This window comes from Papaver somniferum, chromosome 5 (assembly GCF_003573695.1).
Source record: "Papaver somniferum cultivar HN1 chromosome 5, ASM357369v1, whole genome shotgun sequence".
Classification (NCBI taxonomy): domain Eukaryota; kingdom Viridiplantae; phylum Streptophyta; class Magnoliopsida; order Ranunculales; family Papaveraceae; genus Papaver; species Papaver somniferum.
Genome location: NC_039362.1, coordinates 195,653,306 through 195,725,394, shown reverse-complemented (window position 1 = coordinate 195,725,394; position 72,089 = coordinate 195,653,306). Strand labels below are relative to the sequence as shown.

The following is a 72,089-nucleotide window of genomic DNA, read 5'->3' as shown; positions in this document are numbered from 1 at the left end:
GGATGCTAAAGCTCGCCTTATTCGATGGATACTCTTATTACAGGAATTCGATCTCGAAATCCGTGATAAGAAAGGTTGTGAGAATGTGGTTGCTGATCATTTGTCTAGATTAACTTTAGAGTCTATTGATGAATCTGAGCTGATTAGAGAATCCTTCCCAGATGAACAGCTGATGTCTATCTCAGACCTTCCTTGGTTTGCTGATATTGTTAACTACCTCGCTACAGGTAGGATGCCCTCACGTTGGTCGAGACAAGACCGCTCTAAATTCCTGGCTGAAGTCAAACATTTCCTTTGGGATGACCCATATTTGTTTAAGTACTGTCCAGACCAAATCATTAGGAGATGTGTCCCCAACACTGAACAGAAAGATGTGATATCTTTCTGTCATGACCAAGCATGTGGAGGCCATTTCAGTGCCAAGAAAACTGCTGCAAAGATCTTGCAGTGTGGATTCTATTGGCCATCATTGTTCAAGGATTGCCATGATTATTGTGTTGCTTGTGAACGCTGTCAAAAGCTAGGAAGCATTTCGAGGAGAAACATGATGCCATTGAACCCCATTTTGATTGTGGAGATTTTTGATGTTTGGGGGATAGACTTCATGGGTCCATTTCTCATGTCTGACAGCAAGTTGTACATCCTAGTCGCAGTTGATTACGTTTCTAAGTGGGTAGAAGCCATAGCAACCAGAACAAATGACCACAAGGTGGTACTTTCATTTCTAAAGGAAAACATATTTGCACGTTTTGGTACCCCTAGAGCTATCATCAGTGACGGCGGTTCACATTTTCGTAACAAGTACTTTGAGTCTTTAGTACGCAAGTATGGCATAACTCACAAGGTTGCTACTCCGTACCACCCTCAGACTAGTGGACAAGTGGAAGTGTCTAATAGGGAAATTAAGCACATTCTGGAGAAGACGGTCAACCCGTCCAGGAAAGATTGGTCATTGAGATTGAATGATGCTTTATGGGCCTATAGAACAGCTTATAAGACACCAATTGGCATGTCCCCCTATCGTCTAGTGTATGGAAAGCCGTGCCATCTACCTGTGGAATTAGAACATCGTGCCTACTGGGCAATCAAAGAGCTGAACTTTTCTCTGGACGAAGCTGGAATTCAACGGAAACTCCAACTCAACGAGTTGGAAGAATTGAGAAATGAGGCTTATGACAGTGCCAAGCTGTACAAGCAAAAGATGAAGATATTTCATGACAAGCGTATTCTACGCAAATCCTTCACTCCTGGTCAGAAAGTCTTGCTGTATGACTCCCGATTACATCTTTTTCCAGGAAAACTGCGTTCCATATGGAAGGGTCCGTACCTAGTACGCACAGTTTTTCCTCATGGAGCTGTAGAGCTAGAGGATGTCTCCAACAAGAACGTTTTCAAAGTCAACGGGCAGAGATTAAAGCCATTCCTTGAGCCATTTCCACCCGACATTGAAACAACCAACCTGGAGGACCCAGTCTATGTGGACTAAACTGGTCCACTCTTTCCCTAAATAACCAAACAGTTTTCCAAATGTTTCCCTAAAAACCAAAAATTTTCGTTTTTCCATCAAAACCAAATATTTCCCAACAAAACCAAAATTTTCCAAAAAGTCCAATCCCATTAAAAACCAAATTTTCTTGTAGATAATGTGTTAGTTAAATTTCCTTTTGTATATATTTTGTGCTCATCCATGGTGACTGCTAATATGATGGATTTTTTCCTTGAAATAACGGAGTTTTAATCGAGCTACTACCGTACAATCGGGTATTCTCTCTCCTTTTACTCTGCTCAGCATGTTCCTCTCCATATATTGTTTTATAATTCTTTCCATACTTTGAAACATTGAGGACAATGTTTAGTTTAGGTTTGGGGGTATAGAGTAGATACCATGATAATTTGCTATAATTGAAAACAAAACTCCATCTTTTTGAAAAAATTGAAAAATTCCAAAAAAAAAATTGAAAAATCAAAAATTCAAAAAAAAAAATTAAAAAATGAAAAAATCATAAAAATGGAGCTCATTTACCTTGAAATGCTGACTCTTGTGCAAATATGTATTTTTATTAGGAGTCTTAGTCTAGATATTTAGGCACCCTGATTCTAGCACAATTCACATAGTGATAAGAAATTTGCACGCGCACGATCTACCAATACATGTATGGCCTCGATCTTCAAGGTGTTGGATAGGAAGTTACGATTGCCAATCACTTTAGAATACTGAACGAAACTGGACTAGCTTGTTCTTTGGTTGGTTGGGATAGAAGGTGGAGGTTACATTAAGAAAGACAACCATCGAATTTAACTGGGTGCATCAAAAAGGGCTACCTCTTGCAAAGTGTCATGTAATTTTTATTTCCTTTTGTATATGTATCAAAAGTATTTCCATGTGAAAAAAAAAAAAAAAAAAATATATATTCAGAAAAAAAATATCAGAAAAATACAAAAAAATCAAGTATTTATCAATTCCATCATCTCTTGCTCCAAAAATAAAAAGAGATTAGTCAATGTAAATAAGAGTCATGTAAATCATCTTTTGTTGTTTCGTTGTAATAAGCAAGGAGGGTGTATGCCATTGATGTACAACGCGAGAAATTGTGAAATACCTCCAACTCATTCACAATTCTCGTAAAGTCCGGACAGCTAGCTAGATTTCGACCTCAGTTCTTAGCCTGAGAAACTATCTCTTGGTGATTAGTAGTCATGACTTCAGATCTTTCTTTACACATGTGTAGATACACTTTACACTATTATCACATGTCCTTATTTGTTATCAGTGCTAGGATTGTGCCTTCGATAGCTAGATTGACATCTCCATTTTGCTGTGAGCTTAACTGTTTTGCACATGTCACATTTGATGGAATCTGAGCTTATATTTTGACCTAGAACTTTGTAGGTACGTTCTAAGCAAACCTTCACGAGACTTCAACTCGTCCACTAGGGACACTTAGTGGTTTAAAAGGCTTAGTGCATACGCTAAATGCATTCGAGAGACCAGCGACAGTGGTATAGTTAGGATTTCCTTAGTTTTGTTTTACTTGAGGACAAGTAAAATTCAGGTTTGGGGGTATTTGATGAGTGCCAAATATTGTATATATTTATCCCTTTTTGTTGGCATTTTAACTCATCTTTTGTGCATTAATTCTACATTTTATCCCATATTCTGTATTTTCATTGTTTTCAAGAATAAATATTTTTATTAATTAATTTTGCATTTTCAGGTAATAAATAAAGTTCGGATGAGTCGCGGAGCGAAAAGAGCAGAAAAGTAGTGAAAAGCCGGGAGAAATCACGCAAGGAAGCCGCGAAGAATGGTGCGCACAACCTCATTTTCTACACACAAAAGCGCCTCCGTTCTCAGCCGTCAGATCAGTTCCCAGAAGCATCCGATGGTCGCTCCTTCACAGAACATCAAAATCTGAAGTCTCTGCCAAGCACCACAGCGCTGAAATTTCAAGCCTTCAGATTAGATGGTAGTTGAATCCAACGGTCGCTCCCTTGCTGTTCATCAACGTTTGATATCTCCGCCTTACACTACAACACCTAACCTCATCTAGAGCCGTTAACTTCGTTGTATAAAAAAATCCAGCGGTCGCTACAAGCTTCACTTCACCTCACCGTCCGATTGATCTTTCATCTCCCTATCCCACGGCGCAGCGTCGCAGATCATCACACTCGATACACTCGCCTCACACCCTAGCGACCGATCACCTACACCTCAAACAAACGCACCCTTCCCTTTCTCCATCGAACCATCTCCTCCATCAACCCCCTCTGCAGAACCACCATACTCTGTACCACCACCATGTCCGTCTCCATCACCACCACCTCACCCCAAATCACTCCACTGTTTTCTCCCCAACTCTATTCCACCTAAACCCATCACGTACCATCTCTTTAGCATCACTAATAACCTCAATTTCTCATCTCTCTGCTCACTGAAACCCTAGGTGAGAAATTGGGGATATAAGTGATGATTAAAGCATCAATTGGAGCTCGAGAGGAACGAGAAGAAGCAGGAGAAGATTGGGTCGACGAGATGGAGCGAGTATCTCATCAACATTAGGTAAATCAATTTCACCAAACCCTAGTTCTACTGATTTTGGGGAAAAATTGGGGAAAACCAAAATTATGGGTATTGGGTATAAATGGGTGTTGTGTGAAGTGTGTAGGGGACACTGTATACCTCTCTGGACTAGCCAGTAGAGAATTGAGCTAAATTTTAATGCATTTCAAATTTCAATGCTTATCAGTGACAGTGGAGTATTGCTTATGTTGGTAGTTATCTGATATGTTGCTAAATGTGTATGAATTATATCTTATGATGAATGTATGTTGCTACTTCATGGTTAGCATGAGCTAATCAGCTTCAGGCCAAGGCTCAGTGAAGCCTTGTGCACTGTCAAGTGTAATTGAGCTAGGATAGTTCTTCCCTGTATGTTTTTGATTGTGCAAATGAGAGATGCCAATGCTCATAGAGCCTGTGATTGGCTGTACTGTCAAAAGACAGCCAATGCTAGGGGTAGACTAGTGAGCAAGTTGGTGTTCTTCCATTTCTAGTTGTATGCTTAGGAATGAACATAACCTAGAAACTTGTCACTTGATTAGGACACAAGGTGGATCATAAGCCTTGGCTTACCCACCAATTCCCTCTCTGTAACTTTTATTTTTCAGTCATGTGTGCTTGTATTTCAGTTACTTTCCTTGCCTTTCATTTTCTTGCACTTTGTAGCTACTGTGCACTGAAGTCAGTGCACTGAACTCACCCTGCCCTTGGCTGCCAAGCCTTGGTTATTTGCTGCTTTTCTTGGCTGTTTCTTTGCTGCTTTATCTTCCAAGCCTTGGTTATTGTCTGTTTTTCTTTACTTACCTTGCATTCTTGTCTGTATGCCATTTACCTTGCCTGCCCTTAGCTCACTACACACCTTAGCTAGGAAAACTTCTTATATGCTCCTCTCCCTGTGGACAAACCCCTACTCACTCTTTTATTACAAATCTTGACCTTGTATACTTGCAAGTGTATTGTGTGCATTTGATAATCACACCATTGGACAACGGTGAACTCTTGGCAGCAGCTCTTCGTATTTTGGTTGTAGACTGAGATGAAATGAGCGGAACTGGTTGAGTGTATTAGGACCTAGCTTTGTTGTTGCTGCGTATAAGACTGGCCCTTATCACAGCAGGTGGCTACCCTGATTAATAAATGTGACTGCCTTGGCTTCAAATCCATTAGCACCTAGCGTGCCAAAATGATGAATTATGCCTCTTCTCCTCTTCTTTCATGTAACATGACTCCAAAATGCCTGCAAAATAAAACAAACGTAATATACAAAAATACAAGAGAAATAATTAAGAAAAGCATAAAAAATTGACATTCAAAAGATGTATTTAAGGCACTTATCACCCATTACCAATGAAAACTCTTAAGACCTGTAGGCGTTTAGCAAACCATACCAACTAACGAAGAGTAATAATCCTGCAAAATGTTTTCCAGTCTATAAATGATGTACTCAATTTCTTGACAGTACATCTGCACTCAATTTATTCGGTCCTTTCTTTTACGAAGGCAACAAATAACTATTTCTTGACAGTACTTATACACCCAATTTATTGACAGTATACCTACACTCAGTTCATGTTTTACATCTACAAAAATCATCCTTGAATAAACTCAATTCATACTGTATAATCCAAAAAAAAATCGTTCTCGAACCGACACATAAACTGCTTAATAAGCCAATTCCATTACCAACCCAAAAAGTTCATATAACCAATGGATAATGCTAAGAAACAAAATTCTTCCTTTCACAATTGTTAGTACATATTAGCTACACTCGTAATTTTATCGGATTTTAAGCACCATGACAGTGATTGCGTTACAAAACACAACTAATTCTATCTAAACCTATGTGTAATGCTAAGAAAGGCAAGTCTTCGTTTCACAACTATCAGTACATATTGGATGCACTCATATTTTCAGTGGATTTTAAACATAATAACACGGATTTAATGTTAAGAAAAATATGTACAGGATCCTATCAATGTCCCCATAATGAACAATACTTCACTTAGTCCAACTTGGGTAATTATAGAGTGAATATACTTAAAAATTGAAACTAAAATTGTTATGGGTTGTCCAGCGGATAGACGACGGTGCTGGTATACTAAGAGAAAAAGGTATAGCAAGGAGATAAACTGTTTATTAGTTTTTTATTTTGGTATTCCTCTATGCGAAAAAAGAAACTTAAGCAAGAGTCTTACGTAGTTGTGTTGATAAGGTGTACCAATCTCTGCTTGTAAGAATGACTTTATGCAACCATATCAACTAGCACGTCTTGTTGAGCTCCCTGCTATGTGACCAACTGAGATGATCAAAAAATGTATAAAAACTCCAAGCGGATTACTTGGTTATGCTTAGTGCAGAATAATAGTTATGGAGCAAAAAACCAGCAGCTACTGTAATGTTCTATGAAGTGTAGACTGTGATTTTTACAGAGTGCAACATTTATACACTGATTTCTCGTCAGTGTAGTGTATATAAACTTAATTTTCAGCAGTGCAGCATATACGCACTGCCAAATTATACCAAATGAAGCTGCAAAAACCTTCTACAATACTTATCTGGGAATAATACAGTACATTCATTATGGACTCCATCAAACTCACTAAAAATACATGAGAATGCAAGACACGCATTACACACTCTCATCAAAACACACTAAAAATGCATGAGAATGCAGTACATACATTATGCACACCCATTAAAACACACTTTATACTAAACAAGATTACATAAACAAGAATATCGAAACACTTACATGTTTGCACTATATCATCCCAAGAACTTCACCGGAGTTTGATCCTTCAGAGAAAGGACGTAACCATCAGGAAATTCAGGAAATCCCATTATACGCCACGGCCACCACGATCCATTCCTACGCCTAACCCGAACTAATCTACCAACAGACAAATCGTTCTTCTTCGACCTATATCCACTAGACGGATTCAAAAACTAAAAATCAATTGCATATCAAAACAAGTAATGAATATAACAAAAGCAAAACAATTCTTTTTCAGTACGCCATATATGCACTGCTGGATTCTTTTGCAGCACTACATATATAGCATACTGATATAAACAGTACATCATATATGCACTGCTGGATCACACCCAAAATCAACTGAAAATAGAATCAACTATAAAAGAATAATCAGAATAAAAAACTTAAGAGCTACCTACCTGAATTATGTTAGTCTCTAGATCCGAATAAGAACATAGCATGAATCCAACGACAAAGGCCTGCACCAAATTAAAACAAAGACATATACCAATGCTGATTCATTAGATTATCAAACTGGTACTTTTTTTTTTACACAAAGCACACACATATACACAAAATTTAGATGTTACACATTTTATAGACATACAACGACCGTATTATATTCAGTACATCACATATGTACTCCTGATTATGAAATTAAAACAACAAGAAAAAGTATGATTTTAACTGGGAAAAAAAATAATCTATCAAAAAAGGAAAATTATCTCAAATTGACAATCCACCCAATCAAAATAATATCAATTACGAAAACATATTCATAAACAAGAAAAATTCAAAACAAAGAGATGGATTTTACACATCTTAAACATATACAACAATTATAATACCATCAGTACGACATATATGTACTACCGGATCCTGCAACCATGGATCTACAATCAAACATCAACAACTCAGATCTATACAACCAATCTTTAGCTAAAATCACCGAGAAAGGAAATGAGATTACAGATCTAAAAACTAATTGTGAATCGAGTTAGGAATTCAAAGTGAATTTAGTCCTATTAGGGTTTTTGAAACCATAGATTTTTCTGTAAATTCTTATCCAAACTGATAAATCAAGGATTACGACCGAATTAAACAATCAAAATAGATGAAACTTATCTTGTTTGTTGGATTTTATTGATGATTCATTCAATAAAACTCGTCGGTGATGCTTTCAAATGGAGTTTCTTCGATCTTCAACGCAGAGCTGGAGTCGTGGAAAGAGAAAATGAAAATAAAAATGAAAATCTCTGTGACTGATTTAGTCTTATCGTTATTATGTATGAAGGGTAATCCAGACATTTATCGAAAATATTTTCCTAGTTTCGCACGTGTACGGGACCAAGTAATAAAAAATTGGGTCCATTTTTATTCTTTCTTTTAATTATGGTTCTCTGGTTATTGGGCTTTAGTGGGTGGACCTGCCACTAACTAAGAACACTATAATAGGATCTATAGGTAATTCCTACTTTTCTCTAACCAAAAAAAATAAAATAATCGGATCCCTAAACCACAAAAGTTTTTTCGTCCCATCAAATCTTTCCATATCCTAAAAACTGTAATTTATTTTTTTCCCAACTTCAACAAAAATTTATTATGTTTCTCATTAGGTTGGTGACCGAACAGGCTGTTTTCCTTCGAAGATACAACCCCAATCCTCACCAAATAAATCCTCAATTATGGCAATAGACTCGCCATACGCAAGCACTACCAAAATTCCCCTTTCCTGGGTACATCATCGTGACACTTTTACCACGTACTCATGAGGTGATTGGAAAAGCCAAGAACCCATCTTGATAGTTCTATCGCGAGATGAGGCACTCATCATCCACAACTTGTATGCGGACTATTTACATACAACCAATATTAGAAGACTTCTCATCGAGTACCGAAGGAGTATTGAAACTTCCTAGTTTTGATGAAGATAAACTTTTGTTCGGATTATACTGAAACTTGTTTGAGTACTATTTTTATTTTCGGACTTATCGCGTTGAACGCTTTTCTTTAGGGCTGTTCATGGTCGGTTTTGGTTCGGTTTCTAGCCAAACCAAAACCGAAACCAATACTATTGGTTTCTAAAAATCTAAACTAAACCAATCCATTAACCATTGGTTCGGTTTCCAAATGGTTCCAGTTGGTTTCGATTTGTCCCAGTGGTTTTTGGTTAACCAATAATTATGTAAAATCAAAAAAAAAAACAAATTTACAGATATAAAAATCATAGTTGCCGATAGTACTGGTTTACACAAATTTACAGACAAAAATAAAATAAAAAAAATATCAAGAATAGTTAAAACTTACTCCAATTATAGAGATCAAAAGAAGATATATAATATATCTTAATTTAGTTATTGACAAATAAAAAAAAGGAAGACGGGAAGAAAAAAGTCGAGTAGCAGCGGCTGTAGTTGGCGGTGGAGAAGGGAGGCGACTTAGAGAAGGAGAAAGAGAAAGAGGGAGAGTATCATAATGAAATATTAGATTTAGGGTTTCTATTTATCCTCTAAATCAATGGGTAGAATCTAATACTTGTAAATCAATGGTAGAAATTAAGTTTAAAAATTAATCGGTTTTCCAATGGTTTTTGGTTCGGTTTTAGAGGTCAAATCAAACCAAAACCAACACTATCGATTTTCCACTTTCTACACCGTAACCAATCCATTAGGAAATGGTTCGGTTTGGTTTCTTTCTAATTGGTCTGGTTTGATCCGGTTCCAGCGGAAAATCGAAACCATGTTCAGCCCTACTTTTCTTTGTCAAAGTTTTTTGCTCGTGGACTTCCCTTGTCAAGGTTCTAACGAGACAACACATGTATGTTTCAACACCGGATTCTTTAGAGATATCAGTGGTTTCTATAATTTGTTTATTTTTCCCTTTCCTTTTTTGTAACAACTTTTGAAAGTTAATTAAATTTTCTTGTTAGAAAAAAACAAAGCATCTTCCAAGGTTGCCATGAATTACTAAGATTTACGGGACCATTAAGCCGGTGATAAAGGTGATAAAGATTGTCTTGTTTTATATATGGACTTGATAGCTCCCCATGATATTTGATAAGCTAGCCCCATATCAGTTATAAGATTGTCCCATACATCTAGGAATTTGTTTTATAGCTCAAAATGTTGACAGTCAAATTCTAAAACGCGACTGACGATGTGCATTTTGTTTTAAATTTTTTTTCTCGTATCTAAATTTTTTATATTTCTAACTTGCAGTCTTGCATTATGGCATCATGTAGGCAATAGCGGATCCAATAGCGAACTCTGGATGCTAGATACCTTTGGAATAAAAATAAAATTCGTTTTTTATTAATCTTTTTAACAATGAGGAATTCATGTTAATTTCGTTGACTGTTAGTACAATTCCAGCCTTCGGTGAGGAGAACAAAAACCATGCGCAAAACTGTTAGTATAATGTCATCTGAATTTAATGTACATTTTCTTGTTGCTCACTTATTCCAATAAAAACTTACAAATATATTTACTTCCTTACTCACCGATAGCAAAGACATCAACAAGAATTCAAGCAACGATGAAATTTGAGATAGTGGAGTATACTAAATACCAGGTATACTAAGAACATAAGACTCGTAATCGCAAATACATTAACAAGAATTCAAGAAACAATGAAATTTGAGATAGTGGAGTATACTAAATACCATAGTATACTAAGAACATAAGACTCCATGATAACGGAAACCCATGCATTCAAGTTGTATCCAAACTGCAATGAGAAATCGATAGCGGCCACCAGTGAATTCTTAGAGGGAACATTTGTTAAGAAGCACAATGTTAAAATCATGCAAGAGTTAGGAATATTACTCAAAGGATTCCATTTGGATTATGGCAATATTCAAAGTTGACTCACTCACAACCGTGTATTTCAGGACAATATTAGAACACAACATTCAGTCCAGATAAGGAAGTTATACTTTAGGATTTTCATCATTTTCTTATATGATGTAATACCTTTACCGTTTTTACAAAAAATTATGACAAACACCTATGCTCACGTTGAATGTTCTACTCCTAAAAAGTAAATAAAAAGTCATAGAAAAATTTTAGCATTTAACAAGAAGGGATAAGAATGACTTATCTCATCATTTTACAAAAATACTAAAGGATCGCTTTTGGCAAAGATAATACTTTGTCCCTTTGTCCGGTAGCTTGTGAGAGTCGTAAGATTAATGATGCTGAAGGGAGATATTGTGCATGAAAGGAGATGCTGGAAGTGATGCATTTCCTAAGAACATGGTGCCATTATCTTTTGGGAACTTATTTCGTCATAGGACAGACAATGTAACCATTACATACTTTACCAGCCAAAAGAAACTTTCGCCAAAACAAGCAAGGTGGCTTGATTTTTTGAGCGAGTTCGACTGTAAGTTCGAGCATAAGTCAATAACGCTTAATTTTGTGCCACATTCGTTGAGTAGAAAGTTGGTGGAAGAATGTGTTGAGGCACTGACCACGATTGAGGCAGAGTTGTTGCCTTGGATCAAAGAAGAGACGAAGAATGATCAGGCATGTGTGCGCCTGACTAAGCAGATTTATAATGGGATCATTCGTCGATATTGGATAGATGATGGAGTCATCTATGCCAAAGGACCAAGGATTTATGTACCCAATTCATGTGGATTGATAAGGGAACTCTTACGAGAGGCGCATTATTCCATTTGGGATGGTCATCCAGGTATGGAACGAACACATGCTTTGCTAACTCGTTCCTATTATTTTCCTAAGATGGAAGAAGATGTTGAATTGTATGTGAAGACATGCTTAGTATGTCAATTAGATAAGAAGCAAAGGAGGAACATAGCAGGATTTCTGCAACATTTGTCGATTCCAGACAAGCCGTGGTAATGCTTTTCGATGCACTTTATCAATGGGTTGCTGAAGGTGCAAGGCTTTAGATCGATAATTAATGGTCGTCGTTGATCTTTTTTCGAAGTATGTTACATTCATTCCATGTCCCAATTCTTCTAATGCAGACGTTACACCAGATCTGTTCTTCAAGAATGTAGTCAAGTATTGGGGACTTCCTCAAGATATTGTCAGTGATACATACTCGCGGTTTACTGACAGATTTTGGACTGTCTTGTTCGGATTGCTTGGATCTGGACTAAAGTTTTCTACTAGCAATAAAACCAAACCGATGGTCAGATGGAGAGGATAAATGCATTGCTAGAAGAGTGTTTGTGTCATTATGTGACAACAAGTCAAGGAAATTGGATGGCCTTGATGGATACGACCCAATTGTGTTATAATTTGCACATGAGTTCATCAACAGAGTTGAATCCTTTTGAGTTACCAATGGGATATCAACCATTAACCCCTCGTGAGGTTCCAAAGTCTAAGGAGCAAGGCTCATGTCCAGAAGCATATCTCTATGCAAGGTCTAAAACGAAGATGACTGAGCAAGCGCGTGATAGTTTACCCAAGGCAGTGAGAAGGATGAAGAAGTATGTTGATTTACGTCGCAGAGATGTGGAATTTGAGGTGGGAGATATGGTATTGTAGAATCTAACGACCCAAATTTGGAAGAAGATTCTAACAAGAAAGTGCATAGAGGCCTAATTCCAAGGTACGATGGTCATTTTAAAGTGATGAAAAGAGTTGGTAAGGTGGCTTACAGACTCGTTTTTCCAGAACGATTGAAAGTGCTTCCCACTTTTCGTGTCATCTTCTTGAAGAAATACCATCCTGATTTGCTGGACACTTAGAGACAACAAGAGAAATGTGCACCACCAGTAATCAGATCCAACTTGCCAAGCAAGTAGAGTGCATACTTGATGGTCGAGTACAGGGAAAAAGAAAAAAGAATATGAGAACTTATCATTTGGTAAAGTGGCATGGTTTACCAGACTCTGAAGCTTCTTGGGAGAAGGATACTAAATTGTGGAAATTTGAAGAACAAATTCAGGCTTACATACAACCAAAAAAATCGACGAGGGCGTCGAGTTCATATTGGGAGAGGTCTATGACCGTTCGGTCAACCGACCTAGTAATAATGCGCCGCAGTGGTGCATTATTTGCAACATGGCATAGAACAGAAATGTGTGGCGCATCCAGAGTTGCATCTAGGCAAAGTCACGTGCCAAACAAGGTTTGGACATGCCCAAAGATGCGAGATTAGCATCAAAAGGTGTCAAATGGGTTAGGCAACCTGTATGCATGTGGCATGCAGGATGCAAGCAAAACTTCCGGTAGAACACTTGCATAATTGGGGTAGTGATGCACAATGATGATGGTCTTACTTTGGCTGGTGAAAGCTATCATGACGCGCAGCAAGGCTAGATGACATGTATCAGGCACATGGCCTTGACTGTTACGAGTTGGTATTTACTTTATGATTTCTAAAAGGCTAGTAACTCCATGTTTGGTTTTAGGAGAGTAGTTGGGAAAGTCAGTACGATTGGCCAACTGCCTTGTAAAGTAAATCTGTAACTGCTAGTTGGTTGTTTGTCTATAGATTTTGTAAGGCTATATAAGCCTGATCTTGTGATAGATTGAGTGTCCGGAAGAAGAAGAGTTTGTGTAACCCTAAGTGTGCAGTAATAATAAAGCTTTAGCAGAGATTAAAGCTAAGTTTTATTGATGAATTTGTCCATTTGTTTGGCTTACTGTTTTATGCATCAAATGGAGTGTGCGTGCTGGTATACCTCTATCTAGTATAGGCTGAATAGAGTTTTAGCCGAGAAATGAAGAAATTGGTTAAGGTCGAGTTGGCTGAACTCAGTGTTGTGGACCATAATACAATTGTCAGGGATGGCTGTTGCATTTGGATAGTTTGAATTTTTGACAGCTCTCACCATACTTGAAAAAGCAGAAATGGACCAAAATTGATGGACTAATAAGATATATAGCTGGTATGTTTTTGGTTCCACTCAACCTTAAAAAAGCACACCCTTTTTAAATCCTACAGCGGAGGAAAGAGGAACTAATTTGGTCAATCCTTATTGGTCCACCCCTTGAAAGGCGTCGGCCACTGTACCATCACTAGATAAACACCCCTTCCTGTTAATGGGGACCAAATATTGTTTTTATCATGTCAAGGAGATCATGCTTGAGGTGACATTCATGTTAAACTTGCTAGAATTCATACAATTCCTACCACGATGTGTAAAATATAAAAATATGTTGCACTCCACCATATAAGTCAACTTAAATTTACGTGATTGTTCCTTGCTTCGATATAAAGACGGGACTACGAGGAGAGAAGATATATGAGATATTAGAGCTTACTAAACAGCAAAATACTCTAATGTAAGAGTTTTTGGACGGGAAGTAGAAAACGTTCAAACCATGTTTACATCAGTGAAAATAATGATGCAAGAAGTATTCACGTGGAGTGGGGACGGAATACCTTTGCTTATCTGAGAAAACCTAAACATGTATGAATACTTTGAAATAGCCAAGTACTTGTGACATTATCAAGAAATCGGAAGTTCTGAGGTTTCCTAGGTAAACTGAGTCCACCATGTGAAAAATGGGCGTATTGCCAATTCAAGTTAGCTGGTTATACTTTGAAATAGCCAAGTACTTATGACATTATTAAGAGATGGGAAGTTCTGAGTTTTCCTAGGTAGACAGAGTCCACCGTGTGAAAAATGGGCGTATTGCCAATTCAAGTTAGCTGGTTATACGACGATATGTATAATGCATATGCCGCCAAAACTCGTAAAAGCATTGGCGACAATCAAACGATTCAATCCGGCCGGTTGAAAACTAGACGCAAATGATTTTCATGATGGCTTTCATTTCTTTTATTTTTGAAAAATTAAAACTACACATCAAGGTATCATACGGCTAACAATGTCATCAACAAGAAAAGACTTGCACGGACATTGATCACTTATCCAGCACTAGATCATATGAATCTTGACCAAATGTCGTTTCTACTCAGCTATCCTTTATCCGCTGAAACTACAAATATCCAAAGACTGTATAATGACAAGATACGACCGTTAACCATCTTGGCGTATTTTGGCTTTAAGGTTTGATGTGAGCCTATAGGAACCACTACTGCAAGAAAGTAATGTAGCTAGGGCCTAGAGGGTAAAAGCATAACTGTTCCCAGAGGAGAGAACCAAATATAATTGCAGCATTGGAGTTGGGACAAATCCCCTTAAATGGTGTAATGCATATGACCATGGGGCTAACATGACATGACCTGACCTGAACCAATGAAATAAAACAACGACGACAGAGTTTAACTGGAAAGAATGAAAGGTGATCTCTCATTCAGTCATTCCCTCCATTAATGCAAAGTTGTTGAGAAATAAACCAAGATACTATGAAGAAGATAGAATGGATCAACAATGTGTGTTGATACATTATGAAGAAAGTGATATGGATCAACAGTGTGTTGATCCAGTATGGTATGGATCAACTGGGACAGTTGATCTGAAGTGGATGGATCAACAAGAGTTGTTGATTCATGGTACGGTATTTAGAAGTTTACTTGGGTTGCAAGTATTACTGGTTTTAAGAGTTTGTTTACGTGAGAATTGTCTAGAAGTTTCTTGTTAGAGTTTGTTTTTGATTAGGAAAGTCTTTTTACTTGAGAGTCAAGTTTGTGAGTCATATAAATAGGTTGTTGAGCCATGAGTCGAAACACATCAATTGAAGAGAGTTTGTTTGAGTTAAGTTTTGTGTTCTTTCATTAAGTCTTTGATATCAAATTTTCTACATCTAGTATCAGAGCACTGGTATCAAGTTCTAGGACTGTGGGTATGAGTTGTTAAGTTGAAGAAGATGACGAGTTTAAGTTCAATCAAAGTACCAGTGTTCGAAGGAAAAAACTTTGAACATTGGAGGTTGCAGATAGAAAATATTTTCACATACCAGGAGGTATGGGATGTTGTGAAAGATGGTTATGTTGAACCAGCATAAGGAGTAGTACCTGAAGGAGCTGCACTAACTCTGTTGAATGAAAACAGAAAGAAGAATTCTAAAGCTACGTATATTCTTCATCAAGGTGTTCATGAATCTCTCATGGACATAGTTATCTATATTAAGCAAGCTAAAGCAACATGAAATGGTTTGGTTAGCTATTATACAGGTTCTGACAAGGTCAAGAAGGTTAGGTTACCAACTTTGAAAAGAAAATATGAACTGTTGCAGCTGGAGACAACTGAAACAATATCAGATTTTTCCTCAAAAACATTGAATCTTGTCAATGAGATGAAGGCCAATGGTGATATTGTAGAAGATTCAACAGTTGTAGAGAAGATTTTAAGAAGCTTGCCTGAAAAATTTAAGTTAAAAGTTACTGCTATAGAAGAATGCAACACAGTTGCAACAATTACTCTTAATGAGTTGTTGGGTTCATTACAAGCTTATGAACAAAGGTTGTTGGAGAAGACAGTTGCTGCAAAACAAGTTGAAGAAGCTCTTCAAAGTCAAGTTAGCTGGAGAAATAATCAAGGAAAACCTAATGCTTGAGGTTTTCAAGGAGGTTACAATAATGGAGGGAGATCAAATAATGGAAGTTAATGGAAGCCATTTGATAGATCAAAAATACAGTGTTATAATTGTGGAGATTTTGGACACATTGCTACTGAATGTCCAAAACCTAGAAAGACAATTGCTAATAACTACAAAGAAAATTTCAAAGCTAATATTGCAGAAAGTCAAGAAGAAGATGTAGAAGAAAAGAAAGCTGAAAATATGTTGTTGGCTTGTCATACACCTGAAGAACAACCTCAACATAAGTGTTATCTAGATACAGGTTGCAGTAATCATATGAGTGGAAGAAAAGATTTGTTTGATAATCTTGATGAATCAGTGCGATCAACTGTGAAGTTTGGAAACAATTCTACCATTCCAGTTATGGGAAAAAGAAGGATTGGGATTGTTCCGAAGAATGGTGCAAAAACATATATTATGGATGTGCTTTATGTATCAGGTTTGCATCAAAATCTTTTGAGTATGGGTCAATTGTCTGAAAGAGGTTATTCTATGAAAATCTTTAATGTTGTTTGTACAATTCGAGATCGTTTTAGAAGACTTATTACAAGAGTGCAGATGACTAAGAATAGATTGTTTCCTTTGAATATTCAGTATCAAAAGGAAAGTTTTTATAGTAGCAGTGTTCATGATGATTCTTGGTTATGGCATAAAAGGATGGGACATGTAAACTTTAACAGTTTACAAACTTTAGCAAAGAAGGAGATAGTGTCAGGATTACCCTTTATTGGGGTAACAGAATCAAGATGTGAAAATTGCATCTTTGGCAAGCAGCACATAGATCCATTCTCAGTTAACAAAGCTAGAAGAGCTGATCAACAATTGGAGATTGTTCACAGTGATCTGTGTGGTCCTATTGAAGTAACTTCACATGGAGGTAATAATTATTTTATAACTTTCATTGATGATTTTAGTAGAAAAACATGGGTTTATTTGCTTAAACAAAAGAGTGATGCATTTCAAGCTTTTAGAAGTTTCAAAGCTTATGCTGAGAGACAAATTGGTAAGAGTATCAAGATCTTGAGAACTGATAGAAGTAAAGAATATACTGTTGTTGACAAGTTTATGGAAGAGCATGACATTCAGCATCAACTAACTGCAAGATATACACCACAACAGAATGGAGTTGCAGAGAGGAAGAATAGAACCATAATGGAGATGGAAAAAACTATAAGAAGAACAAAAGATTTACCAAAAAGTTTTTGGGGTTATGCAGTTGCACAGCTGTGTATTTACTCAATAGATGTCCTACAAATAGTTTGAACAACATAACACCAGAAGAAGCTTGGAGAGGTATAAGACCAAGTGTAAGACATCTGAAAATTTTTAGGTGTATTGCATATGCACATGTGCCCAAAGAACTAAGAAAGAAATTGGATGACAAGAGTGAGAAGTGTATCCTTGTTGGTTATAGTACAGTAACCAAATGATATAAATTATACAACCCAGAAGCAGGAAAAGTGTTTACAAGTAGATGTGTGATCTTTGATGAAGATTCAAAATGGAACTGGAATAATGGATCAACAACTAATGTTGATCCACATAACAATGGATCAATAAGGAATGTTGATTCACCTGCTGCTGTCAGAACAGTTGTAATTGCAGTTGAGGAAGAAGTGCAAGCTCAAGACAATGTTGAAGAACAACATGAAGAAGCAAGAACTGAAACAATAACACAACAAGAAAATACAAGACCAAGAAGAAAATATATCATACCTGCTAGGTTGAATGATTATATTGTATCAAGAGATGATGAAGATACTGATGATGAAGTAGTGAATTTTGCACTATTTGGAGATTGTGGTCCTCTTATAAAGAAGCATCAAAAGAACAAGGTTGGATTCAAGCTATGAATGAAGAACTGAAGTCAATTGAGAAGAATAATACATGGGAACTAACAGAACTTCCACCAGGGAAGAAACCCATATGTGTTAAGTGGGTTTATAAAACAAAATACAAGTCAAATGGTGAAGTGGATAGAAAGAAAGAAAGAAAGGTTAGTTGCTAAGGGATATAGACAAAGACAAGGAGTAGATTACTCAGAAGTATTTGGACCAGTTGCAAGATTAGACACAGTGAGAATGATAATTGCATTAGCTTCACAAAAGGAGTGGAAGATTTTTCAGATGGATGTGAAGTCAGCATTTTTGAATGGAGTATTGGAAGAAGAAGTTTATATTGAGCAACCAGCTGGTTACATTATGGAGGGGAAGGAGAATGAAGTATACAAGCTAAACAAAGCTTTGTATGGTTTGAAACAAGCACCAAGAGCTTGGTATAAAAAAATAGATTCCTATTTCATTAATAAAGTATTTACAAGATGTCCACATGAGCATACTTTGTATTTGAAAGCTGATACTCTTGGCAATCACATCATAGTGTGTCTATATGTGGATGATCTTATATTTACTGGAAATAGTTCTGAGATGATTAATGAATTCATGGAGGATATGGTGAAGGAGTTTGAGATGACAGATGTTGGTTTAATGTCATATTTTCTTGGCATAGAGGTACAACAAACTAAAAAAGGAATTTTCATCAATCAACAAAGATATGCAGAACGAATACTAAAGCGTTTCAAGATGGATAATTGTAATCCAATCTTAACACCAGTAGAAGAAAGATTGAAGTTGACAAGAGAAGGCTCATGAGAACTTGTGAATTCAACAAACTTTAAAGGTCTTGTTGGATGTCTTAGATATCTGACTGCTACAAGACTTGACATTTTGAATGCAGTTGGATTGGTTAGCAAATTTATGGAAGAACCCAGACAATCACATTTACAAGCTGCAAAACGTATTCTAAGATATTCCAGAGGTACAACCAGTATGGGAATTCTCTATAATGTTTCAGAAGATCCAAAACTAGTTGCTTTTACTGATAGTGATTGGGATGGTGATACATAAGGAAGAATAAGCACATCAGGTTATGGATTTCATTAGGAACTGGTTTTTTCTCTTGGTCATCAAACAAACAACAAGTTGTTGCATTATCTACAACAGAAGCTGAGTATATAGCTGCTAGCAACTGTGCTACACAAGCTGTATGGCTAAGAATGATGCTGAAGTCATTTTTTCAAGAGCAGAAGACACCAACAACAATAGTTTGTGACAACAAGTCTACAATTTCATTAACTAAGAATCCAGTGCTTCATGGAAGGAGTAAGCACATTGATATTAAGTATCATTACATTAGAGATCTTGTCAGTAACAAGGAGATAGCTGTGGAATTTGTTGAAAGTGAAGAGCAAGTAGCAGATATTTTCACCAAGTCTATAAAGTCTAACACTTTCATTTACTTGCGTGAAAAGTTGGGAATGATTAGAAAAGAGTATCTTGGTTTAAGGGAGGATGTTGAGAAATAAACCAAGATACTATGAAGAAGATAGAAGGGATCAACAATGTGTATTGATACAATATGAAGAAAGTGATATGGATCAACAGTGTGTGTTGATCCATTATAGTATGGATCAACAAGAGTTGTTGATCCATGGTACGGTATTTAGAAGTTACTTGGGTTGCAAGTATTACTGGTTTTAAGAGTTTGTTTACGTGAGAATTGTCTAGAAGTTTCTTGTTAGATTTTGTTTTTATTAGGAAAGTCTTTTTACTTGGGAGTCAAGTTTGTAAGTCATATAAATAGGTTGTTGAGCCATGAGTCGAAACACATCAATTGAAGAGAGTTTGTTTGAGTTAAGTTTTGTGTTCTTTCATTAAGTCTTTGATATTAGATTTTCTACAAAAGTGATTGCAAAAGTTGTACACTATCGAACCCTACTTTGGTTGAACCTTCGATGCATAATAAGGGGTACTAGTTTACTTGGAGGTATGCACTGCATAGAATTTTGTCTCATATGGAATCCGGTATATCCCCAAATAAAATGATACCTCCTATTAGCAGTCTTACATAAAGCGGTCAGCCGACTCGGACTGACTTTGTCCTCCTTCTCCACACTAACCTCACTTTTTCCTCATGAATAATCTTTGGCATTTCCATCAACCACATTGATGTTTTTGTATCAATGCCACACCTCAAATTTGTGTTGGAAAATCGCTCATAAGATACTTAGTAACAGGAACATTTCAGTTCCTATACACTCTAATCTACATACAAGAACACAACACACTATTCAATATGTAACTGATACAAATTACAGAACACGGTACCAGCATATGTATGCGTTTAAAGTTTTAAGTTCAATTAGAGTGATAAAGATTGGTAGATATTCTTAGTTAGATACTCTTGATAAACATTTAGTGCAGATTCAACATTCATTGAGTTGATAAATTTAGGCTTGGAAGCCAACTGGGCTGGAGTAGCAAGTGACACCCTTCCTCAACATTGGATATGCCCCTAATATTAGTGGGTAAAAGCGGGTACAAGAGAAAACTCTGCATGCTACCTACGTTTGGAATGAAACCAAATAGGCTTCTTTAAATTTGTTAACAAAATTACAGCATCATGCTTAATTGCTTATGGAGAAACTCACGTTATTTTCGTTGATTGTTATAAAAATTCCAACCTTTGGTGAGGAGAACCAAAACCAGGTATAGGACTATTATCATGTTATTTTTCAGTATATAATGTCAGTTGAGTTTAATGAACATATTTTTCTTGTCGTTCACTTGTTCTGATCAAAACCTATGGATACGTTTACTTTTCTTTACTTACTAATAGCAAAAATATTGATTAGACCTCGATCAACGACAAAATATGATATATTGGAGTATACTAACTATCAGAGTACACCAAGACGAAAATATTTAAGGGAAATCCATGCATTAAATATTACTCAAAATTGCAACGACAAATCTACGGTGGTCAAGGTGCGGCTACCAGTGAAATCATTAAGAGTGTACATTGGTTAAGAGGAACAAATATCATAATCAAGTAAAGTCAGATATTTCAATCCATAGATTCCTTTTGTATTTTCCCACTTTTCAAAGTTGGCACATACCTTCCATATGCGGGTTGGAATCCTTTCCAGGACGCATGTCATGGCAACTTTAGGATTCGATCATGGGTATATTCTAGTGTGGATCTTTGTATTACCAATTTTATGGTTGTTGAATCTTTGCAATTTGAAGAAATGCAAGACTATTGGGAATTTTTTTCATTAATCGAAAAAACAAACAAAAAAAACTCATAGAAACAACAAGGTTTGAATATTAATTTGCTAACGAAATGGTAAAAGCATACAAGATCTTCATCATACTGTACCAGTTCTTATGAACATGAGAAGTTATTACTAATATATGTAGTGCATTGATAATTTGGTAGGAACTGATAGGTAGGTACTGGTTATAAAATGATAGAATTACTTTTCAAATCTTTCTCTCATTTATTTATTCATGAGTCTATGCTCAAATAGATAAATTTAAGAGTTAACCTGCTGAAATACCAAAAAAAAACCGAAAATTAACAAAAAATCATAAAAATTATTAACTAAGGGAAAAAAATGACTTATCTTAATTTGTAAAATGCTTAATTACAAAATATTAAAGTATCACTTACAAGGTGTTTGTTTCATGTTCACTCAAGATCTGAATTTGACTCGACTAAAGTCCACGGTGGGCTTTGCCGAATCGTCATTTAAATTGCAATAACCGGAAATGGCAATTCTATATTTTGATAACAATCGAATATTATTAATACAGATTGCCGGTTGCATACACATTTTAGAATTGGTGATTGTTTTCATAGGAGATTTTCTTTCCATTTGGTATAAACATACCCAATTTCAAAATGAATTGACCCCATAAGTGACATACAGGTTCGAAATCAGAATGAACTTGTGCTCAAACTCGATCTTATAATGAGTATAAGTACAAGCCTATATGCGGTTTCGAGTTTGGAATGAAAAACCTCGATAAATGCCAATTACCATCTTGACTTGCCATTTTGGCAAGTTCAGGTGTCAAACTTATTGGTTTTCTGATTTCCCCATTTCCTCGAATGATTGATAAGTGATTATTTCCCTAGTGTTAAGATCAAATCTTATGGGTAGTGTCAACCTTTTAAACGAAGGAGTGCACTACCAATTTGAGCAGATTAGAGGCTGTTATGGGTAGTCTTTATCCCACTTTTTCTCCCAAACACGTTCATACACTCGTTCATCTGAACGAGTGGTTGAGAGTGTAACACTAGACGGGGGGACAGTCCCCCGTCAAGAAAAATTGCAACTTTTTGAACTAGACGGAGGACAGCCCCGTCTAAGTAGTTTTTTAAAGTTTTTTTCTTTTGATGGGGGATAGTCCCCGTCTATATTGGTTTTTACTATCTCACCGAGGACCGTCCCTAGTGAGTGTTTAAGTTTAGATTTTTTAAAATTAAACTTTCCCTCCAGTTATTATTTTATTATAAAATTTTCAATTTTTTTTTAATAAACAGGAGATAGTTTCCGTCTAGTGTTCCCTTTCATTTTTGTCCATATTGACTTCACTCTTTCATGTGAGCGAGGGCTTTTTCATATGGGCGAGTTAGTCTCCAAACGGAGACTCCCCATAACCTTTGTTCTAAGTAGAACTAGAGTCGGTCCGCAAATCGGCCCCTCCGAGTCAAATCATGTGTGACTCAATGAAATTGTGTCAGGTGGATTGGAAAACCTTTGAGGTATCCAAAATCAAGATGGGAAGAAAACAGGGTTTAAGATTAGAGGAGAAAGGGAAAGATTGCAAACGATTCTGGATCTTAGCCTCGATGGATATTGGTGTTTGGCTCCGAGACACTTTGGAACGGATCATCGAAAATAAGACAGAAGAAAAGGAGTTGGAAAAGGAGAGAGGGAGATTACTCATTCATGATAGAAATGAGGAAGAATGACAGAGGAGAATATCTTAAAATGGCTAGACATGATGCAAGCAAAAAGAGGAATAACTCCATTTGTGTACCAAGGGGATATAATGATGGTGGTTGGTGGAGTTTTGGAGAGATTTTGGAGCAACTAATTGGAGAAAGAATTAAACCCATTCAATCAGTACCTTCATCAATTGATTTCGAGACAACATTAAATCCACACAAAGTCTCAGCTTTAAAGTCTAGGATGACTAGAACTATATTAGTGAAGAAAGATGGATCCTTAAATTGGAATAGAGATGCGAAAGAAGTTGCTCGGAAATTAAATTGGAATCGGTACATAAAGCTAATCAGAGCTGATGAAAGGGAAGCAGTTTTTCATCCTTCTTCAGATACAGAGTGGATGCAAACTTGGCAACCGATCAAATGGTCCGTCAACGGCACTAAAATTGAAGTCAGGAAAAAACCAGTAAGGAATGAGCTCTTGCCAAGAAGAGAACTAGATAAATGCAAATGGTGGATGAGGATCTCGGGATTACCACTACATTTGTGGTCACACAGGAACTTCAAAGCCATTGCTGATAAACTTGGAGGCCTTGCTTCAATTGATAGAGAAACTTGCCTTGGAAATCCAGACATTTGTAGATTGGAGATAACCGGAGATATAAAGAAAATTCCGGTGGTATTAGATATGGAAATTGAAGGGGTTTTCTATCTTTTGAACATCAGATAGATATGGACATAATTACATGGAATGCTAGAGGGTTAAATGGAGTGGAAAAATTGGATAACCTTAAGGCTTTGATTAGACAACATCATCCAGTGGCAGTTTGCATACAAGAAACTAAAATGATGAAGATCACAAACTGGCTGGTGAATAATTTATGGGGTAATAACAGAAACAGCAGGATTATGGTAGCTTCAGAAGGTCTAGGAAGAGGGATGCTGACAATTTAGGACACTGACAAAGTGGATTGTGTGGATGAAGTCTTCTCAGCTAACACAATTAAATTTAAAAATAAGAGTGACAACTTTATTTGGTCACTAACTAATATATATTCTCCTTGTGATAAAGATGGAATAATTGAGTGTTGGGAGGAACTTGACAGCTTAACAACTTGGTGCACTGAATCATGGGTCATTGCAGGTGATTTCAATGCAGTAAGAAGATCTTGGGAAAGAAATAAACAGGGTGGTTCTAAGATTGGCACAAGACTATTCAACGATTTCATGGCAAGTCATGATTTGATAGATCTTCCAGCAGCGGTTGGTATTTATACATGGTCCAACATGAAACCAGACCCCATATTATGCAGATAATATAGAATACTTATATCACATCAGTTTGCAACAAAATATGCAAATGCAGCTCAGGTCATCCTCTCCAGAAATGTGTCAGACCACTCTCCCGTTCTTCTCACAACTGGTAATGTGTCTTGCTTAAATCCTCCATTCAGACTAGAAATTTTTGGCTACAAACAAGACATTCTCCAAAACCTGCAAATTTGGTGGAATAATATGGATTACAGGGGACCTCCAAGTTTCATATTTGCTAAAAAGCTACAAAATATGAAATTTTTTATTAAGAGGTGGGTTGGAGAACAAGATGGGAATCAAAGTGATACAAAGAAGATGCTAATTACCAAAATAGATGAGTTAAGTATGAAAGAGGAAGATGGAAGATTAGAGATAGGAAAATTTGCTGAAACAGCTCACTGAAAACTCCAGCTGAAGCAAATTAGGTTAGATGAATTCAGGAAATGGCAATCTAGAGTTAAAGCCTTCTCCTGAAAGAATGATGAGAAAAACACAAAGTACCTACACCAAATGGCAAATGGAAGGAAGAGGAGAAGCACAATTCACAAACTAGTGATAAATGGAGGACACAATTTCAATCAAGAAGACATATAAAACAATTTTAATAGCTACTTCTCCAACTTATTCAAAGAAAAGCATGTCTAGAGATGATCCAACATGTCCTAAAATCTCACAAGAAGAGCAGAGATGGATGGAAATAGAATTCAGTGAAGAATAAGTTTGGGAAGTAATTAAAAGGTGTGGAAAAAACAAAGCTCCAAGACCAGACAGGTATCCGATGGAGTTCTTCAGGGTGTCTTGGCAGGTCATCGAAGAAGAACTGGTGGAAGTAATTCAAGAATTCCATAACTCAGAAAAGATGGATTGGAGAATGAACATGGCCTTCATAAGTCTCATTGCTAAAAAAGAAGATGCTAGTCTCCCACAACATATTAGACCAATTAGTCTAGTGGGCAGTGTATACAAAATAGTCTCTAAACTATTAGCTGCAAGACTAAAAGTAGTAATGCCTAAGCTCATTAGCGAGCACCAAGGTGCATTTATATAGGGCAAGCAAATCCAAGATGGCATACTCATAGCAGGTGAGCTAATTGATGCCAGACTAAAATAAAAAAAAATAGGCATCTTGTGCAAGTTGGATATTGAAAAATCTTTTGATAACATCAATTGGTTTTGTCTTGATTATCTATTGAAAGAAACTGGTTTTGGAGACAAGTGGAGAAGATGGACTCAACGGCGTTTATCCTCTGCCCAGTCTTCTATCTTGGTTAATGGCAGCTGCACAAACAAGTTCAAGCTACAAAAAGGTCCCAGGCAAGGAGACTCTCTTTCTCCTTTTATGTTCATATTGGTAGCTGAAACTCTCAACAGGTTATTAAGAAAGGCATAAGATTTGAACATGATTACAGGATTTACAGCTACAGAGGACATAAAACTCACTCATCTACAATTTACGGATGATACCCTAATATTTTTGGAGGTAAAGGAGGAGGAAGTTGAAAATTTGCTCATGATGCTGCAAATATATTAAGCAATATTAGGGCTAAAGGTGAACCTAGAGAAAAGCACAATCACCAGCCTAGGTGCAGATACCAAAATTAAAGATCTGGCAAAACTACTAAACTGCAAAATAGAAACTCTTCCTTTCAAATATCTGGGAATGGCTTTAGGAGCAACAAGAAAGCAAATTAGCATTTGGGAACGAGTGCTAGAGAAGTTCAAAGCCAAATTGGCATTATGGAGAAGAAGGTTCCTCTCAAAAGAAATATGAATAGAATTGATCAATAGTGCTCTGGCCAGCTTGCCCGTCTATTTGATGTTACTAGTCCAAATGCCAGCTTCCATTGAAAAGAATATGTCCAAGCATATGAGATATTTTTTGTGGGGATCCACACATGACAAGAAACATATTAACTGGATTGCTTGGGAAAGAGCATGCAAGCCAAAGAAAATGGGCGGATTAGGAATCAGAAATCTTAAAGCAACTAACAAAGCTCTTTTTAGCAAATTGAGTTGGAGATACTCACAGGAAAAAGAATCCCTATGGAGAAAGATCATACAACATAAAAATACTTCTGATAAAGATGATTTAATTCCCAAAGAGTGTAAAGACTCTTATGGCACAGGCTTTTGGAAAGGAATTGAAAATGGAAAAGGCATAGTGCACTGGAACATGGAGATGAATATTGGAGATGGAAAAGCAACAAAATTCTGGCTAGGCCCATGGAAATCACAAGTGGCTTTCTCCAAAACACATCAAAAATCTTTCAGGGCAACTATGAGGAAAGATGCTAAAATGGCTAACTTGGTGCACAATGGGCAGTTGAACCTGCAACTTAAACAATACCTTAGTGAAGAAGTCATGGAGGAATTGGATAAAAAAAAATCCATCATTGGTGCTCCTCCACAACTAGTACCATTATCAGAATCCATCAGCTACAATACAACCCTGATTTATACTTCCAAAGAGGGTTGCAAGTGGCTAATGCAACAGCAACGCAGTGGAAGAGAAGATGAGTACAAGCATATTAGGACAATAAGGTCCCACATAAAGCTCAAATGCTGGTCTGGTTAGCTGTCTAAAATGCCATCCCAACTGTGGACAACCTGAACAAAAGAGTATGTAAGATCACAAACACTAAATGCTGCCTCTGTAATGGTGCAGCTGAAGAAGTCAATCACATTCTACCAAACTGCAGCTTTGCAAATCAGATTTGGTCTCAGCTGACGAACCCTATGGATAGATCATGGACTCATAAGTCAAATATTCAAGACCAATAGCTCCACTGGAAATCCTCATCATGCAACGGTTTAGCCAAAAAAATCTAGCATATACTACGTTTCGCCATCTGCTGGGCACTTTGGGGGGAAAGGTGTTAGAGTATTGCTCGGCCGAACTCGCATGCGTTGCTATCTCAAGCATGTTTTCCAATTTTAGTGATCAAAATTATAAGTCTTGATTTCTAGTCTATTATAGCTAAGGTCTCGGACTAGGATAGAAAGTATAGTTGAGCTCAAGAACTCCATGGAAATCATCATACAAGATGAAGGACTACTCAAGGAACCGGTGGATCTTCATCGACTAAAAGGTATGTGGAGACTTGAACTTATATATCACTCAAAAGTCTATTTATCTCCTATCTTGAGACAAAAGTCGTTTTGCTATATAGACTTAGATTATACACATTTGCTATTTCGAGCCGAGTTTATCTCGCCTATCTATTTCTCGAAATATGTGTTGGTAAGCTTTCGCTTTAGCAAATTTCATCTTTACCTAGTGATGAAAGTCAAGACAAGTTTCTATCACTTCGAAAATTGCTTACTTTGACGAAAATAGTTTGTGAATAACAACTATAGAATATCAACGTCCTCTAAGAATGTTTCAATGATTGAAATGAGAGTTTAGATAATATAACCATTGGAGAATATAAGAATTATTGTGGAAACACATATATGTATAAGTCCTTATTCCTTGAACCGAAGTTTGTGAACTTTGTTGATCAAGAGAACCGGAATAGTGGCGTGAGCTAAGTCCGCGAACCCAGTCCGCGAAATGGCGGAAGTTCTCGACCCGAGAAATTCTGCTGGAGTTTGTGAACTCCGTCCGGGGAACTTAAGTCCGCGAACCCAGTCCGCGAACTTGAGTAGGTTATATCTAAAAACGATGTTTGTGAACTTATTCTTATATAAACTAAGGAATGCAAATTGCAAACAGTGGCTATATAGTTATGAACCGATTCGAGTGAATCAAATAGTTTTTGCTTCGATTGTTTCTTGTGTAGTACTTAAGATTTCCTTGCAATTGAACAACTCTCTAACTAGTTCATTTGAGTCACTTGAACTAGTTATGGTGAAGAAGAATATGGTTGATATGAAAGTGATCATATGGCTAACCATTTGGTTGACTAATGTTGAACCAACAAATGTACAAGTTTGGGTACGGTTACACAAGCCTAGAAACGTGCATTTCATTTGTGTGTAACAAGCTAGTTTTAGATCTAACGGTTGAAATATATTAGCTTGAATCTAATCAGGTTTTCATCTAACGGTGTATATTGAATGCTTTTTTACCAAGCTAACATTGATTGCAAACCCTGATTTGAAAGACTATACAAGGGAGAACTCTAACAACTGGGAAACCTAATCCCCACACCTTACGTGTGATACTAGTTGTGCCAAGCTAGAGCCGATTCTCCTTTAACCTTTGGTTTCTTCTTCTAAACCAGGTTGACAAATTGAAGACTTCATTGGGATTGTGAAGCCAGACCGATACTACTTTCTTGTAGTTGTGTGATCTGATCTTGATGTTTCTATCGTACGAGTACAATTGTAATACTTGGCTTGAGATTGATATCTCTGATAGGAAAGATACAAAAGTAATCACAAACACAATTTTTTATAGCACAATGGATGGAAGCAACAAAGATGATGAAGTCAAGAAGGGCAAGACTATCGAGTTTTACAAGGATCCTGTTTTCATAACATGTCATCATGTTATTGATCATGAAAACAACCTACCAGTTCAGATGTATTCACAACTTGTAAGAAATATTCTTCGAGATTTTGAGATAGTACGTGAACAACTCGGAATTGCAACAAGGAATCTTGATTTTCTGAAAAACGAACTAAAGAAAGCAACTGATGAGCTCGTCCATATTCAATCTCTAGTTGTTGACCGAGTTTAGCGTTTTTCAAATCATGTTCTCTTACAGATTAGTTTTCCTAGTAAATCTTCTTTTGTTGCTTTATTTAGAAGAATAACTAGAGTTTGGAATAACCATTATTGTGATTACACATAGCTATTTCCAACGTTTTCATCTTCATGTTTTTAGATTTATTGGTTTAAATTCTAAATTTTTTTGGAAGATGATTATTGCAGTATTAATATTTATGGTTTTATATATTGCAATACTGTTATGGGATATGTGTGTTTGCGTCCGTGAACTATGATTGTCCCATACCTTGTCAAAAGTAAAGTCTTTCGTATATCGATATGCATATATTGATAAAAGAATGAATAGACTTTTGACAAATAGAAAAGTTAAGCCTATTATGTCAATTATTGATGGAATATAGGTTAAAATCTTTTGTTTGCAAGGATTATGTCTATTGAATGTCGTTATGCGAATAATGATGGAAAATAGAATGAATCCTTGTGTATTCCGCAGTATTGATCTTCCCTGATCCATATTTTTATGTATTACTGTGAGGCTCCGTAAAGTGTCTTATGTTGAGCACTAAACGACCAAGTTGATTATTTTTATGATTAGCTTAGTTGTTGTTCCGCGAGATATTTTATGTCGAGCATATTCAACTAAATTAATCATCTTGTTTGGTTATTTAGTTGTTGCTCCGTAAGCTTTCTTATGTCAAGCATGACTAATTAAATTGATTATTCTTGTGATTAGTTTGGTTGTGCATTTCGATTAGATTAATTATGGGTTCTCTTGTGATTAATCTAATTGTATTTTTTTGAGTCTCCATAATTTTACTTATGTTGAGCATTTTCGATTAAATTAATTATGGATTCTCTTGTGGTTAATTTAATTGAATATTTTGGATTCAAAATCATACTTGTATGTGATTTGTTATGTCCAAAGAAATCCTTCTTTTCTTTCGAAATTAAGGTCGCTCTTGTTGTTCTTTCGGGAATGACATATTATGGGGGAGAGTTCTTAAAATTGAACTTGTGCTTAATTTCCAAATCTTTGTGGGGAGTGCGGCTGTGGAATATTATATGGGTTATCTTGTATCTTTATAAACTCCTTGATGAATGCATTTAGCCTCGGCTTTATGATTGCATCTAAATAAGATGATATGTGTTTCTTTCTTTTGGTCATGAAGTGTCTCTTTCGAAAATTTCATTAGGATCCCGTTGATACATGTGTATCTTCCTCTATCCGGGAACTAGTGATCCTCAAGAAGGATTGAGGATAGAATTGTAATTTAAGGAAGGAATACTGATTTTTAGGCAGTATTCTTAGATAAGGAAATATTTCTTAGACAAGGTAATATTCCTATAAAGGGAAATATACCTAGAAAAAGGAATTAAACCTAGAAAAGGAAATAGATTCCTAGAAAGGTTTGGGAAACCATTAAAGCTATAAATAGATATGTTTAGCTCATACCTAAGACATCTAGAGAGTGAGTTTTGACACCTAGAAAGAGAGGTTGAACACACATACCTAGAGATAAGTTTGTGAGGAAATATATATTATTGTAAAAGCAAGCTTAGAAAATAGTTTAAGGTTATTAACCTAGAGAGATTGTGAGCGTAATAAAGAGAGGATTGTAATAGTTTTCTTGTTCATAATCTAGAGAATATATATTTCTTCGGAACTGGTTTCTAGTGTGTTCTGTTTTCTATTTTTCGTCTATTATTATTCTGAATTGCGCCTCTATAATAATAGTCACCAAGGTACAGAGATCAATACGTATCACCCGTTCTTGTACCTTTGCCAATTTTATTGACAAAAAGGGGGAGAATTAATATGTAGTTCACACTGTAAATACATATGATTTTCGGATCATTATGTAAGGGGGAGCGGTTTCCAAGTGAGATGGAGTATTGACTAAGGGGGAGTGATACATATCACCATAGTATTGTTGTTGCAGAAGAAAGAATCCATGATGGAAACACTAGTCGCACAAGCTCCAAAAGAAGTCCAAGGACTAACAAAACCTAATCAAAATCTCTCTCTAATGGAAGGAGGAGTAGAAGAACTTACGAAAGATGATACCAGGGAACAACTCTTCACGGTTAAGATGCAGGTTAAGACAACACTAATAGATGATGTTATAGACCCGGGAAGTCAAAAGAATTTACTTTCACATTCTTTGGTACAAAAGTTGGGTTTGAAAACTTTAAAACATCCGAAACCCTATCCTTTAGGGTGGCTTTAAAAGGAAGGTGGGCTACAGGTTGCAGAACAGTGCACGTTCAAGTTTGCTTTTGATGAGTCATACATTGATGAAGTTACATGCGACGTGGTTCCATTGGATGTTTGTCAAGTTGTAATTGGTAGTCCTTACTTGTGGGATCGAGATTCGGTTTTACATAGGAGGGAGCAAAAGTATACCTTTACCAAAGATGGGAAAGCTTTTGTAATAGAGCTATTAACTCTCCTCTTGAGGGAGCGAGCTTGATTACAGCCACTCAGGCAAAACGGTTGGTGAATTCTAGTACAAAGTTCATTCTCCTTATCCGTTCTCTTGACGAGAAGCCGACTAGTGTTTGTTTGGAAACCCAAACCAAACAACAAGAAGACAACCTAGGAAGGTTGAAGATTTCTGAACCACCATTACTAGATAATGACGGAGATGACAAGATAATCTTTCCACATGTGGAAGAATTGTGGTTTGATAGATAAGAACCACTCGAAGAATATTGCATTACGGAGCGAAGAGACACTAAGACAGGATAAGAAGATAAGGATGCTTTTCTAGTTGGAAGTCGAAGTCAAGTTCCCAACAAGGAGAGATGGTTCATCATGGAGAAAGGAATTCTCGGGTTCCCTAACCTCCAAATCAAACTTTCATAAGAGTTCAAGTTCTTGAGTGGGGGCGCATGATACATGTGTATCTTCTTCTCTCAGGGAACTAGTGATCCTCAAGAAGGATTGAGGATAGAACTGTAATTTAAGGAAGGAATACTGATTTTTAGGCAGTATTCTTAGATAAGGAAATATTTCCTAGACAAGGTAATATTCCTAGAAAGGGAAATATACCTAGAAAAAGGAATTAAACCTAGAAAAGGAAATAGATTCCTAGAAAGGTTTGGGAAACCATTAAAGCTATAAATAGATATGTTTAGCTCATACCTAAGACATCTAGAGAGTGAGTTTTGACACCTAGAAAGAGAGGTTGAACACACATACCTAGAGATAAGTTTGTGAGGAAATATATATTATTGTAAAAGCAAGCTTAGAAAATAGTTTAAGGTTATTAACCTAGAGAGATTGTGAGCGTAATAAAGAGAGGATTGTAATAGTTTTCTTGTTCATAATCTAGAGAATATATATTTCTTCGGAACTGGTTTCTAGTGTGTTCTGTTTTCTATTTTTCGTCTATTATTATTCTGAATTGCGCCTCTATAATAATAGTCACCAAGGTACAGAGATCAATACGTATCACCCGTTCTTGTACCTTTGCCAATTTTATTGACAAAAAGGGGGAGAATTAATATGTAGTTCACACTGTAAATACATATGATTTTCGGATCATTATGTAAGGGGGAGCGGTTTCCAAGTGAGATGGAGTATTGACTAAGGGGGAGTGATACATATCACCATAGTATTGTTGTTGAAGTTGTGATACAATTGAACTTTGACGCTGTGTAATGATACTATGACACTGTATCACAATGATTGAGAACTTAGGTTTTCTCGTTGTTATAGCTACGGATTTTCAACAACGATGATGTTGAACTTACAACCTTTGGGATCATTAGAGTACTTGGAAGTGACGAAGATTTCAAGTAATGTTGAAGATTAGGAGTATGGAATAGGAGCTACAAAAGTTAATTTATTTATTTTTTGTATTCCATATGTATTGATAGTTTTGTTACTACAATTGACAAAGGGGGAGATTGTTAGATCATTGCTCGGTCGAACTCGCATGCGTTGCTATCTCAAGCATGATTTTCAATGTTAGTGATCAAAACTATAAGTCTTGATTTCTAGTCTACTATAGCTAAGGTCTCGGACTAGGATAAAAAGTGTATTTGAGCTCAAGAACTCCATGGCAATCATCATACAAGACGAAGGACTACTCAAGGAACCGGTGGATCTTCATCAACTAAAAGGTATGTGGATACTTGAACTTATCTATCACTCAAAAGTATATTTATCTCCTATCTTGAGACAAAAGTCGTTTTGCTATATAGTTTTAAATTATACACATTTGCTATTTTGAGCCGAGTTTATCTCGCCTATCTATTTCTCGAAATATGTGTTGGTAAGCTTTTGCTTTAGCCAAGTTCATCGTTACCTAGTGACGAAAGTCATGACAAGTTTCAATCACTTTGAAAATTGCTTACTTTGACGAAAAATAGTTTGTGAATCACAACTATAGAATATCAACGTCCGCTAAGAATGTTTCAATAATTGAAATGAGAGTTTAGATAATATAACCATTGGAGGATATAAACATTGTTGTGGAAACACATATATGTATAAGTCCTTATTCCTTGAACCGAAGTTTGCGAACTTTGTTGATCAAGAGAACCGGAATAGTGGCGTGAGATAAGTCTGCGAACTAGTTTTAGATCTAACGTTTGAAAGATATTAGCTTGAATCTAATCAGGTTTTCATTTAATAGTGAATATTGAATGCTTTGTTACCAAGTTAACATTGATTGCAAATGAAGACTATATAAGGGAGAACTCTAGCAACTGGGAAACCTAATCCCCACACCTTACGTGTGATACTAGTTGTGCTAATCTATAGTCGATTCTCCTTTAACCTTTGCTTTCTTCTTCTAAACCAGGTTAACGACTTAAAGACTTCATTGGGATTGTGAAGCCAGATAGATACTACTTTTTTTTATAGTTGTGTGATCTGATCTCGTTGTTTCTATCGTACGAATATAATTGTAATAATTGGCTTGAGATTGATATCTCCGATAGGCAAGATATAAAAGTAATCACAAACACTTCGTCTCATCGTTTGTGATTCCGCAATATCTATTTTAGTTGCGTCGATTAAGATTATTGTGAGGTGATTGATAATATTAGGCTGTTCTTCGGGAACATAAGACGGAACAAAACTTGTAGGTATATTCGTGGGAGACACATTTATCTATTACCGTAAACTTTCTGTGTGATACATATTTGTTTATTAAAGTCTTCGACTTTGGGTCGTAGCAACTCTTAGTTGTGGGTGAGATCTGAAAAAGCGGGGGTCTAACAACACCACCCAATATTTCTCTTAACAATCTAACAACACCACCCAATAACAGTCATACTCAACCTAGATAAAAAGCATCTCAAGGAGTTATTATCTCAATCTCTCGATTTGATCTTTACTCAAGCAAATAGAAATCTGCGAGTCTTTATCAAAGAGAGATAACTTGGACGGTACAAAATACCAATGTCCAAGGATCAATCAATATCAATCAACAATCAAAGGTTGGATTTCCAATTGATGATCACGAACGTACAACCTGTATAATTTCTATTATATAAAATATAATGCGGAAAAGAAATAACACAGATACCAGAAGTTTTGTTAACGAGAAAATCTAATTATCTTAATGTAGGATCAGAATCTCGCACAGAAGAATATGCTTGCAAAATTATTAACAACACATCGCGAAGACATCGCAAGATGAGTTCAGAAACGACATAACAGATGACATCAACTTAAACATGAGAAAAGTGTGATGATCTTGCGAAAATTAAGAATGTTGCGAATGTTACATTTGTAAGCTTCCGAAAATACCGTAAGCCAGATCCGAAATTAGGGGAAATCTTAGATGTATATGAGCTGTCATCCACTAGGTAGCATCCTATATAAAGAGAAAGGTAGGAGAGAGAAAAGGGACTGGTATTATTATTATCTTCTTATTCTTCCCCAAAAACCAGAGAGAGAGAGAGAGAGCTCCAAATACTCATTAATGGAGTCTCAATGTAATTCATATGTAATTCAATGATCATAGTGAAACCTAACCCCGTGGATGTAGATCACATTGATCGAACCACGTAAAGTTTGTGTCTTATTTTCTATTTTCATTATCTTTATTTTTATTTTCATATCAAATAAATTTAGATCTAGAAATCATAGTCATGATAATACAATGGTGTGTTGTAGGATTTCCTGCAACTACATAATGGCGCTAGAAACAGGGAACGAGTAAAGGATTTATCCTTCCTGTAACTTGTTGATTCAAGAAATTTTCATGAAGATTAGCTATTGTTCAAAGGAGTAATCACACTTTCAGGGAGTAAACATCATCAACAATTCAAAGACATGAAAAGAGTGAGAGAAAAAAATAAGTTGTTGTGGTGAAATTTGAGGAAAAAACGTAAGTTTCAGTGGAAGATTTTCATGTTCAGGAGAAGAAGGCAAATGTGAAAGAAGTTAAGGAAGGACGAAGAAAAGATAAGAGGCAGATGCTGCAATTTCTATCACAAACAGAAATTCGCACAGATGGTTTGAGCTGGGACGAGTAAGCGATAGGTCACGGGTTCAAATTTCGCAGAGACACATATTTTTCATTTTCTTCTCATTTGCATGGGGAATAAAAGAATAAGAGAAAAACATTGTGCGTTTATTTCGCAAAGAGATTCTTGAACAGTTGGTCAAGCTTCGCTAGAGTGAGTTGTAAGACTTGAGTTCGAATCCCTCATCAAGCTTAATTTTTCGCACATTTTTGAAATCCTAAAGGCGAAGAAATGGAATAAAGTACATCATTGTGTGTTTCTTTCGCAAGAAACAAGTAGCGCAGATGGTCAGAGAAGGAGTATGCAAACTAGAGGACATGGGTTCGATTCTCCCTGCGACCAAATAATTTTTTCTTCGCAAATATTCATTTCGCAGAGTTGATATTTGATTACTTCGCACAGTATTTAATTATTTCGCAAGAGAGGGTTAGCACAGTTGGTCAGGAGGCATGAATGCAAGCAGCAGGTCGCGGGATCAATTCTTGCTTCTCACATGTTTATTTTTATTATGCGAAATTTATACAAAATTTCCTCTTACACAGTTGGAATTTGATTACTTCGCAAGAACTTTGATTATTTCGCAAAAGAGGCTTAGTTTGGTATGGTGCGAGAAAATCCAAGAAGCATATCAAGGGTTAAAGTCTCACTTCTCACACTTCTTTTTGCTGCGCGAAATTCATACATTTCAAGGCATTTATTCACTTCTTTGACAACAACAATGACTCACATGAAAGATAAGTACCACTTCCTTCAACATTTTACTTTATACTAAGAATGAATAAAAAATTTTTTGATTTGATTTACAAAAAAGCGATTCAATCGCGCGATTACAAAGATTTCAAAGATTATAAAGATTACTAAGATTTCGAGATTACAAAGATTTCAAAATTACAAAGATTGCGAGATTTCAAAATTACAGAAAACTGAGAAAATTCAATTTATATATTTCTCTAGAATATTTCTTTTGCAGAGAATAAAAAGATTTTTGATTTGATTTACAAAACGCGATGGAATCGCAGAATTACAAAGATTTCATAACTACAAAGATTTCAGAGTTACCATGTATTAGAATTTCTCTTGAATATTTATTTTGATTCAAATGATATGATATTATGAGAATGAAAGAAGAATAAAAGAGATGACAGAAATGAAAGAATGAATGAAAGAGATGACAAAAATGAAAAGATGAATGAGAAAATAAAGAAACGCGAACATTTTGCAGAAACAAAGAGACGCGAAAATTTCGCAGAAACGCGATAAAATTTCGCAGATAAAGGCGAACCTTTATGGCGTACACCCTAGTTCGCGAATAAAATTTCGCAAGAGGCAAATGTAAAACCTAAAGTGCGTCATATAAGGGGGTACCTATTGCATGGCTCAGGGAAAGGTTACATCGCCACGGGGAACCTGAGTCATGGATATTTGGGGTCAATAAAGCCCATCCGGGAGAGGCACCTTGGATTCTCAGCTTAAGCATATGACTTAGGTTGGGCGACTAAGGTAATAATGACACTCCCAAGGAGTGCAGAATCTGATCAAGGCGCCGAGGTACACGGTTGAGTCAAGAGTGCCAGGGGCGTTTGAAACGTCCTTGCCATTCTTGACAAGTTTTGGCTTATATTGCACTCGGCCCGAAGAAAACCCCACTTAGGGCGAAGTCTCATAACCATAAGCCTTATAGGTAAAAGGGATAAGAGGCTGCGAAAAAAACTGGTTGTTGTTAAGACCGGATGGGAGGATCTAACCTTGTATGGTAGAATTACGCCTCCTTGAAGGGGCAACCAGGGGGGATATAAGGGAGGCACCCTCCATTAGGGAGATGATAAGTGTCTTAAGACGCAAATGTCATGAGGCTTTTTACTCGCAAGGGTATTAAGGCTTGTCATATTTGTGCAACAATCCTGAAGAGGCAATAATACTAGAGAAAAATATAAGACGAGATTAATGGGTCATTACATGAAACTGTAAAGACGTCATGCGATTTCGTCGCAAGACGACAATGTCACGGGGATTTGATTTCGCAAGAATATTTAAGCATGTCATATTGGCGCAACAATCCTGAAGAGGCAATAATACAAAAGAAAAAGTTAAGGAAAGATCAATGGGTTTTTGCATGAAAGTGCAAAGACGTCCTGCGATTTTGTCGCAATGACAAGAGGTGGCAAAATAAGACCTTTAACTAGGAAGGAAAAATAAGATCACATCAGAAAATGAGTAAGCAAGTAAGCTTGCCATAATGATTATATGTAAGCAAACAAGATTGCGAATATGTACGTGGAAATGAAACTGAGGCAGTGAAAATGCCGCAGACTTGATATTATGATCATACTGTTATGAGATACTAATAGTGCAGGAAAAAGGAAAGATGAAACACAAGTAAGAACTTGTGAGGAACAATAAATACACGAAGAGGAATGCATACACTAAAGAAAAAGCTAGAGAAATGGAGAATGGAGGCAATTTAAAGCTACATCAATTTTAGCGTGCAAAATGAGCTAAGTAACGCAAACATTAGCTATACATTGTAATAGATAAGCATTCTCATCATACAAGCATCATACTCGCATCATAAAAGCATTGCATAAGCATTTCATATCATAAACATCGCATACACATTTCATAACATAATCATCACATAAACATTATATTCGCACAAGTACTTTACAAAACTGTACGGAATAATATTGCAGAACTTCGCGATAATATCGCAGAATTTCGCAGAATTATTCAGAATTTCGCAGGATTATTCAGAATTTCGGAGAATGTGTCAGAATTTGGTAGGATTATTCAGAGTTCCGTAGGATTATTCAGAATGTGTCAGAATTTCGCAGAATGTGTCAGAATTTTGCAGGATGTGATTATTTCGCAGAATGTGATTATTCCGAACGATATGATCATTTCGCTCAATTATTTCGCACAATTATAAGCAACTTGAAGAAATTATACTATCGCATAAGCACAAAACATGAGACAGAGGCAAATATAAGAATAAGGAAACAATTCGCACATTCAACATTTTCTCAAGGATTCTTCCCTCATAGATAAAGAACAGAAGCAACTATGGATTACCAAAAAAACATTTTATGTTCTTTATCTCCTCGGAAAGAATCATTTCCAAAGAGGACGTTCACTAATGAACAACAAGAATCATCACCAAAAAATGGAGTAATAATTTCGCATGAATAGAGGCAATACTTATTATTCTCATTCAAGGACGGATACTTCTTATATATTTCGAGGATTGAGTACTTCTTATACTTCTTCAAGGATACTTCATACTTCGCATACTTCAAGAGATGATACTTCTTATTTACTTCGCAACACTCCAGAACTTCACAAAAGAATAGAGGCAAGTACGTACTTTTCAAGTCCAATATTCTTTCGCTCGTTCCTCCAACAATTACTACTACAAAGTGGATTTTTTCTTAAAGATCGCTTTTCAAGCAATATTCAAGAAAAAAGAGGCAAGATGTAGGATCAGAATCTCGCACAGAAGAATATGCTTGCGAAATTATTAACAACACATCGCGAAGACATCGCAGGATGATTTCGGAAACGACATAACAGATGACATCAACTTAAACATGAGAAAAGTGTGATGATCTTGCGAAAATTAAGAATGTTGCGAATGTTATATTTGTAAGCTTCCGAGAATACCGTAAGCCAGATCCAAAATTAGAGAAAGTCTTAGCTGTATATGAGCCGTCATCCACTAGGTAACATCCTATATAAAGAAAAAGGTAGGAGAGAGAAAAGAGACTGGTATTATTATTATCTTCTTACTCTTCCCCAAAAACCAGAGAGAGAGAGAGAGCTCCAAATACTCATTAATGGAGTCTCAATGTAATTCAATGATCATAGTGAAACCTAACCCCGTGGATATAGATCACATTGATCGAACCACGTAAAGTTTGTGTGTTATTTTCTATTTTCATTATCTTTATCTTTATTTTCATATCAAATAAATTTAGATCTAGAAATCATAGTCATGATAATACAAGGGGTATGTTGTAGGATTTCCTGCAACTACACTTAACCCTTTCTTTCAAAAAAAAAAAAACTTACCAAGTATTTTTGATAAAAAAAAAACGTGACATTTATTGCTAAATTCCTGCAACAATGTGGATGTTATTGGTTTATTTTTAAAACTTTTTGAAGTCTGACTCGAGGCTTGATTCAGCTCGTACATCAAATTCTGAACTATTTTGGTGAAGTAAAATTTTACACAAAAAATACTGATAAGCAATCATCTAGACAATTTGAGTAAAATGAGTAAGTTAAAAAGAAACACCAATCCTATTCAGTTCATCGGGAGTCTGTGACGAAGTAAAACTCAAGTCAATGGATTTTCTAGCACATGCTGCTTTTGAATCACCAATTGTTGTTTCAAAATTAGTGAATGAGATCATGCTTAAGGTGAGATTCATGCTAAATTTATAAGTATTCATACCATAATGTAGAATATAAAAAGTACATTACACTTTAATAGATAAGTCAATGTATACAATCCCTTCACAGTTACTTACTCAGTTACTGCCAAACTCTAAATCATATAATGATAGCAGAATCACCTAAGAGTACTTCGGGAAGAAGATATTATATTAGAGCAGGGGCCAAACTATAGTCAGGCTTGACCTGGCTTGAGCAACTTCCAAAAGCCCAAACCACCTTTTTTTTGCACTACCTATTTTGGTGAAGGTATTAAATTAGATCTAAACTAATGGGCTTAAACCAGCCCTCTACAAATGGTCCGATTTAAAAGCCACCCCTACACTAAATTTCCAGTTCCGCCACTGTATTAGAGAATACTAAACAACAAGTTACTCTAGCCCAACTAGATGAGAACGATGGGAATGACAATAAAAGATCAGATAAGTGTATGACTAAGTATTCTAGTAAAAGATACAATTTAGATGTTGATCTGTTTAATAACTGTACTAGTTAGGAAATCTTGTTAATTCTTTTAAGAAAAAAGTGTTAAGGCTTAAATGGACCTACAAAATCAAATCAAGAGCTTAAAAACATGCATATAACTATAAATTCAAGTGACTCTCTATGTTTATGCTTTGATAATTCGAAGATAAAAGAAGCACAAAATGCGTATCAAAGTCGTGTTGTGACAAGGTCACCCTCGTGACAACCTATGTAAGGGTGATTTTTTAGCGGTTGGATTCAAATCTTAGATGGAGTTGCATCAGGAGACATTATTTACAATAATAAAAAAATTATATTATCTCTTTAATTAATTTTATTTCCTTGTTGGTCCCTTTAAAAATCAAAATTTCTCTAGCAGTCAAAATCCGCAACATGACACTAATTTTCCTGATCAAGTGGGCACTTATATTCGTTCAAGTGAGATACGATTCTGAGTTAGAGTTACTGTTAATAGTTGATATTATCAAAATAATCACAATAATTTTTAAATTTTTATGTTAATTCTTGATTCTTCTTTACATTTAAGAAGAATATTAATAGACGCGCGATAAATTGACGGTGACAAAATTCATGTTTTGACAGGCTAGTTCTTATTTTTTACTTATTAATTTAGTTTCTTTTACAACGAGAGGAAAACTTAAATCTAGACAGAGAACTAATATATTACAGAGAATGAACAAAAGCTTACATTTGGCCGCAGAGCAGTGACTGATCCTCTCTCGCATCCCAATTATATCAAAATGTGACGTCATTGTCATCTAATAATAAACTGATCAGTTGATGTTCTACCAAAGGATGTTGAAGCAGTTCTAGCAACAATGAAGAGCAAAGAGAATGATTGGTTTAATTAGATTTTTCTTTCAATTCTTTTTGATGTTAACCGTTATATTGAACTTCTTGAACTTTTTTAACCCCCTTTATTTTTTTAAGCATTCATATGCATTACTTCAAATGCATTTTTTATTATTGTAGACAGAGTGGACAATGCATATAATATATTAATAAGGAATTATTAAAACAAAGTGTTCATAAGATGAATATGTTTCATTTACCTTAATTTGCTTACCGTGTGATGTGGAAATGGAGAAGATGCAGAACATGGAATTTGAGAGATATTTCGTTAAACATGGATTCCAATGGTGAACGGCCAAAGCTTAGGATGTCTGAGTTAGATTTTAGAATCAAACCACATTGACATTTGCATTTTCTTCCAATACCCCAAATTTAGTGCAGAATTCAATAAGAAGAACAAGAATCAATAAACAAACTATTTTATTATACTTTTAATAACATTATTTAGTACTTAAAAGTAATACTATTAGTCAGGGAGCAATCCAATCAAATTACAGAAATTTCATCTATTCAGCTAGAGATCAAATGGCTTCTCATTCGGAATAAAATTCTATGCTTAAATCATGCAGTAATGAAGTGACCGTGCCTGTTCTCAAACATGGCTTCGTAGTGGAAGAGATCCTAAGACCCATGTATGTCTAATCGGTGACAGGTCAGGGGGTAACATAGTGCATCATGTTTCAGTGAGGGCTGTTGGATCGAAGATTGAAGTGTTGGGAAACATTTTGGTTAATCCTATGTTTAGGGGAAATAAAAGGTGTATATCGGAGATAAATTTGGACGGCTGATTTTATGTGACTGTGGGGACACAGATTGGTATTGGAAGCTTTCCTTCTGGAAGGATCTCTAGCTGCATTTCTAGTGGATGGATTTAAGTTTTTCTCCCGTTGTAAAATAAATAAATTAATTAGTAAAAAATAAGAACTAGCCTGCCTAAACACGAATTTTTATCACCGTCAATTTATTGCGAGTCTGTTGATATTCTTCCTAATTGTAAAGAAGAATCAAGAATTAACCTATAAAATTTAAAATTGTTGTGATTATTGTGATAATGTCAACTATTAACAGTAACTCAAACTCAGAATCGTACCTTACTTGAACGAATAGAAGTGCCCACTTGATCAGGAAAATTTGTGTCACGTTGCGGATTTTGACTGCTAGAGAAGTTTTGATTTTTAAAGGGACCTAAAAAAGTGGGAGTACAACAACCTCACCCAATATTTCGCTTAGCAATATGTATGGACTAACTCCATTATACTTTCAAGAGATTCAACTAGAAGTCAGACTCAATCTTAAGAAAAGTATATCAAAGAGTTATATCTCAATCTCTCAATTCAATCCGCAATGAAACAAATAATAATTTTCCAGCCCGATTGAATATTAGAGAGATAAAATTGAACGGTACCAAAGACCAATGTTCAAGGATAAATCAATTTCAATCAACAACCAAAGGTCGGAATTTACCAATTGATCGATTCAACGCACAACTTGTGATATTTCAATTAGATAACAAAATATAATGCGGAAAAGAAATAACACAAACACCTGAAGTTTTGGTAACGAGGAAACCTCAAACGAAAAAAAACCCTGAGACCTAGTCCATATTGAACACACACTGTATTAAGCCGCTACAGACACTAGCCTACTACAAACTAACTTCGGACTGGACTATAGTTAAACCCCAATCAATCTCACACTAATCCAAGGTACAGTTGCGCTCCTTACGTCTGTAATCTCAGAAAGGTACTACACACTTGATTCCCTTAGATGATCTCACCCACAACTAAGAGTTTCTACGACCCAAAGTCGAAGACTTCAATAAACAATTTTGTCTCACACAGAAAAGTCTACAGGAATAGATAAATCTGTCTCCCACATATATACCTACGAGTTTTGTTCCGTATTTTGATAAATCAAGGTGAACAAGAACCAATTGATATACCGGAATTATATTCCCGAAGAACAACCTAGAAATATCAATCACCTCACAATAATTTTAGTCGACTAGCGAAACAAGATAATGTGGAATCACAAGCGATGGGACGAAGATGTTTGTGACTACTTTACTATCTTTCCTATTGGAGAAATTAATCTCAAGCCAATATTATGATTGTACTCAAATACGATAGAAACAACAAGATCAGATCACACAACTGCAGAGAAAATAGTTGGGTCTGGCTTCACAATCCCAATGAAGTCTTTAAGTCGTTAACCTACAGGGTCTCGATATAAACCTAAGGTTAAAGGAGAACCGACTCTAGATTATACAACTAGTATCACACAGGAGGTGTGGGAATTAGGTTTCCCAGTTGCTAGAGTTGTCCTTTATATAGCCTCCAAATCAGGGTTTGCAATCTAAGTTACCTTGGTAACAAAGCATTCAATATTCCCTGTTAGATGAAAACCTGATTAGATTCAAGCTAATATCTTTCAACCGTTAGATCGAACTTATCTTGTTATACACACATGAAATGTAACTTCATTAGGTTTGAGTAACTGTACCTAAACGTATACACTTAGTTGGTTCAACAATAGGTAACCAATGGTTATCCATATGAGCACTTTCATATCAACCTTATTCATCTTCACCATACCTAGTTCAAATGACTCAAAAGAACTAGTTAGAGAGTTGTTCAATTGCTTATATCTCATAGAAGTATACAAGACAAAATCGAAGCAAAAACGAATTTGATTCACTCGAATTGATTCATGAACATTATAGCCACGGTTTGCAAAAATTGCATTCTTTAATTTATAAATGTCTTAGTTCACGAATAAACCGTTTTTAGAAAATAACCCACTTAGGTACGCATACAGGTACGCATACTTAAGTACCCGGATTGAGCTTGTTTTTGGTTCGAGGCAGTAGATATTCACGGGATTTGAACTTCCGACAGTACGCGTACAGGTACACGGACTTAGCTCCAGACATCCTAAACCAGTAAAGTACGCATACTTTGGTTCAAGGATTTTGGACTTACACAAGTATGAGTTCTCATACAATGTTTATATACATTTATGGTTATATATTCTAAACTATCATTTCAATCATTGAAACTTTCTTAGAGGATGTTATATAGTTGTTATTCACAAACTATTTTTCATTAAAGCGATTTTCAACTTATTGAAATAATCAACATGACTTTCGTCACGAGTAAAGATGAACTTGGCCAAAGCGAAAGCTTAACGACACATATTTCGAGAAATAGATAAGCGAGATAAACTCGACTCGAAATATAAAATGTGTATAATCGAAGTCTATATAGCAATACGACTTTTGTCTCAAGATAGGAGATAGAATAAATAGACTTTTGAGTGATAGATAAGTTCAAGTCTCCACATACGTTTTTGTCGATGAAGTTCCACCAGTTCCTTGAGTAGTTCTTCGCCTTTGCATGATGAACGTCGTGGAGTCTAGAGCTCAACTACACTTACTATCCTAGTCCAAGACTTAGGTATAAGTAAACTAGAAATAAAGACTTATAGTTTTGGCAATTAAACTTGAAAAACAAGCTTGAAATAGCAACCCTTACGACTTCGACCGAGCAGTGCTCTAACAGGATCAACAAAGAACTAAAATTAAAGAGATAATATAATTTTGTTTATTATTATAAATAATGTCTCCTGATACAACTCCATCTAAGATTTGAATCCAACGGCTAAATGCACTCTTACATAGGCTGTCACGAGGATGACCTCGTCAAACCACGACTCTTTTTATTGTTAGCGGAGTAGATATATAGGTAATAGCCAATCAATACGAAAAGTTATCCCAGTAGCAAGTAACAAATGATACGTATTTTGTGTTTCTTTTATCTTCGAGTTATCAAAGCATAAACATATATAGTCACTTAAACTTATAGTTACAGGCAGGTTTGTAAGCTTTTGATTTGATTTGGTTGGTCCATATAAGCCTTAACACTTTGTTCTTAAAAGAATTAACAAGATTTCCTAGCCAGTACAGTTACTAAATAAATCATCATCTAAATCGTATCTTTTACTATCTAAGAAATTTCGGCGTCCTTCAGGCGACATAACTTGAGTGTAGAGATAGCCCTGCTCTAGGTTAAGTTCTGAGTCCGTCCCATTCATCAACCAAATCCCATTTTCTGAATGATCCAAAATATATTTACAAGTTTGATTGATCCAAATTAGTATATACAATGTTGTACGCTTTCGCTGAATTGAGCGTGATGTGACCACGAAAAAGAAGTCACGGTGAGTGAAGAACAAAACATGATCTAATTCCATCTCTTACTCACCAACAACCTGCATATGTGCATTGTGCATAGAAAAACAAAGTCTCTACGTGCCTATCTAGGAGAGAGGGTAGTGGTGGGAGTCGTCACTTTGAGATCTCACCAAGGTTTTGCTGCGGCTTAACATTGGTTCAGCATCACCCGAATATACAGTAAGAACAAGTGGCAATGATACATTGTTTGGAACAATCAAAATTGTGCATAAATGGAGTTATTTTGTATGTCCAATATTTAGAACAATCATTACAAGAGTCAGCGGCTGAACAACTTCATGAACTATCAGAAACTGGTCCGTCATTGGAAATTCAGTATATGAACATGATCTATAAATTGATTTCCTCCTCCTGAATCCAGCTATATGAGATTTAAGGATGCAACACTGTTTGTAATCTTTGTCAGATGACTAATTCCAGAGATAAATATATCAGCAAAAAATCGATGGTGGCATCTAAAATGATGGATATGAGATATTTATTCCAGGGTCATTTAGGAACCTACCATTTAAAATGGTGTTCCAGTTCAACTATTTGCTAAAGAATGTGGCCATGAAAGATAACTGATGTCACACAATTCATATAAAGTAATGCACAACACCATCGACCAATATCAGACAGCAAAGTAAATAATTCAACATGCAAAGGAAGCCATAAACAACTAACATGATGAGGTTTTTTGTTGGTGGTTGGCCTCGACGAGTAGGCAACTATAGCTCCAATTTGGTTTAACAAATCCATTAGTTTTCCAAACTCTATATGTAGAAAATATTTAAGGGACGTCCATCTTGTTCATAGTGGCTCGCCACTTTGGCACAGGAAGTGACCGGTCACCTTGGGAATGTGACCAACCCTAATTGACAAAGGGACAATGGAAGAATAAAACTTAACACAATAAATAGATATGTTTCCATTATTTTTGTATAGAGTTGAAATATGGAGTCAACCCGAAATCATTGAGGTCATTCTGAGGTCGTCTGGAGAAGTTATGAGCAAAACGGGTTAATCAACCATGATGAGATTTTTTGTTGGTCGTTGGCCTGGCGAGTAGGAAAGTATAGCTGCAATTTGGTTTAACAAACGAATGAAATTTTTCCCATGGATTTCATAAGTCTATCAATAGAGAATCTTTGAGGGACGTCCATCTTGATCATAGTGGCCGACCACCTTGGTGATTGTGGATGGCCATCCTTATATTAGTTATTATTTTTGTATGCTAAATCTTCCAAAAGGTTTTATGATGAATAAATTTTTAGAGGTTGAAAAAAATGAGTTAAATAGCATTTGAAACTCTATAAGTAGAGAATACTTGAGGGAGACCATCTTGGTTATAGTGGATGACAACTTTGACATAGTGCCGAAGTGGCCGACCACCTTGGGAATGCGACTGACCCTAATGGTCAAAGAGACAATGGAAGAATAAAACTCAACCAAGTAAATGACTTTCCTTCAACATTTTTTAGAGAATTGAAATATGGAATCAGCGCGAAAAGACTGAGGTCATTCTGAGGACGTCCGAAAAAGTTATGAGAAAAACAGGTTAATTAACCATAATGGGTTTTTTGTCGGCTATTGTCCTGGGAGAGTAGGAAAGTATAACTATAATTTGGTTTAAAAAATCAATGAAACTTTTTCCAATAGGCTTCAAAACTCTATATTTAGAGATATTGTCCATCTTAGTCATAGTGGCTGGCCACTTTGACATAGTGGCCGACCACCTTGGTGATTGTGGATGACCAACCTTATATTAGTTATTATTCTTATATATTAATTTTTCCAATAGGTTTTAAAACTCTAAGTGTAGAATACTACTTGAGAGAGACCATGTTGGTCATAGTGACCGACCACTTTGGCAAAGTGACGCATTAGTCGGCTACCCTAGGAATGCGACCGACCCAAATGAGAAAAGGGACAATGGAAGAATAAAACTCAGCTAAAGAAATGATTTATTTTCATCATTTTGTATAGGATTGAAATATGGAGTCAACGCAAAAAGATTGAGGTCTTTCTGAGGCCATCCAGAGAAGCTATGAGCAAAACAGGTTAATCAACTATGATGAGGTTTTTTGTTAGTGGTTGACCTAGGCGAGTTGGCATGTATAGCTGCAATTTGGTTTAAAAAATCAATGAAACTTTTTGTAATAGGCTTTCAAAACTCTATAAGTAGAGAATACTTGAGAGAGACCATCTTGGTCATAGTATTCCAAAGTGGCAGACCACCTTGGAAATGTGACCGACCCTAATGGACAAAGGGACAATGGAAGAATTAAACTCTTCCAAAATAAATGTTTTCTTTTCATCATTTTTTTTAGGGTTGAAATATGGAGTCAACGCGAAAAGATTGAGGTTGTTCTAAGGTCGTCCTGAGAAGATATGAGCAAAAGGGGTTAATCAACCATGATGGAGTTTTTAGTTGGCTCTTGGCCTGAGCGAGTAGGAAAGTATAGCTGCAATTTGGTTTAACAAATCAATGAAACTTTTTTCAATAGGTTTCCAAACTCTATAAGTAAAGAATATTTGGGGGACGTCCATCTTGGTCATAGTGGATGACCACTTTGGCATAGTGGTCGGCCACCTTGGTGATTGTGGATGACCAACCTTATATAATCTATTATTCTTGTATATTAATTTTTTTCAATAGGTTTCAAAACTCTATAAATAGAGAATACTTGAGAGAGATCATCTTGGTCATAGTGACCGGCTATCTTGGGAATGTGACTGACCCTAATGGAGAAACGGACAATGGAAGAATAAAACTCAACCAAATAAATGATTTCTTCTCATAATTTTGTAGAGAATTGAAGTAAGGAGTTAACACGAAAAGATTGAGGTCATTACGAGCCCGTCCGAAGAAGTTATGTGCAAAACGAGTTAATTGCACATAAATTTCATTGATGAAAAACTCTGATATATAAGTACCATGCCTGATTATAACAACACAAATCTTTGATGAATCCTTTTGCATCTAGTGAAGGAAAGTTTTGAATGTTTTCAGGAAACAAACACTTGTAAAATATAGCTTTATATCAACTGTGCAAAATATATCTCAATGAGGTTCAATTTTTAATCTAAAGACTAGAATTATCCATACAAAAATAAAAATAAAATCAGTAACGTTAGTATTAACTTTTCTCCTTTTTCAAAATAAATAAATAAATCACATAAGGCTTAGTCTGATGGTTGGTGGGCCCGGAGATGTGTATAAATTAAGCGTAATAAAAACGGGGGCCTACAGTAATACCGCAAGTGCACGGTCGTCGGTTGTAGTGTGTATGTGCAAGTACGGGCCGATCCACAGAGATTGGGAGTGTTTTGTAGTTTCTAGCTATTTTGGGTTCTAAATTTTGCTATTGGGCTATGAATAATCAATGGGCTTTTGAGTGCTAATGGGTTATGAATACCCTTGGAATGAGTTGGGCTTTCAGTGGTTTTGATGGGCTGAACTTGGGTTCAGTTGGTTTCTGATGTGAATTGAACTGGGCTTGGTTTCAGTGAACTAATTTGAGCTTTGGGCTCAACAGTTCAACTGTGAATTGGGCTCAGCTTTTGGAATTACCAGTGAGTGGGCTTTAAACCTGGGCTTTTAGCCTTTGGTTTCAATGAACTGGACTTGGGCTCAGTGTTGAAGTGAGCTTTGGAGCAGCAGCAGACAGGGAAAAGGCAGCAGCAGTGGAGCAGCACAACAACAGCAAGTAGTAGCAAGGAAAAGGAAGCAGCAGCAGCAGCACAAGCAGTGGAAGGGAGGCAGCAAGCCAAGGGGAAGAAAACAGTGGGGCAATAATACAGAGGCAGTTAGCCTAAGTCAAAGACAATGGAGAAAATTTACAATGGAAGCAACACAGGGCAACACAGGGCAAAAGCAACACAGGGCAAAAGGATGAAAATTTACAATGGCAAAAGCAAACAGCACAAAAGACACTGCAACTACAAGCAGAGAACAATGGAAGTGAACCAAGGCCTAAGCCAAGGGCAGGGGAGATGGTGAAGCTAACAGTGATGACAATGCAAGGCCAAGGCAGTGGCTCTAGGCATACAAATGGAATGGAAAGAGAATTAGCTTGCTATGAGCACTAATTTCTCCCATTGCTCAATCAAAACAATGCATCCTAAGCATACAAATGGAATGGAAAGAGAATTAGCTTGCTATGAGCACTAATTTCTCCCATTGCTCAATAAAATCAGTGCACTGAGGTTTCTAGCCTAACATTCCACTAAACATGTATCACATAACAGGTACATTAACATTACATGGAACACAAACATCAACAGGAACATGCACTAGGAAAATTGAAGAAACTAAACATCACAGTGAACTAACATTAAACACAAAACTAAATTGAAATTAGAAACAAACAGAAATTATAAGAACATAAACTAAATGAACATGGAATTAAACATGAAATGAAACAGAAATTGAAAATTAACTAAAATTGATTTGAAACTGAAATTGAACATTAACAGAACTAAGTTCTGGACACTGGCTATTCCAGCATAAAGTGAACATTAACAGCAAAAAAAAGTGAACATTAACATAACAAAGTTCTGGACACTGGCTAGTCCAGCATCCCTTTTACAACATACACACAAGGCTATTTATACCCAAATCCCTAAATTATACAATTAGGATTTCTACCCAAAAATCCCAAAATTGAAAACAGTACAATTAGGGTTTGGTTTTACCTAATTCACCTAATTCAACCATACCCATATCCCTACTCTAGCTTCCCTATGCTCTCCCTAACAGAAATTAGGGTTTTCTATAAAAATCCCAAAAATTGAGAAATTAGGGTTTCGTAAAATCTTACTTTGATGGCGCAATTTCTTCAATCAATCGCTGACCCATCCTTCCTCTGACTTCACTGCTCCTTCCCATGCCTTTTCTAGCTTCGATTGATAACATGCAATCATTCTCATCAATTCCACACGTCACTGAAATCGTGTGATGTTGATGAAGTTGATTGAAAGTTACCATGTGCGGTAGGTGGTGTGGTTGTGGCAGAGTTGGTGGTGGCGGACATGGTGGTACGGTGGAGCGGCAGTGGAGTTGGTGGTGGAGCGGTACGGCAACAGGGAGGAGGAAGAAGAACGGAAGAGAAGAAGGGAATGAGAGAAAAAACTCTCGATGGTTTTTAGGGTATAGGAATTTTCACTGTGGAGCATGTACATCGGAGATGATGATCAGAAACGTTGAGCGTTGGATGCAAATATGGTTGGTAGATCTAACGGTAATATAAGAGATGAATCACGTCGACCGTCGGATTGTGAAATACAACGAAGTCAACGGTGTTAGATGATGTTAGGTACTGTAGTGTAAAGCGAGAGTATTTAATTTTGATGCACAGGCATAGGATCGACCGTTGGATTCAACTACAATCTAATCTGAAGGCTTGGAATTTAAGCGCTGTGGTGTTTGGCAAAGACTTCAGATTTTGATGCTTTATGAATGAGCGACCGTAGGATGATGAGTTGGATCCAATCTGACGGCTGAGAATGGAGGCGGTTTTGGATATAGAAAATGGGTTTGGGTAAGGTTTTTGGGCCTTGGGTATGCCAAGCCCATATCTTCTTCAAGAACAATTCTTCCTTCTTGAGCCCATTCCTAGCTTTTTGGACGTGCGCTCCATTCTTTGCGGCTTCCTTGCGTAATTTCTTCCGGCTTTTCACTACTCTTCAACTCTTTTTCGCTCCGCAAGTTATCCAGACTTTATTTATTACCTAAAAATGCAAAATTAAGTAAGAAAAATATTTATTCTTGAAAACAATGAAAATACAGAATAGGGGATAAAATGTAGAATTACTGCACAAAAGATGAGTTAAATGCCAACAAAAAGGGATAAATATATACATTATTTGGCACTCATCAATGGTGCATCAAGATTCAACGCTAATAGCATTTCCTAGTATCGCTTGTACGTGGAGTTATTTCAAGTTTGAGGCAGTAAATGGTTTTACACTAGGAAATTTACTTTTTGTGCCAAACCATTTGGCGCCCTAAATCCGAGCTGTTAGTTTGTAACTTTAATAAAAACATTTAATGGTTATGGTATTTGCGCTCAACCATTGGATGCTTCTATTATTAATCGTAAGATTTTTCTTTGCTTCTATTATTACCTATAAGAGTTTTCTTTGAATGAAAAAGTCTAAAGGCTCAAATGATTGGGCGCTTTCTTGATTCAAATTTGAATCACGATGCTGCTTGGACCTTAATTCAAGCTAACATGCCCCACGTTGAATCTTAAGTATTGACGCATGATAAGACTAAGCCTAATTATAACAAGGGATAAAACATGGGGATAAAAATCTCATCTTACGCGGCTGCATAATTTTACATTACATGATTAAAATGCCATTGGAAATAATTTTCAGAAAATGGGTCATTTGTCCAAATATTTTTAAAACATGGTTCAAATGGACGAGTAAAAATTATTATGATTGAAATTAACACAAAAAAAAGCAAGGATGAAACCGGATTCATCATGACTTAAGCTTAAAAAATAGCAAGGATGAAACTGAATGCATCCTGATGTAAATTAAAAATATGAAAAAGTATTTGAAAATGGGTAGGATGAAACTGTTTACATCATTTTTATATTTTTGTCCATTTAAACATTATCAAAATCTAAATGTCCTTTTTACCTAGGAATTATTGATTTTAGTCTTTTAAACAATTTTGTGAATAATCTTTCCCAATTAAAGTGGATCTGTTTATTCCCTTATTTTTTCTTTTGATAGCAAAGATATTTACAATTACAAGAACAAAAAGGGATAAAATTTGAGAAACTGCAGTGCAATAAATGACAGTAAGATCCACGCTACCTTAAACTTTACATGCTTTTCATGTGCAGAAAGAACAATTAGACAATCAACTTACCAACCAACATGAACTCAGCAGGTTATATTTATACCGGCGTTGTCATTGGCGGAACCAGGTTTTGGTTTTAGGGGGACCAAAAAGATATTTTCATATTATGTGGACTAAAATTTGAAAACCTAAGAAATAAGGAGACGAGAATATAAAAACTAGAGGATTAATGGTGAAATACAAAGGAAATTAAGGGCTAATCTGGAATATAGAAAAAAAATCTTTTAGAATGGGAGAGGGGGTCTAGCACACCTGTGGTTCCGCTATTGGGCATTGCATATCAGTGAGAAGCTTGTTACAAATAGTCCCAATTAGCCCGCCTATTTAATAGGACATCCAATAATCAAAGCTCCTCAATTATGGGTGGGACAAAAGAATCATACGGTAAAGGGTAAAACAGAGAAAATAGAAAAGGGTAATTCCGGCTCTCCTAGATGATTTTTTCATAAAGCAAATCCTAGATGATGTTTACGCACATATTCATAATTCACAAAATTGATTAAAAAGACCAAAATCAATAATTTCTGGGTGAAATTGACAATTAGAATTTGACATTGTTTAAATAGACAAAAATGTAAAAATAGACAGGATGTAACCAGTTTCATTGTGCCCATTTTTAAATATTTTTTCTTATTTTTAATTTACACACGATGTATCCAGTTTCATCCTTACTAATTTTTTTTGGCCATTTCACCCAAATTATTTTTTACTCGTCCATTTGAACCGTGATTTAAAAATATTTGAATAAATCACCCATTTTCCGTTCATAATTCATGTGATCTTTTCAGAAAGATTGCGCATTTATTTTCTTTATTTGAAGCATTACATATTTATTAATACAATCTTTTTGAAAGATTACATATTTATTTTCGTAATCTTGTAGTTTAAACTTAAAATGAAAACAATGGCAAAATAGATTAACGGGCTCATAATAGGTTGATATCAACTCTTTTGGTATCTGACTATCTCGTCCATCAGTTTTACTTTGTCTGATCCAACGTACCTTCCACATATATCACCATCTCTGATAAACAAAAATGTTGGAACTTCAACAACTTTCATATCCTTTGAGAATTGCATGCAACTTTCATTTTCAGCTCCGTCCATTCTCGCAAAAACTACGGTATCCACCATTTGTCGCGATAACACTAAGACGGTCGGATATACCTTGATACATGGTTCACAATGTTTTGATCCTATGTTGAGAACAATCAGCTTGTTATCAATTTTATGCTCCTCAACAAGATTTTCAAAATCTTTTCTTGAATGCAGTCGAACTACGGCTGAATGATTGTCACCGTAGTATGATATGTCTCGCATGAGTTCATCCGGACCAATTATTCCTTCTTCTTCATGGATTTTCTCCCTACTTTTGTAAAAACTGAAGTGTGGAACTCTTTCAATCTTCTGTCTTTCACAAATCGCTTTTGTTTTGTCAGATTCATCAACCATTACTAAGACAAAAACGACGTTGTTACATGTTCTACTTAAATCTACCATCAAACGGTATATTTCACGACTATAATTACTATGAGTAGCCGTGAAGAGTACTACCACAAGCTTGTTTTTCGCTGTTTGAAGTGCAACGTCGAATTCTTCGGTACTGTGAACTTGTTGAACTCTCTCATCACTAATTGTTTCCTTCTTGGCTGTAGCACTTGCCTTTGTAATGAGCTTCTTGTGACTTGTCTGGAGTGTCGCTGCTGTTGTTGATGATGGTTTGGAAAGTGTAGGGATAACAAAGAGACTGTTAGAGGAAAATGAGTCTGCTTTTAACATGGAAGAATGTTGTTTGAATAAGAAGCTTTTGGTTGTTGTAGTGGCAGCCATGATATTTGGAGTTAGAGAAATTATGATGAAGAGAGTGTGCTTAGCTTCAAATAATCAGAGAGGGATAGAAATATATAGCCACAAAAGAGATGAAAATCTGTAGTGTGATTTCTTTCAATAATCTAAGAGCATATGGTGGTATATAATGACAATCCACATGTCATGCCACATTTAGTAGTCTCTGACTCGCTCTTACTTTTGACCTACTACTAGTGGAAAAAATCATTCCACACCTGTGCATTTAAAATTATGCATCCCCCTAAGGCTGAGGTTCTTATCCCCACGTTTTTGGTGTTAAAAGATTCATTAATCCTTTAATTTAGAATTGGGAAAAAGCTAATATTTCATTGATTAAGAAAAATGAGGCCTAGTTCTTGTTGCACCTAATGGAGAACAGGCTTCAAAAACAAGTAAAGAAGAACATCTCGATATACATTAGGGCTTTTTATAAAAATTGGCCTGTTTTTTTGTTTTTTTCAATATTAGGCCTGTTTTTTATTTATTGCAAAACTAGGCAAGTTTTGACCAAAAATGATAGATGGAAAGTTAGCACCGTTAGCTGTAACTAAAAAAAAAAAAAACCTAAAAGTCCTTTAAATCGGTTATTGTGACCCAACCAGATGTGTGTTGACTCTGTATACGTCACCCATAGTGCGTACGTGGCACCGCTTACGTGGCACTCTTATCTTTTTCTCCATAAATGAACATCTCCACAACTACATAATTCTGCTTCTCTTCATTTTCAGATCTGAAAAAATGGGTGGTGGTATGAATGATAAAGCAAGTACTTCAAGTAGTATGATAGTGTGTTTAATGTGTGAAATGGAAGAAGATCATGAAACAAAGGCATGTCCATGGGTTTATTCAAGGTGCAAACATGTACCTTGTAATGGAGTAAGAGCTTTGTTGAGGTCTAAAACAGATGTAAGTAATGGAAAGTTGTTCTTGAAATGCTTGAATCCTACTTGCAACTACTTTGAGTGGTTTTCTCAAGCTTCTTCCCATTCTTCAGCACTTCCAATCAAGCTTCCATCAACTCATGGTTATATTTCCTGTGGAGAAGACAATCACATTGTTACAAGCTGTCCACTGAAGCTTCAAAATTGCTTTAAAGACATTGCAACTCTCAATTAGAAATGAAGATATGCAAAAATCAACATAATTTCAACATAGCATACCTTGTGTGCAAGAAGAAATCCTGTGATGCATTCAGATGGGCTTCAATTGCTCTTTTCATTGAAAGCAAAGAAACAATGAAGGGTAAAGTGTATGAAATATGCAAGGAATTTAAGAAAAATATGAAAATGTAGCCTGCAACAATTTTATAATAAATTTATTTTAATTTCAGAACTTGCATTGTCTTACAAAAGCATCCATTCATCCATTCACAAAAGACCATAACCAAATTGAAACACAAAATCAATCATATAGTGTTTCAAAACAAAAACAAATTAAAAGTGACCAACACAAACATAGAATCAGATTTTCATGTACTTCTCTGGTTTCTTCTTTCCCTTTGAATCTGCAACTGTGAAGGTGACTTTGTTGTTGACAGATTCAACATGTTTGTTAGTCTGATTGAAAGCAGGTTGGTAAGAAGCCTTTCTCTTACTCCCTTGGCCTGATTTTACAGCACCTTGTTTAGAAGATTCAGCAACACATGTTTTGGAACTGCTGTTGTTCTTCATTCCATCCTTAGCAGTAGTAGATGCACCCGCAAAAGCACTAGCAACTGGTTTCTTTCTGTTGTACTTTCTTTTTGATGGTCCAGGGACATAAGTTGTTGATGTTGAGCCATCAACACATGTTCTAGGCTTGTTTCCCTTTGGATTCTTTCCAACCTCTCCACCACCACAAGTTACTGCATAGTGACTACAAATTCCACACTTCTTACACTTTCTCATTTTCTTCACACTTCCAGCTTCATCATAAGAAGGAATCCTCTTCTTCCTTGGCCTTCCAGTTTTCGTTATGATAACAGGAGGATTAATGAACTCTACCAGTATATTCTACACAAAGAACGAAAGAAAAAGAAGATATTGGTAAAGATATGAAACCCTTAAAGGTTGTGTACTATATAAAGCATGTATGAAACCCTAAAATAATCTTTGTTATTATTAAATATTTATTGCACAATAATCAATATATGTATCTTTAATGAAACTAATGATCTTACCCAGTCAATTTCAGCTGACAGTGGTTCAAACTATAGAGCATATGTCTTTTTGTAGTATTCCACACTATACACAGGGTCACAGTAACTACAACATGAAATCAGACAAGCAGATCCACAAATTATAAGTTTACAATCAAGCTTGAGCAAGGAAAAATAAAGGGAATATAACAAATCAAAACATGGGATTGAAACTCTGGAATGAAAAGAGAGTGTGACTTACTCAGCCCAGTTTGGTCTCAAAGGTGTTAAAGCACATACAACATGTTGAAATGGAAATCCCCTCAGCTGCCACCGCAAACAACTACATGTCTTTTTGGGAAGATCCACAATAAACAAAACATCGTGAACACTCCTGACCTCATACACCTTTCCCCTTACAGCTCCAATCAACTCAAACATATGATTTAAGTCCTGCATCTTTGTAATCGGCTTCATTGCCTTTGGAACTATTTGACCATCCTGCCACTTTTCACTTTCATTCCTCCTCTTGAAGAAAAGACCCATCACTAGTTTATTATACATTTGTGCAAGTGTAATTATAGGCTTATCCCTGAAGGGCTTGGCCATGTTGTTGAAATATTCTGAGAAATTATTGTTAATGTGCTCACACTTGCTATCATTTGAGAAATGAGACCTAGACCAACATTTAGCTTTTTGATCTAGGAGATACAGTGCAGCTTTTTCATCCTCAGCAAACAATTTATCCATGTGTTGCTAAAAACAAACATAAATAGTATCAAACTCATGTTTTTAATACTTGCAATTACATTATATTGTTTTGAGGAATGACCAAACCTGGTAGTGTCTCTTCTTGTAACATTTGGCGCATTCCAGAAATGAGTGTGTAAGCTGTATGACTACTCCTTGAAATTCTTCATCAAATGTCTGCCAAGTAGCCAAGTAATAGTTAGTCATTGAACTGATATTATTAGGAAATATATTAACAATAATATAACATTACCTGAAACATAAATAGTATAACATTACCTAAAACATAATCTGTGCTCATCCAAGCAGAAGTATTTGTCACAAGCTTCACTAATCCCCTTTTGCTTGTCTGATATAATGGTGAAATGCAAGTCTTCACCCAGTATAGCTTTCAAGTATTTGAGAAATATCTTTCAGTTCTCAATGGTTTCATTCCTACACACCATTATACCAAGAGGAACTAAACCATTCTGACCATCTAGACCTGTTGCAACCAGTAACACACCACCATACTTCCCATACAAATGGCAAGCATCCAATCCAATGATTTTCCTACATCCAACCAATAATCCTTCTATAGCAGGCTTGAAGCAGAGTGTCATTGACAAGAATGTGTTGTCTGTGCTTCCATATGAGAAACTAGCTACACTGCCAGGCATTTTTTCCTGCAATTACAATAAAGTAATGTTAATGCCATATAATTTGTAATATTAAGTCATGTGCTCTAACTAAAGACAAACATTAACAAACAAATAATAAAACAATGTTACCTTCACCATTTCACAGAATGCAAGAATTTTCTTGTACTTCTCCTCATAGCTGCCATAAAGATTCTGCAACACAATATTTCTTGCTCTCCAGGGTGTATGGTACTTAATGTTCACCTTCATTGTTTTGTTGAACTCATTTGCCAATGACTCAGGATCAGGGATGTTGTTATTGTTGCCAAGAGTCTCCAACCTTTCCATGTACCAATCAGCTAGAAATGTTGGATTTGCACATCTGTTCTCCCCTTTAACATTTCCATTGCATGTTTGCTTCAGATTCTAACTTCTCAGAGCAAATGTAGTTCCTTCACCCTTTATAACTCTTCCATAAATGAACATATGACACTTGGTCTTCTCATGATGAATGCACTTTACCCTAATCTTGTAGTTGTTTGAATCACTAAACTTAACCTGATGTTTATGATTTACACAGTAGCCTCTCAAATGCTTCTGGAATGCTTTCTTGCTGACAAACTTGCTTCCCTTCACTAGGCTGTAAGGATCCACTTGTTGAAAAGTAACTCACTCAGGGAACATCTCCTCAGCTTCCTCCTCCTTAAAATGTTGTGCATGGTCTTCCTCAAATTGGGTGTTATCATGAGGCTTTGAACATTTAGGCCCATCAGTCTTGTTGGTTTCTGATACAAATTCCCAAAAATAAACGATTTAGTTGGAGTTCAAACAAACATAACAAACAAACAAAAAATAAAAAAAACAAAAGACTACAAAACAAATGACAATTTACCTTCTTCTTCTCCTCTGTCAGAGACCAAGTCCCCATAATGGTCCTCTACAAAACCACAGAGACAAGTGCATTAGTACTACACAAATCTAAAAATCAAACCCAACAAATTTTAAAAAAAGACAGAAGCAATGAATTACCTTCATTGTCATTCTCAACCTCCACCTCCCCAAAGTTTGGATCACCACCATCACTTTCAGCATCATCACCATCACTTGCAGCATCCTTATCATCACTTGCACCATCATCACTTCTCTCACTTGCAGTACCATCTGAAAGATACCCATTCTCAACTTTTTGTAGAAACTTATTGTAACTCTTGATATCTTTCTCTTCACTGTATTTGTCTGATATATTGTTCAGGACATACTCATCATCAGGATTACATTCATCGTCTTCTACATTCTTCAAGTGCAGGACATACTCATCACTTTTCTTGTACTCTTGGGCAGCTGCAAACAAATCTTCCACCACTTCTGCCTGTGTTGTAGCTTCAACCCAAAAGTCATGATTGAAAAATTCCTCAAATCCAGGTATCTCATTAACTTGTTCAGCTCCACCAACATTACTGTGTTGAGTCAATTCTTCAGGTTCAGCTACACTAGCTTCCAAAACAGGATTATTCTCAGCTACACTAGCTTGTGTTTATTAAGTAAACTGTGGAATATAAACATCTCCATCATCAACATCTTCATCAGAAACATCTTCATTACCAGCTAAATCAATGAATACTTTAGTAGGATTCTTCTTCTTCATCCTAGGTATTCTTTGACTTCTTCTAACTGTCTTGCCATCCCTAAATCTCTTTGTTACTGTCTTAGGTGATGAACCACTAGAACCAACTGGTTTAGGTGGAGTCTTAGAGACTAGCTTCTTTGGAGTCACATTGTTTTTGGGTGTCATCTGTAGTGGAGGAGGCTGTGAATCTGCAGTAACCTGAGATACATCTATCTCACCATTCTCATCTAGTGACATCACTTGCAAATATAATGTAATCCAACCATGTTCATCTTGAGTTGTATTTTCCCAGAAAAACCAAAAGTCTTCATCATTAATGATGTTTGATGGTAGGCATGGATCAACATGCCATAGAAGGTCCAATGTCTCCCTACTGGTTAATCTCAACATATTACTAATCCTAGACTTTAACTGATTTATACCCATATCTTCTCTGGACAAACCCTTGAACTCAAAACACATAGAAATGTTGATTAGATCATTCACCTTAATATATTTGGTTGGAAATATGTCCTGTTGAACCTCATTTATAACCTCTTTAACCACTTGCTTTCTACAATTAAGAACAACAAAATATATATCAGACAAATTATGGAAAACCCATCTCAGACAAATTCTAGAACCATAAAAACCCTAGAAATCAATTTCAATTAATCATTATCAGCAGAACCCAATTTTGAAATTAAGAAACCCTAGAAATTTATCAGTAGAACTTCATTATCAGCAGAACAAATTCGAACTTCATAAAAATTCTATAAACAGAGAAAACCCTAGAAATATAAACACCGACAAACCCAAATAAATCAACCTTACAAACAAAACCCATAATATGTTATCATTGAAACGTTAAAATCAACCATGAAACCTAAGAAAACAGATTAGGGTTTTTTGTTACCTCTCTGTAGAACGCTTCTTCCGTCTCGTCATCTTCACCAGCAGGAAATCTTCAATTTGTTCTTCGAATCTCAACTAACAAAACACTGTTTCACTGATTTGTCTCTCTACTAAAAACCCTCTCTGAATAACCCTCTCTAAAGAACAAGAGAGAAGAAGAAACTAAATGAATCGATTTCTCTCTTTGTCTTCTGTTATTCCTTACACCTTCCCGCGCTGTCGATAATAACATTGCAGAACTATCATGGTCGTTCAATTAATCCTCGAGATGTCGTGTTAGTTAGATTAGGCTCTCAGAAAACAACACGTGCACATCTTATCGAGACACGTGGACATCTTATCTAATGTGACTGACACACACGTGCGAAGGACATTTCAGTAATCTTACCACATCCATGAGATCTCCCTATATGATATTTTGGCGAGATATTGACGAGTCAACGCGATAAATTGACCGAGATAGTTAAAGTGGATGTAATCCGCTTAACTTGCCTAGTCTAGTAATAAATAAAAAAACAGGCCTACAAACGAAAGTGAGGGTCCAAAACAGGCCTATTTCTGCATATAATCATATACATTATACAACCAAGTAAACGATTCAGTGCTTCCAAAAAAAAAAAAAAAGTGTCCAACATTTAGGATGAATATTCTGTGTTTTTGCTCCCTCCACACAAGGAGTAGCTTTTTGCTCTACGTAGTTAATCTCAACCAGTGTAGTCAATATCGACCGATACGGCCGATATATCGCCGAAATATTGGATATCGCTCTGGAGGGATACGAGAAGCAGTATATCGACGATACGATATTTTCCCGAAAATATCGGCCGATATGAGCCAATACAAAATTTTCACGATAATCCGGTATTGGTTTTTTTAAGTCGTTTTAGGTAAAGATCAAGGGTATTTTAGGTTTTTCATGAAAGGAAAGGGATAAATACATAAAAATAGATCCAAAATGAAGTGTTCTTCAGCCGAAAAATAGTTTTGAAAGGAAAAGAGACCTCGTTCTTCAGAAATTTAGTTCAACAAATCATGTTCTTCTTCTCAATATCATTTTAGGTAGTGAACTTTAAAGTTATTGAAGTTAGTCTTTTGTGTTTTTGATAAAATTGATGGTATCTATTATACCTTAACAGAAAATGTGTGAAGAAAATGTCTTCTATAAAATTATAATATTAAAATTGAAACCGATATTACACCGATATTTCAACGATAATATCCCCGATATAAAGTCGTACCGGTGTATCGGTCCCGGCCGAAATAAACCGATATCCGATATTAACTACATTGATCTCAACTAGATTCACTGTCTCGGGTCCTGGTCAAGGCGAAATTCTAAATCTCGGCAAGACGAGATCTGGCCTGCCGAGACGGCGGATATCCACCATGAACGAGTTACCAAGTTTTAGTATGGAATTGTTAATCATATTACAAGTGGAGATTTTAAGTTAATATAAAATTTATAATGTCTTCATATATTAAGAGTAATAAAGATTTTAAGTTAATATAAAATTTATTTATTTTTCATCGGCAAATGTAAGAAAATATTGAAAGAAAGGCTTACAGGAAGTAAGCAACAACAACTACCGCTGCATTACAAGTAAGGACACCCCCTAAGGAAACTAAAAAGCTCGGAACAAGGACAGACCTAGACTGACACTACCCTGAAAGCCAAAAACAACCGCAACGGAAAAGATTACAGAGCAAAAAAAAGACCCCAGTTTGAAGTTATCGTATTCTCCGAGATTCCTTTAAGAGCTTCCTCATTCCTACACCATTGATAGACTTGGAGCTTTACCCTCCTGATAACTTGTTGCGTTTCGAAGTTGACAGCATTAAAAACCAAATCATTCCTACTCTTCCATATTGTCCAAGAGATGGCCGCCGGAAGCAAATGCCACAACACTTACCCGTTGAAGATAAGTGTTTTACCTTCCAACCTTTGATGATTAAATCGATACAATTCGGCATCGCCCACTCTAATCTCACATATGATATGAAGTAGTTCCATATCTCCGCAACTGTCGGACAATGAAACAGTAAGTGAGAAGCAGTTTCTTCTGTCTTGCGGCACAGTAAACAACCATTGACTATTACAGTTATTTTCTTACGAAGGGTGTCCATGGTTGCCATCTTTTTATGATACACCTTCCATAAGAAAAAACCTACTTTGTGTGGCCAAGATCTAGACCAAACGCTAAGATTTAGAGTCACCATCTCATGTTCTTTTTCAAACCAAGGGCAAGCCAACCTTACCGAAAAAAGTCCATTTTTGTCGAACGACCAAGAAAGGGAGTCTTCAGTGGTGTTGCTCAGCACCTTCTCTTCAATCAGAGCCAATAAAGAACAAACCCCATTGATTTGATGTTGATACAGTCTTTTTGACAAGCCAAGGTTCCAACTCCCTCCATTAGAGATACTCTCAGCACAATGTTGTGTTAGAAAAAACGCTTTAAAATTACCAATTTTTCCATGGACTGTGTTTTGATCCCTAGACCTATTGCCCATTAATTGTTTTTTTTTTGAATAGATAAAACAGTAGTCCCACATTGACAAAAATCTAAAGAGTTTTAGACATAAATACCATAGAATTGGCTATAAGGCCATGGCCCTTGGGTCATTATACTTTTGTGCTTGGAGGGAAGGCTTAGACTAGGGCAAGGTTGCCTTTCCCGTACGCGCGGTGCTTCGCTCAGAAGCACGCACGCCGCCGTCCGTCCAGTATTAGATCCTATCTTTTTGCTGAAACTTTTGGTACGTGTTTTACACACATGTAGAAGAATCTTCTTCTTTGTCTGCACGTGTTTGTCTTGGCTTTCTTGTCTGTACGTGTTTGTCTTGCTTTCCTTGTCTGCACATGTTTGTCCTGGCTTTCTTGTCTGTACGTATTTGTTTTGGGTTTCTTGTCCGTACATGTTTGGCTTGGCTTCTTGACAACACACTTCTCTAAGCCTGACAAAAGCAACACTGTTTTTAACCCAACATTACCAGTATTTCTGTCATACGCATGGTTTGGTTGCATGCATTTTCCTCTCGTTTGTAACGTCTTAAACACTATATAAGAGAGGAGTCTTGAGCTCATTTGACACACCACAGAGAAACATCTCTTCTACTCTCCCTCTGTTTTTCTGTAAACATTTCTTCTACTGTTTTAAGTTCTGCCAAGCTCTAAGGGTACCCTCATTGTATGCTACATTGAGGGGTCCTAACTGTAGTTGTATCCTGGAGGTGACTCGCCAACTGCTGTAGCATCTCAGAGGAGTGGAAGGCGATATTGCCTTTAGGACAGCGTAGTTTACGTGCCTCTACATTTTCTGTGCAACAACATCAGCAACATTATTTTGAGCTAAGTATCTTCTTCTCAGTTACATTATTAGTATTTTCTCCAACATGTTGAATCGTACAATTCTTGGATTCTGTTATCGCATAGATGCTAGGAAATTTATCTTTAAACGACAAATCACCCACACATTATCCTCCCAAAACCTTGTTGAACTTTCGTTTCCAACAATAATAGTTGAACCTTGTTTAAAAGATTTCAGTTGAGAGAAAATACCTTTCCAAACTCCGCAGTTGTTAGTCCCTTTAGGCTTCTTAGTTTCTCTATCATCTAGAAAAACCAGCGTGTCACCGCGTTGGCAACCCCGAAAAGACTACATTTCGCGAAGTTGATATGAAGCCCAGAGACCATTTCGAAACCAAAGAGATAATATCTTAGATAATTCATTTGCTCAGTAGAATCATCTAGGAAAACCAGCGTGTCATCTGCGTATTGCAAATGACACACCTTCAAACCATTCGAGCACATGGAAAACCCACCTAAGTGACCTAATTCATGATCAGTTTGAAACATAATATGTTGGGTGCAATAATTAAAATTAAGAAAAAATCAAATAAGAAAAAGTTATTGATACTTATCTCCTTTACAATGGAATTGATCGATTGACGAAACGAACGAGCTTCTCATATCTCCACAACAGCAACAAGGCAAAACTTTGGAAAAACAGAGTGAGTCACGTGTTCAACACGTTTCCCTTAAGACATTAGCGCCCGGCTACACTCAAGAGTGATGCTATAGCCCTCACAGGACGGATATCTCCAGGATAAAACATCCTACCACAACTACTACTAGCATATGTAGTAGATGCTCAACTTGAGCTTGACAACTCCGAAAAAACCGTTAAGGAAAATCGCGAACTCTTAAGAAACGCTATAAAATATTTTCCCTTAGGGGTCCCTCTAAAATATAGAGCAACCCATTTCCCATAGATTTTACAAAAGTAGTGAATTTCTTTATATAATGGAATAAAACAATTTAAGAAGTGGAAACTCCACAATGTGGGACTAATAAGTTTATATAGTTTCTTAAAACTACTAAAAATTGGAAACTCCACAATGTGGGACTAAAAAGTTTCATTCACAAAATAAAAAAATAAATTATAATTTTTTATTAAAACTTTAAAAAATTATTTTTTTTATTAATCCTTTTCCAACATAATATTCAAGGCTTCTGAAACAATAAGTAAAAGAAAAGGTGAAAGTGGATCACCTCGTGTTAATCTATCCCCTTAATGAATTTGAATGAGCTGACCCATTTATAAGAACTGAGATTGGTGTATTAGAAATGCACCCTTGAATCCATTTGTGCCAAGGAGTATCGAAACCCATCTTATCCAATACCTCGGCAACAAACTCCCAAGAAACATGGTCGAATGTTTTTTCAAAATCAATCTTACAAACCACCCCTGATATGTCACTCTTTATTCTCGAGTCGAGACATTCGTTCCCAATCAAAGCACAATCCAGAATTTTTCTTCCTTTTATGAAAGCAACTTCCTGATGGGAAATAAGAGCAGGGAGAACCACTTTCAATCTTTCAGCTAACACCTTCGAGATCATTTTGTACACACTGTTCTTTAGTCCAATGGGCCTGAAATCTTACACCTCTTCCACCACCTCTTTCTTAGGGATTAAGGCGAGAAACGTGTTCTTGAGTCTCCAATTTATACTTCCCCAGTTGTTGAAATCTTTGACTACCTTCACAATGTCATCACCCATGAAGTGCCAGCACTTGAGAATGATCACTACCTGAAACCCATCAGGGACGGGTGCTTTATTTTGACCCAAACTCTTCAAAGCCGCTATACATTCAGATTCTAAGATATTTTCTTCCAACCCAGCAGCGACTGTAGAATTTATTTGTTTGAATTGCATACCTCCAATCGAGGGCCTTGGCGAGGAGTTCTTTGAAAATAAATTTGAAAAGTATTCAAATTTATAATGTCTTCATATAATATAAAGCAACTAAAATAAGAGTTATAAAATTTGGAAATAATGGCTCCGATATTTCTTCGAGAATCTCACCAATATAAAGCAATTAAAATGTTATGATCCTTCTTAATTATGATCCTGTTCGAGAAGAGATGAAGATCCAAAATTGAAAATTCTCAACTTTGGCTTTTCGACTTAATTAGCTTGGGAAACAAACTTTTGAATGACTTATAATAAAAAAATTTCTTTTTGACAGATTTAAAATCCGAGAAGCCTGCATTTAATTATTTTTCTCCCAAACAAATCTATTCTTTGTTTGAAAAAAAAAAGTGCTTTTGTTTCCCAACCAGGATGTTGAATTTTTTCTTCTAAAAGAAAAAATTTCTTGGGAAAACATTTAATGATATGGTTAGAATGTTATTATCTTAAATTGAGGCGCTACATTTTTTATAAAGCACAAATAGAATTGAATTGAAAGTAATTTTTTGTGACCTTTATTTTATAAAGCTCTACCTTGGTATCAAAAATGGGCATATTATGAGATCAAAGCCTCTTAAATACAAATTCTAATTTCAACTGTTAATTTTCAATATTTGATTTTCGAAATTGTAGATTCTGATCTTATGCGTCTTGAAATGCCTTATTTTTCTTTTTGTTATGAATGTAAACCTTTATGAGTGGAACATGTTACAACTATATAAGCTTCAAGATAATGTCATTCTAATCATCTCACCATTCTTCCCAAAAGTCAATACGAACATCATGGTAACTTCTGGAAGTTACTTAAAAGTCAAAAAACTGACTTTTAAAAGTAGTAAATTACAGTATATTTACCTTGGGGGTTCTTACAAGCAAAAGCACAAACTGTTTTGTTTCTGGTTGGAAGAGATCCTTTCAGCCTTATCTTCTTCACTTTCTTGTTCAAAGCACATATTGTTTTGTCTGGCTGAACGATTTGTGCATTTGTTAGTACAAAGCACATATTATTTTGTCTTAGTTTTTAGTAATAAATTATTGTCATCGTATTCGTTTTTCTTTTTGTACTGCATTGATTCTTTGGACAAAATAGGTTCCAGAAACAAGTCACTCAACAAGGGTGAAAATAAATAAATATATATATATGTCATGGTTAAATGCCGCAAATTGAAATGCTTGAGATAGTATTATACAGATTTGGTGTTTAAGCTGTTTCGGTTGTTTGTTTGTTCGTTCTTCTTTTCATATTTCCTTTCCTTAATCTTGGAAGGCCATAAGCTTGTTCTGGCCTTTTTCTTTTGTAAGTCTTTGAGTTATTGAGTAATAAATTGTTATGATGAAGCAAAACAAATGTAGATAGGAAATGATAGCCATCGGATGGCTTTCATTCTTGGTGTTTAATAAACTTTTTCTTGCGTTAATTATTTTCATTCTCATAGATGTTTATGTTACTTACTATGCTTATGCGGGATTCAGGAACCCATGAATTTAACAGTAAATGCTGCGAATAAAAATGTTGAAGTAAGCAAAACAAGCTATGAGAAGCAAAAGACAGGCTTCAAGCAACATGAACCCGAAGCACAAAGAAAAGAACCAAGTTACGAAGTACAAGTCCTAAATCCTAATAATCAATAATGTTGCAGAATAGACTTATCTATTGTTGGTTATGGAGCTTCCTACGCATCCATAATTGTTCAACATTTTCCCAATATCTCCTTATTCGAAGTTACGCTTTCCTAATGTTTATAGAGTAACTTTAATTCTGTTGGTATCTAAGTATTTCACCCATAAGCTTTACTTTGCCCGACCCAACATACCTTCCACATTCATAACCATCTTTGATAAACAAAAATGTTGGAACTTCAACAACTCCCATATCTTTCAAGAATCGTACACAGCTATCATTTTCAGCTCCGTCCATTCTTGCAAACACTATAGTATCCGTCGCGACAACATTAAGAAGGTAGGGTATATCTTAACACATGGTCCACAATGTTTTAACCCTACATTGAGAACAAGCAACTTGTTATCATTTCTGTGTTGTTCAATCAGGTTTTCAACCTCTTTTCTTGAATTTAATTGAGTTACGGCCGAATAATTATTTCCGTAATACGATACGACTCGCATGAGTTCATCGGGACCAATTATTCCTTCTTCTTCGTGAACTTTCTCCATGTTTTTGTAAAAACTGAAGTGTGGAGCTTTTACTATGTTTTCCCTTTCACAAAGGGATTTTGTTTTGTCAGATTCATCACCCATTACTAAGATGAACTCAACGTCATTACATCTTCTACTTAAATCCACTATGAAATGGTATAATTTACGATTGTGCTTACTATGACCTGCTGCGAATATTACTACTACAAGCTTGTTTTTTGCTGTTTGAAGTGCAGCGTCGAATTCTTCAATACTATGAGCTTGTTGAACTCTCTCATCACCATTATTTTCCTTCTTGGCTGTAATTATTGCTTTTGTAATGAACATTCTGTAAGTTGCCATCTGAAGTGTTGTTGTTGGTAATGGTTTGGGTGGTGCAGGGAAAAGAAAAAGAGTGTTTGAGGAAAATGAGTCTACTTTTACAGTAGAAGTATGTTATTTGAGTAACAAGTTTTTGATTGTGGTAGACATAGCCATTAAATTGAGTGGAAGAGAGTGTTCTTAGATATATAATGCAATATTCAGACAAGTGAGAAATATATAGCCGCGAGAGATGAAAAATTGTATTGTTCAAGGCCTGCTTTTGGTTTTTTCTATAATAATCTAAAAGCATCTCTGTGGTTACATCATGATAATCCACACGTATCATCCCCCATATAGTAGTATTGTTTTCTTTTTGACCTACTTTAATTGGAAAAAATCATTTCCACCACTAGCATTTTTATTGTGCAGCCCCCTTAGGCTAGGGTTTTTATCCCCACGTTTTATCCCTTGTTAGAGGATTTTTAATTTATCATTTTGAAAGGGAACAGGATTTTAATATTCATTGATTAACTACAGTACAAGAATGAGGCAAAGTTCCTGTTACAACCAAATGAGAGAACAACTCAAACGTAAACGACGACTCTATTATACTAGAAGATTTAATATTGTCTAGATCCGAGTGTCACCAGTCTTGCATTTAGCATGATCCAATGACGTTAAATAGCAAAAAACTTTACAGTACTTCTAATTTCTGAAAGGTATATTAACACTTTGACTTTGGTCGCCCAACGGGCTTTTAACAATGAGTTCGGTAACCTCCAAGTAGGATCCTTGGAAAATATCGTTTAAATAATCCCCACAAAGACAATCCTCAGTAGTAGAGGTATGAGTCCTGACAATACTTTCATATCGTGGCGTACTGGCATGGCAATGAGAAAATCATAGACTACGCAGCTGTGAAGAACTCCTAGCTGTGTAGAGGTATGAGTCCCAACTCCTACCTTCTTCAAAAACTGAAACGATTATGGCATGGTTAGATTCAGAAACAAAGTGCAGGCGATATGACTAAGATAGCGTTTGTCAACTAGAAGTAAAGTTCTTCTGGTTTTTTATCTTTTAAAAGTGAAAAAAAGGAGAAAATTGTATTCCCAAGGCTAAACAAGGTCCATAACAAAAAGTGTAGTCTAATTAATTCGACAGAAATTCTCGGCAGACCGAGATTTAAACAACGGAAAAAAACCGCCCCTCACAGTCCTCTTATTGCACATCTTCCGAGAGACGGGATCCACCGATTAAAAATAAAATTGTCTCAGTCGGTTTTTACCTGGGTTATAAACGCGGTCCGTAAAGAAGCGCTGTTAATTCGAAGACAGTTCCACCATGAGACCTTGTACGGTAGTCTATTGTATAACAATTACTTTAACCCTTGGGCATGGGAAAGGTTTTAGTACTTTGGTGCACATTTATCTTTCTCTGCAGTCTGGAGTGGAACTGGAAACGCCAACTTGCTAGTCACTCACACCACCCGGCTCCTATCATATCAAGTCAAAAAGTATTGTCTAAACTATTGTTCTTAACCAAGTCAAAAAAGTAGATTATTTACAATAAAAAAAATAATCAAGTAGTTTGATCAATTTCTTCTTGCCTTTATACATCCCGGCAAAATTAGGGTATACCCATATTTAAGGGCGGAGCCAAGAGTTGACTAACACTGGTTTCAGCACCCGCTAAAATCCTAAAAACCACATAACACCCCTTAGAGCCACTAGTGAAAAATGAGGCTTTTTTGACCCACATCCTCGACCCTCAATGGCGGTCAATTGACCATGGACCGGTCAAGACGGTCTAAGATTTAATAAAAATTCGGAGAGCATTAATGTTGGTCGTTTAATAAAAAATTTAATTACCATTTTATCCTGATTCGCGGACCCTTTCTTTGACCGATGGTCCTAGTATTATATGTGGTTCAATTTTCTAGGAAGGCATTCTCACATCATCCTTATCTCTTCGTCTCTCTACCGTATCTTTTCTCTCTCTCACACCCACTAGAAGAAGAAAAAACTATTTTCTTCTGATGAACCCTCTTAGTCTCTTCTAATCGATACCAGAATGAATCGACCTTCTTGAACCTAAAGATCGACATAATTTCTATCATATATGATAAATCTAAGCTTGATAAATCAAACAACCTTCATCTGTCTATCTATCTTCACTTTTTATCTGTCTCTCGAAATATTTTTTGTTGTTGCTGTTGTTGCTGCTGCTATACTTCTACTTGAAACAAAAATTCATTCACAGGAGACTCAGATCCCCTTTTCTTCAAATTAGAAAACCCTATTTTTGTTTATTATCATCACAATAAGAAACCCTAACTTTCTCTCTGGAATATTAGAAGGTATAACCCTAATTTTTCCAGTTTCATACTTGTCACTACTATGATTTCGTAGTTATTCTATGAATTTTTATCTCCAATATCAAATTATACTTTGTTTTTTTGCATATTTTTTAACAAGTTAAACGAATGAAGATGTTCCTTACAAGGTGAAAAAAAGAAACCCTTTAATTTTCAAATCTCAGACTTTTAATCTTGTTTCTTTTCCACACATTTTGATTTTTTTGGGGATTTCCCTTTGTGCGTTGGACATAGGTGTGAATACTTTCTTACCTGAAGTACGAGAAGTTTAATCTTTATTATTTCAGTATGAAAGTCTATGGTATGAGTGAATGATTCCAGTGGTTCAGTTTTGACTATCTGATTGAATGAGTCTTCTTTTTTGAATTAAATTGTTTTTGATAGACTTAATTTACCTTTTGAATGAAAATTGAAAATTGTTATTGATCTGTATTTGAAGGCTTAATGTTGGGTTTGATTTGGCTGAGTTAGTCCCTAGTAGTGCTTTTGATGAAGACGAAGTTGATTCTCGGGTGGCTTATGATACACATGGGATCGTCAGGTGTGTAATAGATATGTTTCGGTAACCATTTTTCAAGAACCATATTTTTTTGATTCCTGTAGTTGCAGGAAATCCTACAGTACACCCCTCATATGATTTCATTAACATTCAACTCATTTTAGATTAACAGTCTTAATTTTATTGATGAATCTTTGAACAATCTTACAAGAAAAGATAAAGGAATCGAGAATAACCACTGATCTAGATTTTATCTCTCCTATTTATGATGCGTGTCGTAACCACAACAAATTAATCGAGATGTTTCCCACTAATTAAATAAATAATATAGCGGTAGTAAGAGATCATTCCCACAGAGAGCTGTGTAATTGATAGGTTATTTGATATATCAAGATAAAGTAAATAGAAAAAGGGGGTTTTGGTTGTAAGATAAATATAAAGAAAATAATAAATAAAAGAGATGATTAAGGAATCCTTCGCCGTTACCAAGCAATTACTGGATTAGAATACTTATTTATCTTCCGTTAGAACCATTCATCACCAACCGTAGAATAGCAGGTACGCTTTGCTATCCCCAAAACTCCTTGTATCACCGATAACAGGTACGCTTAGTCACCAGATTCTATCCAACTGAGCCTCCTTGAGGTACGCTTACAAGGTGTAATTCAACCGAATGCTTTAGGGTTTGTGAATTTAGGTTTGATTCCAGCAGTTAAACTCAGTACGCTCGGTTCACTTACTGGTGTTGTTTCCACACACAATTGCTTTACAGAATCCCTTTGTAAGGTCTCATGTTTTCCACTTGTGTAGGAGATGCACGACAATTACGGATCGCTCAACTCGCTACTAGCAATAGAATGATTAACCGACTAATCTAGCGTGCACTCCAAACCAATCTAAGAATCAATCATGAACCCTAAATATAATCAAAACAAACGATGATGATTAAAACTTCAAATAGACTTATCTAATAATAAAGATTCACGCTAGAACATTAAATTCATCCTTAACCGATAGAAATTAGTTACACATAGATTTACTAAAACCCACAAAAATATAAGAAGAAAGAAGAAGAAAATAACTTGGTTTCCCCCTAAAGGGTAAACCCTAAAATATGGATTAAGAACCTCTCTCCTATATCTTATTTTTCTCCCTCTCTAAAGTTGTATCTCATCTACTCGGCTGTTCATCC

General features: G+C 36.0%; 2 protein-coding genes and 1 pseudogene across 2 annotated transcripts; all 3 read right to left on the bottom strand.

Annotated features, from left to right (window-relative positions):
- Positions 1 to 53,263: 53,263 nt before the first annotated feature.
- LOC113278428 (thioredoxin-like protein CDSP32, chloroplastic) lies at positions 53,264 to 54,360 on the bottom strand. Its single transcript, XM_026527263.1, has one exon. The coding sequence runs from the start codon at positions 54,290 to 54,292 to the stop codon at positions 53,405 to 53,407; it is 888 nt and encodes a 295-aa protein (XP_026383048.1). The 5' UTR covers positions 54,293 to 54,360; the 3' UTR covers positions 53,264 to 53,404.
- Positions 54,361 to 64,877: 10,517 nt separating this feature from the next.
- On the bottom strand, positions 64,878 to 65,531 carry LOC113280490. The gene is made up of 2 exons (XM_026529108.1): positions 65,262 to 65,531; positions 64,878 to 65,153 (listed from the first exon to the last, which is right to left on the bottom strand). Exons 1-2 carry the CDS (start codon positions 65,529 to 65,531, stop codon positions 64,878 to 64,880), a joined length of 546 nt encoding a protein of 181 aa, XP_026384893.1.
- Positions 65,532 to 67,320: 1,789 nt separating this feature from the next.
- LOC113280489 lies at positions 67,321 to 68,063 on the bottom strand (annotated as a pseudogene).
- Positions 68,064 to 72,089: the final 4,026 nt, after the last annotated feature.

Coding starts and splice junctions, on each gene's coding strand:
- LOC113280490 (XM_026529108.1), bottom strand. CDS start 65,531: ATGCAATTCAAACAAATAAATTCTACAGTCGCTGCTGGGTTGGAAGAA. Junction 65,154..65,261: donor AGAAAGAGGTGGTGGAAGAG/GTGTAAGATTTC, acceptor ATTTCCCATCAG/GAAGTTGCTTTCATAAAAGG.
- LOC113278428 (XM_026527263.1), bottom strand. CDS start 54,292: ATGGCTGCCACTACAACAACCAAAAGCTTCTTATTCAAACAACATTCT.